Source organism: Meles meles, chromosome 15 (genome assembly GCF_922984935.1).
Source record: "Meles meles chromosome 15, mMelMel3.1 paternal haplotype, whole genome shotgun sequence".
In the NCBI taxonomy this organism is placed as follows: domain Eukaryota; kingdom Metazoa; phylum Chordata; class Mammalia; order Carnivora; family Mustelidae; genus Meles; species Meles meles.
In genome coordinates this window covers 62,994,268-63,066,356 of record NC_060080.1, presented here as the reverse complement: position 1 = coordinate 63,066,356, position 72,089 = coordinate 62,994,268, and positions in this window count along the sequence as shown.

Genomic DNA, 72,089 nt, shown 5'->3' with positions numbered 1-72,089 from the left:
TAATACAGTATGTGAATACACAGCCACATATATTGAAAGTTTTAATGTATAAATCAAAATGTTAAAACTTTTAGAACACATAAGATAAAGTCTTCATGTTCTCAGGGTAAGGAATAATTTGTTAAAAAAGATAAAATATATATAAATTATAAAGCACTGAAATTTAAATACTAAATTAAAATGAAATAGTTCTGTGTGACACAATATGTCATAAAGAATGAAAACTATAAATCATAGAATGGATAGTGGTATTTATAACTCAAGTAACCAATAATTTTTGGAAGTCAGAGTTCAGAGAGCTTTTATGAATGTTCTTAATGTACTATTAATTAGAGATAAACATGGTAAAGTAATAAACAAAATTTTATCATCAAAAGGCCAAAGATAAAAATAAAATCCAGTAATACCAAGCATCAGTAAGAATGTGAACTCTTGACAACTTTCACATACTACAGGTGGAAATAAATTAGAAAGTGTGTATAGTAGCCTATGATAAGTCTTAGCTGTATATTTCAAAATGAATAAATACTAAATAGTCACATTGAGTTAAAAAAAAAAAACCCTAAGTTGTGGGGCACCTGGGTGGCTCAGTCGGTTAAGCGTCTGCCTTCAGCTCAGGTCATGATCTCAGTGTCCTGGGATCAAACCCCAAGTTGGGCTCTCTGCTCAGTGGGGAGTCTTCTTCCCCCTCTCCTTCTGCCCTTCCCCCAACTCATGTGCACACACACTCTTTCTCTCAAAAAAAATCTTTAAAAAAAAATACACAAGTTGCAGAATGATACATGTAGTATGATAATTATGTAATATACACATAACCCTATCCAGTTTATGGAATCATATATATGTATAAAATTATAAAAACAAGCATGGAGAGGTTTAAAATCAAATCAAGATAATTAAGACCTCTGGGAAGGGGAAAATGGAATAGGAAAAGGGACAATTACATAGGGGGTTTGAAATGTATTTGGAATATTTATTTATTTAAAATAAAGACATGAAGCAAAATTTGACAAAGCTGGTTGGTGAGCACATGGATGCTTATTATATTATTCTGCATACTTTTCCATTTGCTTGAATTAATTCATAATATAGAAAAAACTGTTTCAAATGATATACATAAAATTAGGTTATTTGAAGGGAAACATCATAGGCAAGGTAAATGTATTTTATGCATTTATTAAATAAAAAAAGATGCAAACACATTATTTTTTAGGAGAAAGGAATTTTGCCTTAATTGCAGCTTTTTCTACAATGTGCTCACAAAATGAAAGTATATCTATCTATCTGGAAATCAACTAGATAATTTGAAAATTTCACTAATAAGTACTGCTCTATTTTGGATTGTTCCAAATTGGTGAATTACTGTGATTAAAATAAGTTGCTTATTCTTTTTTATAAAAGTAGACTAGAATCTTAAATTAGATTGAGACAACTTTTTTTTTATTTGTTTATTTTCAGCGTAACAGTGTTCATTGTTTTTGCACCACACCCAGTGCTACATGCAGTACGTGCCCTCCCCATTACCCACCACCTGGTTCCTCAACCTCCCACCCCCCCACCCCCGGCCCCTTCATAACCCTCTGGTTGTTTTTCAGAGTCCATAGTCTCTCATGGTTCATCTCCCCTTCCAGTTTCCCTCAACTCCCTCTCCTCTCCATCTCCCCATGTCCACCGTGTTCTTTGTTATGCTCCACAAATAAGTGAGACCATAGGATACTTGACTCTCTCTGCTTGACTTATTTCGCTCAGCATAATCTCTTTCAGTCCCGTCCATGTTGCTACAAAAGTTGGGTATTCATCCTTTCTGATGGAGGCATAATACTCAATTGTGTATATGTACCACATCTTCCTTATCCATTCATCCATTGAAGGGCATCTTAGTTCTTTCCACAGTCTGGCGACCGTGACCATTGCTGCAATAAACATTGGGGTACAGATGGCTCTTCTTTTCATTACATCTGTATCTTTGGGGTAAATACCCAGCAGTGCAATTGCAGGGTCATAGGGAAGCTCTATTCTTAATTTCTTGAGGAATCTCCACACTGTTCTCCAAAGTGGCTGCACCAACTTGCATTCCCACCAACAGTGTAAGAGGGTTCCCCTTTCTCCACATTCTCTCCAACACACGTTGTTTCCTGTCTTGCTAATTTTGGTCATTCTAACTGGTGTCAGGTGGTATCTCAATGTAGTTTTAATTTGAATCTCCCTGATGGCTAGTGATGATGAGCATTTTTTCATGTGTCTGATAGCCATTTGTATGTCTTCATTGGAGAAGTGTCTGTTCATATCTTCTGCCCATTTTTTCATATGATTATCTGTTTTGTGTGTGTTGAGTTTGAGGAGTTCTTTATAGATCCTGGATATCAACCTTTTGTCTGTACTGTCATTGGCAAATATCTTCTCCCATTCCGTGGGTTGCCTCTTTGTTTTGTTGACTGTTTCCTTTGCTGTGCAGAAGCTTTTGATCTTGATGAAGTCCCAAAAGTTCATTTTCGCTTTTGTTTCCTTTGCCTTTGGAGACATATCTTGAAAGAAGTTGCTGTGGCTGATATCGAAGAGGTTACTGCCTATGTTCTCCTCTAGGATTCTGATGGATTCCTGTCTCACGTTGAGGTCTTTTATCCATTTCGAGTTTATCTTTGTGTACGGCGTAAGAGAATGGTCGAGTTTCATTCTTCTACATATCGCTGTCCAGTTTTCCCAGCACCATTTATTGAAGAGACTGTCTTTTTTCCATTGAATATTTTTTCCTGTTTTGTCAAAGATTATTTGACCATAGAGTTGAGGGTCCATATCTGGGCTCTCCACTCTGTTCCACTGGTCAATGTGTCTGTTTTTATGCCAGTACCACACTGTCTTGGTGATCACAGCTTTGTAGTAAAGCTTGAAATCGGGTAACGTGATGTCGCCAGTTTTGTTTTTGTTTTTCAACATTTCCTTAGCAATTCGGGGTCTCTTCTGATTCTATACAAATTTTAGGATTATTTGCTCCAGCTCTTTGAAAAATACCAGTGGAATTTTGATTGGAATGGTGTTAAAAGTATAGATTGCTCTAGGCAGTATAGACATTTTAAATGTTTATTCTTCCAATCCAAGAGCATGAAACGGTCTTCCATCTTTTTGTGTCTTCTTCAGTTTCTTTCATGAGTGTTCTGTAGTTCTTCGAGTACAGGTCCTTTACCTCTTTGGTTAGGTTTATTCCCAGGTATCTTATGGTTCTTGGTGCTATAGTAAATGGAATCGATTCTGTATTTCTCTTTCTGTATTTTCATTGTTAGTGTATAAGAAAGCCACTGATTTCTGTACATTGACTTTGTATCCTGCCACGTTACTGAATTGCTGTATGAGTTCTAGGAGTTTGGGGGTGGAGTCTTTGGGGTTTTCCATATAAAGAATCATGTCATCTGCGAAGAGAGAGAGTTTGACTTCTTCCTTGCCAATTTGGATACCTTTTATTTCTCTTTGTTGTCTGATTGCTGTTTCTAGGACTTCTAATACTATGTTGAACAAGAGTGGTGAGAGTGGGCATCCTTGTCGTGTTCCTGATCTCAACGGGAAGGCTGCAAGCTTTTTCCCATTGAGGATGATATTTGCTGTGGGTCTTTCATAGATAGATTTTATGAAGTTCAGGAATGTTCCCTCTATCCCTATACTTTGAAGCGTTTTCATTAGGAACGGATGCTGGATTTTGTCAAATGCTTTTTCTGCATCAATTGAGAGGACCATGTGGTTCTTCTCTCTTCTCTTATTGATTTGTTCTATCACATTGATTGATTTGCAAATGTTGAACCAACCTTGTAACCCAGGGATGAATCCCACCTGGTCATGGTGGATAATCTTTTTAATGTGCTGCTGGATCCTGTTTGCTAGGATCTTGTTGAGAATCTTAGCATCCATAATCATCAGTGATATTGGTCCGAAATTCTCCTTTTTGGTAGGGTCTTTGCCTGGTTTGGGGATCAGGGTAATGCTGGCTTCATAAAAAGAGTCTGGAAGTTTTCCTTCTGCTTCAATTTTTTGGAACAGCTTCAGGAGAATTGGTGTTATTTCTTCTTTGAAAGTTTGGTAGAATTCCCCAGGGAATCCGTCAGGTCCTGGGCTCTTGTTTTTTTGGGAGGTTTTTGATCACTGCTTCAATCTCATTACTAGATATCGGCCTATTCAGGTTGTCAATTTCTTCCTGGTTCAATTTTGGGAGTTTATAGTTTTCCAGGAATTCATCCATTTCATCTAGGTTGCTTAGCTTATTGGCATATAACTGTTGGTAATAATTTCTGATGATTGTTTCTATTTCCTTGGTGTTAGTTGTGATCTCTCCCTTTTCATTCATAATTTTATTAATTTGGGCTTTCTCTCTTTTCTTTTGGATTAGTGTGGCCAATGGTTTATCGATCTTATTGATTCTTTCAAAAAACCAGCTTCTAGTTTCATTGATACGTTCTACTGTATCTCTGGTTTCTACCTCATTGATCTCTGCTCTAATCTTGATTATTTCCCTTCTTGCGTGTGGAGTTGGTTTGATTTGTTGTTGATTCTCCAGTTAGTTAAGGTGTAGAGACAGCTGGTGTATTCTGGATTTTTCAATTTTTTCGAGGGAGGCTTGGATGGCTATGTATTTCCCCCTTAGAACTTAGAAGTATGGGATACTGCCTTTGCTGTATCCCATAGGTTTTGGACCGAAGTGTCTTCAATCTCATTGGTTTCCATGAATTGTTTAAGTTCATCTTTTATCTCCTTGTTGATCCAAGCATTCTTAAGCAAGGTGGTCTTTAGCTTCCAGGTGTTTGAGTTCCTTCTGAACTTTTCCTTGTGATTGAGTTCCAGTTTCAAAGCACTGAGACAAATTTTTAAGGGTAAAGTGGTTGGAAAGACTTTTCTCTCTGCCTTGAGTATGGCTGGACATAGCTAACTAGGCCTTGGCAGTCTTCCTTCATTCAACAAATATGTTTTGAGAACTTACTATATCCCAGGGCCAGAACAAACAAGCTCCCCACTTTCTTGGGACTTTCTTTGTAGTAGGGAAGATGGCAATTATCAGGTAGATAAATAAATATCAATTAGTGTTAAGTGCTATGAAAAAAAGTTAAGTGAAACAAGGTAATGTGGGGGTGGGGTGGGGATTTAGATGGGTGGTCAGGGTAGACCTCCCTTAGGAACTGATATCAGAAAGATAAGGAACAAAACATGCAAAAATCTGGCCAAAAAAGCCTCCAGACACTTCCCCCAGAGGCTGAGATATGTACTCAGACTTTCATAAATTCCCTAACATCTTCATGTCATTGAATTGTACCTTCTCTATGTTTTATTTTTTTATAAAGAAATAAGACTATGTTTTGTAAAGAAATAAGGATTTTATCACTTGATTAGAATTTCTGCCCACTCGAAGAGCATTCCAGAGCAACACAGCAGCCTTGAGATTCTAGATGTGGGGACTCAGAGGCTAGGACTTAATCAAGGGTCTCAAAGCTCACGAGATCCAAATTTTTGAGACTCTGGATAATTTACAAAAAGTAATCTAAACCACTGTCCCTTCCTCAGTCCCTAAGCACATACACTCTAACACTCCTTTTCTGTTTTATTGGTGCTCTCCTTAATATTTATGACTCACATACTATTGTTTATTGTCTGACTTCTAGAATAAGCTCCCTCAGGGCAAAGGTTTTTGTCTCTCTTGTTCACTACCAGTATAGTACCGATGTGGAGTAGGCAACCAATAAATACTTATTGACTGAATGAATCAATTTTAAAACACTGGACACCAGGGGTCTAACTCTACTGACCTGGACTGTGCCCCAATTGTAAGTCACCTAATTATATTTCTCTTTAATCATATTATAAGCAATTTGAGGACAGAAACTACACTTTAAAGCACTTCCATATTCCCCCATTATACCAAAACCAATATTGGGTATACTCAGGCTGTGCCTCAATAGTAATTGTTCAAATGACTGTTTTCTAGGGCTGTGCTGACTAAAGGCAGGGTGGCAGAGAAAATAACACATTAACCTGATGGCTCGTAGTCCTTACAAATCTAGAAAAGCTGTTAAAGACATATTCGTGAGTTAGAGAAGAAACAATTTTACTGAATACTTACAGTCCATGCAGAGATAGAACTCTCAAACAAGAAACTTATTAGTATTTTGATTAAAAGTTACCCCACAAGTAACCTAACAAATGCTGTTATAACTACAAGTCAATGTTCACACTGACAGGAAGTCTGTATTGTGTCCAAAGAGGTTTTGGAAGCTGTCAATGTTAATAAATAAAAGCTAATAGATGAAATGAAGAAAATAGGAACCACAGAAACCAAGATGAGTATGAATGACTCCTGACTAATGAAGAGTTGCCTTATGTGTCCACCCACTGCTTGGTTTTGTTTCCTTAGTAACTAGGATACCTCCTCAATTTATATAGTGCCTATTAAACAGTCAGTGTTCAACGGAGCTGGTCCAAGTACAGAAGACCTAAAGACTAATTTATCAAAACTTCTCCTACACTGACACGCTACTGATTCGTGATTTGCAGGAGAACCACTACTACAGGTTAAGTTTTTGTTTCCTGGAAGGCCTCATGGAATGAAAGCACACTCCTCAGAGACTACCTGTGGACCTTCTAACTCCCAATGGACTTTTCAATTCCTAGCCAAGATCAAAGCCCTAAGTAGAGTTGGGAGAGCTGGCAATAGGTTTGGTAGAGCAGGTAGGAAAAAGAGAAGGCCTAGAGAAATCTTTACAAAACGAGGTTGCATAAGCAACCTACATTAGAATCACCAAGGGATGCTTGGTTAAAATACAGATCCCAGGCCCCTTCCCAGACCTACTGACTCAGAATCTGTTGGGGTGCATATTAAGGCACACCGCAGTATAATAACTGGTGTTCTAGATAAAAGAGAAGGCAGGTTCTGGTATCTTCCCTAGATTACCACTGTTGGAAACATAGGGAGCTGCAAACCTCAGGAAAGTGGAGTAAAAATGGGTAAGAAGTGAGGCATCACTCTAAAGTAGGTATGTAATATAGATGAGCTGGTCAAACCAGACCACAACTAAGACACAGCATATAAGTGCAGACCACCAGATAATTAATAATGCAATTACTGAGATGACATTGTTAACCACGTTAGCAACAAGGCACCTGGTTGTCAGAGCAAGATATGTGGCAAAAGTAATTCAGGGTCAACAGGACTGTTTCTGTAAAAGGCCAACAGTACACATTTTTAGACTTGGTGGGCTGTATGGCATCTACTGCAACTATTCAACTCTACTCACTGTTGTACCATGAACATCGCCATAGACAATACATAAGCAAAGGGGTATGGCTGTGTTCCAATAAAACTTTATTTATAATAATAGGAAGAATGTGGCCTGCAAGCTGTAGTTTGCTAACCCCTGCTGTAGTTTATCTTAGGGAAATAAAAATGTAACCAGTCTTTCGCTTATATTCCAATCTGAAACTATGTGGTTCTGTGTCACGGGTTTGTGCTTTACGCATTCTCTTTATTTACATATAAACTGGAAGAAAGTAGACCAAAAACACATGAAGAACAATTGATTACGAATTTTTTTGGTTTTCCCTGCATTTTCTAAATTTTCCACTACTTTCTGGATATAATTATTTTAATTTTCCTTTTGGAATTCTTTTATAATCAGAAAAAATTACTATTTTAAGAAGAAAGAAGGAAACCAGCTAGTTTATATGTTCCTTGAGCTTCAGCACAAAAGCTCTGCTTGGAGTTTACAAATTTTTTGTGTGGAAAACAATCTGGCCTCCGCCCTGCTTGCAGATAATGTAAAAACTCACTCCAGCCCTGCTCATTGGTGCAAGCCAAAGAGGAACAGAAAGGACAGGGGCAATTCAGCAGTTAACTGCACAAGCTTTGCCCAATGATCCTAATTTCCATGATTTTAATAATAACGAGTGAAACCCAAAGTGTTAAGTTGCACTTTCTACCTCAGCAAAACGGAGTGATAATTGTGCAGAGAATAATTTTATGGGTGAAGTGTGCCCTGTATTGTAAAAGATTAGAATAAAGTGCTCTAATACACAATGTCTTAGCAGGTGCAGGCACTTACCTGAGCAATTAAAATCTTCTTAATATACAAATCACAGCCAATGAGACTGCTGGCATGACAGAATAGATCTTTTAGGACACAATGTGTTTGTCTCAAACGGGTTCTCCCCCCACCCCCAGCTTTATTTATTTATTTTTGCTAGCAATCATTTGTAGATCTTTTATTTGAAAAAGAAAATTGACCAAACATAGATAATTTGCTCCAAATATACCCAAGCACATTCACTCTCTTACAAATCCATTCAGACCACAAAAAAGCTATTAAGTACTTACTATGTATGAGGCACTGTGCTGGGTGCCGAACAGGCTATTTTGGGACCAATTATAATCATCTTCCCCACAAAATCATCTTCCCCACAAACAGAGGAAAGCACTTCTTGATGATGGCTATGAGTTACCAGGCTGGGGAAAACTGGCCCTTTGAGTCCCCTGCAAGTCGTTGGCATTCTAGCCAACTGGTTAAATTCGTGCTCTAGGACCATGTGTCAACCATGCCAGACTACCATTTAACAGAAGGGCAATCCTCTGGAGGTAACAGTGCAGGCGAGATGTTCAAGAGGAACCAAATTAATACAGGTACCAGCTCCTCTCCTTCCTCATCTCTTCAGCATATCTCAAACTGGCCTTTGTCTCTCTCTTCCACAGAAAAGACGACCCTTAGAAAGATCACCAATAACTTCCACGTTACTAAATCCGGTGTTCAATTATCAGCAGCCCTGACAGGAGTTGGACACGGCCATTCTTTCTTGCCTCAATATCCATCATTTCCTCGACATTGAAGATAATCACACATCTCACTATCCCTTCATAGTCCAGGTGGCTAATTCTTCTTCCTCTTCTTCTTGCCCCATATTAAGCGCCCCAGCATTTAGTCTTGTTCCTCTTCTCAAATATACCATTCACTCTCTGAGTGAGTTGTAGTCCCATAGCTTTAAATTTGAATTATATGCTGCTGACTCCCAAACTTGTATCTTCAGTCCAGACTTATTTCCCAAAGTCCAGACTCATGTATCTAAAAGTTCATCAGACACCTCTACTTGGATGCTGAGAACGGCTGTTTCAAATACACATGTCCCAGACTGGTCTAACTCACAAAACTTGCACATTCCACAACCTCCTCCATCTCAGTTTATTGAAGCTTCATCATTCTAGGGGCTCAGGGAGAAAACCTGGGAGTCAAGGATGACCCCTTCTTTCTTTTATACCTAACACTTGATCCATCAGGAAATCCTGTTGGCTCTACTTCCAAAATATATACAGAATTGAATTCCTTTTGACCACCCCTGCTGCCACATTAATGTCTAAACTCCTATCATCTTTCAATTGGACCACTGCCATGGCCTCTGGCAATAATCCTGGAAATGAAGGGAGGACTATGAGTATTTCATCTCTGGTTCATTTTGATGGTGCAGCAATCAGCTTAGGCTGCCCCAAAAGGCTTTAGAGAACATGTTAACCACGGTACAGTTTTGATAGGCAGAGAAAATAAAATGGAATAGTTTGGCCTCTTAAAACACTAGAAGATTTACAGGAAGTGTTTAAAACTCGCTTAAGTGACACTTCGTCGATGTCACAATAAGTCATTCTTTATATTGTAGACGTGCTGTTGGGATTCATTTGTTAATTTTTTAAAGAGAGAGAGGGAAAAAGAAGTAGTAGAAGATTATCCAGATTGCATGAATCAGCCTGTCTGTATGTCTGGGGGTAAATCTGTTTTGTTTAAAGAGATCATTGGCAAGGAAAGGATGACCACAAATATGTTCTTTCTCCTGGAACAATTCTGGCTTCTTCACATCAACACAATGATGACCACTATGGGTGGGCACAAAAACATTCTTCTGTGAAAAGCAGGGCTGTCTAGTTGTGTGAAGACACTGCCTGAGCGTGGTGGCTTGCATACCCCTCAATCACCTCCAGGGGTGGTAAGAATTTCATGATCATCATGACATATGAATGTCAACACATTTCCATCAAAATGCCTTGCACCTTTGCATATGGGTACACAGGCCATTTTATCAGATGCCTGTCGCTGAGGTAAGGCCCAGGCAATTTAAAAAGGAAACCCTTGGGGGCGCCTGGGTGTCTCAGTCACTTAAGTATCCAACTCTTGATTTTTGGCTCAGGTCATGATCTCAGGGTTGTGAGACTGAGCCCTGCAGTGGACTCTGCACTGGGCGTGGAACCTGCTTCAGATTCTCTCTCTCCCTCTCCCTTTATCCCTCCCCCTGACTTGTTCTCTCTCTCTCTCTCTCTCTCTCTCCTCTCTCTCAAAAAATAAAATAAAAAATAAATAAAAAGTAAAACCAGCAATTTTGATGCAGACTGTCTGTAGATCACATATTTAAAAACTCTGACATAGCTGACCAAGCACAGAATTGGGTTTTAGGAGTCCAGAGCCCAAGTTTAACCAATTCACTGGGTAAACCTCTGCTCCCCCCGCCCCCCCGCCCATTCTGAGCCTTTGTTTTTGCATCTATGAAAGGGAATAATGAGGTTCTAGCAAACATTATTTTCTTGTTAGGCAGCTCTGGTGAAATAACATGAAAATGTTTTGAAAACCCAAAGTACTAGACAAATCTAAGTGACTATTTTTAATTCTTTCAAATACATTGCCTTGTTTTTTATTATTTCCGGTCTGATTTCTGGTAACATTTTTATCTATGGGCCAGTTTTATATCCATGAGCCCACTGAAGCTTTTCTTAGAGTGAAAAACGTATCTTTATAGATACAGAAACCAGTTCAAAATTAGAGATGAGGGGGCGCCTGGGTGGCTCAGTGGGTTAAAGCCTCTGCCTTCAGCTCAGGTCATGATCCTGGGGTCCTGGGATGGAGCCCCACATCAGGCTCTCTGCTCAGCAAGGAGCCTGCTTCCTCCTCTCTCTCTCTCTCTCTCTCTGCCTGCCTCTCTGCTTACTTGTGATCTGTCAAATAAATAAATAAAATCCTTTAAAGAAAATAAAGATGAGTTTTATTTTATATATTTTAAGAAAGTAGTGAAAAAATTGACGTTTTCTCCCACTTTATCAAAAGTATGTGATGCACCTTGTTTTCACACACAAAGTAATTTAAAAAAAAAATAAGAAAGAATAAATGTGACCCAAAAAACCCTTCACATAACAAATCGGACAGTTTTGGGAAGTGCAATGCTATGTACCAACGTCTATAGGAAAACTCTTATCTGTTATCAATCAACCCCACAGTGGAGAGATTAAAATGCAGTTGCTTTCCCAGCTCATGAGAGGGAGAAGCCAGTGTGGAGACTTCTGCTTTGGCAGAGAAGGCAGGACAGCTGGAGCTGGGTGGGCACTGATGCCAATCCCCATATGTTTGCCCACATCCATGCTCCCCGCGGCTGGTGGGTATTCTCAAGGACCAACATATCTGTTCTTCTCTGGCCTGGGGGAGCTTGGTCAGTGCTCATGCAGAGCAGCCCAAAAGCCAACCAATGAGGATTGCGAGTCAGAGGATGAACACCCCTAGGTTCCCCATAACTAGGTGAGATAATTCTATGGCACCAACCCTCAGAGGAATCTCAGAAAGATGGAGCCCCAATTCCCCACAGTGGATATCTGCTCATCAATTTACCTAGCATTGACTCCTATAACCTTGTCCAACTCTCCCCATAACCTCATGCGTGCTTCCTGAGATCAACTCCCAAATAAACTACCTGCACCCAAGTCTCTTATCTTATGGTCTGCTTTTAAGGAAACCCAAACTAATGCAACAGGCTTTGGGATCATTCTAATACATTCTAATCCTTGTTTAATCACTTGCTAGTTGTCTAGCCTTAAGCCAGTTATTTAATCTTTCTAAACTTTAATTTTCTTATCTGTAAAATACAGGTGATAGTAACTATGCCACCTTTGTATGACTATTATAAAGATTAAATAAGATGTAAAACAAATAGTACAGAACCATGAACTTGATAAGGGCTCAATAAACACTAGCCATTGCAACTGTGGTTGTTAAAAGACACTCCCAACAACCATACAACACTATTCACCTCCATCAGACTGGGAGAACATTACAAATTTGAACCATATTAAGTATTGGTAAGATTACAGAAAAATAGGAAAATTCATATTCTACTGCTCGGGGGAGAAGTGGATATAACTATTTAGGCAAACAATTTGATAATAGTTAAGTCAGAAAAAATCATATCTATATCTATATGCTATGATCCAGTTAATTCCTATCCTGGGAATATGGCCTAGAGAACTCTCACGCTGTGCTCCAGAAAACACATGTAAAAATGTTCATGGAGGCACTGTTCATTATCATAAAAAAAAAAGCAGAGATAATTTATATTCCTTTAATAGGGTAAAGGATAAATGAATGGTAGTACATTTATATATAGGATTACTATACAGCAGTTCAAATAAATTATTTCTACATTGATCAAAACATGTTAAAACTATGATCCAAAGCAAGATAAAGAAGGTTACAGAACATCACAACAAGATGAGACATTTTCGAGTGTGAACTTTTCAAAATGTACAATTAAATTCTACAAAAACAGGGATGCAGAGAATGACTAAATTTCATTAAAATGCTGATCACTGGGGACATACATTGGAGGGTAAGTGGCTTAAACAACATAACTTTATTTTCTCACAATTCTGGAGACTGAAAGTCTAGATTAAGTTGTCAGGAAGGTTGGTTTCTTCTCAGGTCCCTCTCCTTGACTTGTAGAAGGCCATCTTCTCCTTATGTCTTCATATGACCTTCGGTCTGCACCTGTCTGGATCCTAATTTCCTTTCCTTACAAGAAGACCTCTCATATTGGACAAGAGCCCACCCAAAGGGCCTCATTTTTTCTTAATCACCTCTTTAAGGACCCTGTCTTCACATGCAATTACATTCGGAGGAACAAAGGGTCAGGACTTTAACGTGAATTTGGGTAGAGGCACAATTCAGCCCATAACATTTACTAACAAGAAAGAATAACACCTACATATAAATAACTAGTAAAGACCAGTTAAAAAAAAAAACAAAACCAAAACAATGAAAAGAGAACAGTGCAATTAACAAAGTAATGGAGGCTGCCCAGAAAAAAATACCATGGTTCAGACCAGCTCCATCTTTAACTATACAAGAACTTCTGCTTTGGCCATCTGCAGGAAACAAAAATGGGAGAGCATCCCCACGTTCTGTGATGGAACCACAGAAGAATAAAGCTTGGTCCTCTCTGCTAAGCTGCTTCTAGCCAAACTGTCACCTGTGCCTTCAGACTACAATTATGCATTTAATTGTGGGTTGGTTGGTTTTGTTTGTTTATATTTGAGTACAGACTCCTTCACGAAGGATTTGAGTCAGAGCTTAAAACACATGGTGGCAACTTGAGACTACGGCCCACCACCCAAGTTGTACAGAGAGAAACCATAGAGAATGGAGGCTGTTGCATTTTTCCTTCTTGCCTGCCCTGTCTCTGACCATGGCGATGTTGTTCTGATGTTCTGCCAGCTGAGGCCAAGCGCCCCAACAGGCTGCTCAGTTCCCTGGTGAAGGTTGATGAAATTCAAATATAGGTACTTTTCAACTGATTTATCACATTTCCTCCTCCAAAATGGCTCCCGTTCTCACGCCACCAGAGGTGCAAGAGCTGCTGTGAACTGGCTCACCTGCTCCCCTAAACCACACCGCAACAGGCCCCAAGAAGCTCTCAACTCTGGCTTCGCTGCACATCTAGCCTTTGCATGACTACGACCTGCCTCAGAGGAGGCACCCAGCAGCATCAAGGAAACGTCTGCACCACCCCCTCTCACTGATGCCAGAGACCTGTCAACTCGTATCTCTTCTTATCTGTTCAAACGGACTGCACGAGTCCCTGGAGGATCAGAAGGCAGCCTGTGCCCACCAAGGCACTTAAGAAACTGAAAGAAAATCTTCAGCCTCCAGAAGTCATCCAATCATGTCGGCCAGCCAGGCCAGACCTGCACAGGCTTCTGGACACAGCTAACTGAAGAGTCCTGTTAACGCAACTTGCCTTCAAGAGGCACCTGCACAGAGCTTTTCTTTGCCGGTGCCTCCCTCCCCAAACTTCACAGAGACGACTTGACTTTCCTTGGGGAGTTCTGCCTGGCTTCCAAATCAAGGCAGGAGAGAGGCAGGGCCGGGGGGCCTCGCAGCATTTTAGCTGCAGGGTCCGGCTCCTACCACCCTGTCTGCTCCATGACCCAGCCAGCACTCATGATGCATTGTCCCATCACCTTCACCGTTTATAGCACAAAAGCTATTTAGTTGGTGCCTGCAACCCTTCAGCCTGCAGTGCCTTGACAGCAGAGGTTATAGGAAAAAAAGAGAGAGAGAAAGAGAGAGAGAGAGGGAGAAGGGAGGAGAGAGAGAGAGAAAGAGAGAACAATGTGCAATTGGCACTGCATTAGAGATGGAAAAAGTACTTAAAGCCTGCAACATTCATCAAGACTGAATACATAAATGCCACATTTTGAATAAGCGAAGCAAAAGACAATGACAAAGGAAAGGCGCATTGCTTCAGGAATCTCTATCATTTTCATTTGCTGCTGTCAGGAACCTGTTTTTTGCCTCTCACTCTATCAGCCATTATAGCATTAATGAAGTAACCTCACATAGTTATTGACTGGCTTGTCAGAGGCCCTGCCTGATCCCTTAATAGAAACCATTGGTCTTCAGTTAAAAATGGGGTGAGCTGGGAGGTGCTGTGGGCATGTGCTGAATTTCAAGTGCACTCCTGAGGTTATCAAAAGCCATGAAATGCAAATTATTATATTTTTTAAACACACAGATTTCATGCAACTGAGCATATAAAATTGACTAATATTGTACTTTATGCATGCCTTATAATGTTTTCAAATATGCTCTGCATATGTTCTTTTCCCAGAAAGTTGTGGGTGGTGTTTGAATAAGCAGAGGTAGGCCTACTTTTATTTTGTTCTTGAGTCCTCTCCTGCTTGCTGTAAGCGGGTACTTCTCCCTAGCGTAGAGCCACGCAGACGCACTGTCTACTCAAACACAACCACCAGTCCTTTGTCTGAATTTCAGTTTCAGATCAAAATCATTTTCTTTCATGGTCCCCACCACCACCACCTAAAAGTATCCAGATCTTCAAACCAGGCTATCATTTACTAGCAACCACAGATTGGCAGGAGGTCTGAAGAATAAATCCTTGTCCCAGAAGGCAGTAAATTGGAAAAATAATCCTAGATGTAGAGTGTTTAATTCCAGTACCACAACACCACACAGGAGATATGTTAAAATATAAGCACCGCCAGACAGAAAAGGAAAGTCAAGGACAAGACACTTGGAAAGTTGGTTATATTTCTGAGTCAGGAGGAGCAAATACAATAATTATAGGGTCAAGCTTGAGGGGGCCTACAAAGAGACACTGATGAGAATGCGCACCTCGCTTTGTTTTTTGGACACATAACATGTTGGCTTCATATTAGTATTTCATTGGATCGTTCTCCTGGTATAAAGCTCTGACCTTTTCCCAGCTAGTCTGGGGAGGAAATGTGGTGTCTATGTCTGTTGATTTGCATCATGGCTCCCACAATCTGGCTCTCTTTGACAGTAGATTATGTGCATTTCTTACCTTTGAGGTCATCCAAAAACTAAGAACAAGCTCAAAAATTTCTTCTCTGCATATTTTACACTCAAATACCTTGTTGCTTCTCGTTGCCATCAGCACTATCCCAACTCAGCTGCTTCCCCATGTGGATCATCTGTCGACTCACTGACAAAACACTGTATTTTCTCTTTTAGGAACGAAATTAAAGACCTAAGACTTGGCCACCATCTAAATATTGATGGTTCAACTTCCAGAAGTTCAACTTAGTTGAGAGAAATATGGTAGCTCCCATCTTTAGTCCAGTACATTTAAGCAACTGTTTCATTAACCTAGAGAAAGAACGAAAATGCATTTCCTTCTAAGCCGTTTGCTCTCTTGTAGACTTGACCTAAAATTCTTCAAGAAAAACATTATTTCTCAAAGTTTCTTTCACATGTCCAGAAAGTCCTCCCCAAAACACAAAATTGTTAGGGTACACACTCTCCTCGATCTCTGGCCTTGATGGTGGACAAAACTGCCTGCATTAGGGAGATATTTATCACAAGGTAGATAGTACAGATCTAAGTGTGAATAAGGATTATAGACTTTTTAAATGTATAAGCTCAAATCAAAAACAGAAATGTATCACTGATCGCTATTTTGAAATTTCTAGTACATTTTTTGTATGTCAATAAACATATCATTATAAATTCACTTTAAAACCCAAAGCCACCTTCATGCAATTTTAGTTCAATGATCTCATGGTGGTCCCAAAGAAAACAGTGGCCCAAATAAGGTAAATGACTTGTCCAAGATCACAAATAAGTGACTGACATTTATGCATTCCTTTATTCAACACACATTTATTTGACTACTTCATATATATGGGGCACTGGAATAAAACCTAGAGATATCAAAAATATAGATATACTTGGTCCCTAATCTCATGGAGTTTATGGTGGTGGGACTACTTATTGCTTTGCAATAAGTGCTCTAGCAGAAGGACAGAGATATTAACAACCCGGGAGGGGAACAGTCAGAGGAGGCTTCCAGAAAAATGGATGCCTCTGCAGAGACTTGAAAGTTAAAATGGATTTAAACCATATGAAGATAACAGAGTTGGAAGACAGAGCTAACTGTTAGGTATTTGGCCAAGCACACAGCACGTTTGAAAGCTCCAAGGTGAGAGGTAAGATGGTGCACTGAAGAAACAAAGTAAGATCACAAAGACTGGGATATGGGCTGTGTGGTAAGAGGAGACTGGAAAGCTGGCAGAGGCCAGGTCACGAAAGGCCTGTGGATGGGGATAACATTACAACTGTGAACTTCCTCTGCAGAGCATTCTGACATCATTAAACGGGGGTGTGAACCAACCAAATGTGTGATTTACAGCATCAATCTAGCTAGTACTTGAAGGAGCTAGGGGGCAAGGCTGGAGAAAGGGAGGCCAGTTAGAACCACAGCAAGGTAAGAAACAAAGATGTGGGCAATCAGTGACAATAGTTGAAGACATATTTAGGAGTAAATCTGATAGACCCTGGTGATGATGGGGATGTAAGCCCCCCACATTTCTGATTGGGGCAATGAGATCCTTGGTGCCACTCACTGCAATACATCGGACTCACTTTTGGAAGAAAGAACATTATGAGTCTCACTTAGCTTAAATAATTAGCAGTCATTTAGGTCACCAAGTGAATAAACAGGCAAAACCTCAAGCAAGAATGGAATCTGAGCCTGCAGACCCTCTTGGTCCAGTCCTCTTTCTCTGTACCTATATGAATGATCCCTTCCTCTCGAAGGAGTGAATATTCAAAGCAGCTATCTCGAAACTCAGTACTGAAGAATTTTGAGACACAGCAGAGGGCTTCTTTGGAATATGAACTTAAAGATGTTTCAGTTTTCACTAAGTTTTATAGTTTCAGAAGTTATGTGACAACTTTCACCTAGTATATCAGTAATTATAACAGAAAAAAAAAGAGAATCATCTTACATTTCATGCACGTTACCCTGCAGTAGTTCATAAAGCACTTTCACAAATGTTAAGTTTCCACATTTAATTTCCTAAAGGAAATGCTCTCTACACTGTTTCTAGTCACTGCCATGACACAGAGTGCCACAACTTTTAGTGAAATGTCCATGTCAGTCCAATGATATTTTGGGGGTACTCAGATCCTCAGCTAGCTGCCCCCTGGAATCTGCTCTAAGCACGCTCATCTGTAAATAAAGGAACTGAATTAGAATGCCCTCAAGATCCCGTTCAGCTTTAAGTTTCTATGATGCCAAGCCTGCTGTCTGGCGTTCTGCAATATTGAATTTTTAGTACTTTTTTTTTTTTTTAAAGTAGAGATATACATAAGGAAGAAAAGGCAATACAGACCATATCAGAACACTCCAAGAGGAAAATGGTAGCAGGAGGAAAGAACTTCAATGGAGAGAGAATCACTGGGATGGTGAGACCCTGAAGCTGGCAGGAGAATGAGGAAGTCATGGGAAATAGGGGGAGTTGGGCACATTATTTAAACATCCACTCAGATCCATTCAACAAATGCTCACCCTCTTTCTCCAACTTAATGTACATCTATGTGCCTAGGCCAAAGTGTGCTCTTCCTTCTGAGGCCACCATCAAAACTAGGATGGGGATCATTGTATTTTCATCCCACCGCCACTAAGAAGCAGTAGTTCTTCTTTTTCTTTCTTTCATCATGAAGATTACCATAACTAAGAGTGTATTAATAGAATTAAAGTAGGGGTAGTGAGGGGCGCCTGGGTGGCTCAGTGGTTTAAGCCTCTGCCTTCGGCTCAGGTCATGATCCCAGGGTCCTGTGTTCGAGCCCCACATCGGGCTCTCTGCTTGGCGGGGAGCCTGCTTCCTCCTCTCTCTCTCTCTCTCTCTGCCTGCCTCTCTGCCTACTTGTGATCTCTCTCTGTCAAATAAATAAATAAAATCTTTAAAAAAAAAAAGTAGGGGTAGTGATATACATCATTTTTTCAGTGGACATGTACACATCACTACCTGCATGCCCAACACACACCTTTACCCATCTGTGTGCATCACATATATGTATGTATGCGCATACACCCCACAACCGTGTGTGTGCATACAATTGTCCACACACATACCAGCACATTTCCTCTTTGCTTGGGCTGCACACCTGCTTCCTTCTGGTCGACAGGCCACTAGAAAGACCCTGAGGCTTGATCTGGGAAACAGAGTGGCTGGAGCTATACTTCTCTTGCTTATTTTTCTTAACGTGCTGTCAGCATCGTACTGCCACGTGCTCTCTCCCTGTAATGGCAATACTGCCCACAGCTCTTTTCTTCAAAGGAGCAGAGAAATTAGTGGGCCATATAGTGTTCTGCTCAAGCCCATAGTTTCTGCTTTTCTTAAAATGTGTTTAGGGAGGGGCGCCTGGGTGGCTCAGTGGGTTAAAGCCTCTGCCTTGGGCTCTGGTCATGGTCCCAGGGTCCTGGGATTGAGTCCTGCATCGGGCTCTCTGCTCAGTAGGGAGCCTGCTTCCTCCTCTCTCTCTCTCTCTCTGCCTGCCTCTCTGCCTACTTGGAATCTCTGTCTGTCAAAGAAATAAATAAAATCTTAAAAAAAAAAACTGTGTTTAGGGAGAAGATTTGTCATTTGCATAAAGGAACAAAGAAGTCAAGGGCACATTTAGATTTTCCATAGTAATTAGATGCTTGTTCCCAGGGAAGCGTATGGGCTTTTAATCAAATCTCCAAAGTTTTGGTCTCCAGAATTAAACAACTCCCCTTCTCCCTGACCTGGCCCTGCTTTCATTTTATTATGTAGATCTGACCTTTACCTCACAAAGGTGTTGGCATTGAGAAGAAGAAAGGGAAAACTTTCTCTCTAAGTGTTGAGTTCAAGATGGCTCCCGTGAAGAGGCACCACCATTATCAGTCCCAGCTCTAGGACTTGCATGTTCTCTTCTGGCCGTCCTGGGATACAGACGCTCACGAATCCTGTCTCAGGTGGACCTCAGAGAATTTTCTAACCAAAATTGCCGGGGCCAGACAAGAATAAGTCCCAGCACAACACAGCACAATAGAAAAGTAAGTCAAATCTCCAATGGCCTCCTGAAATCTGAGTGTGAAATAATGTTGCCAGCTTCCATTTCATATTTTAAGCATGCAAATGTGCCATCTTTTCTTCTCGGTCTTTATTTTATTTTATTTTTTTAAAGATTCAGGAGTAGCAAAATAATTAGCATTCAGTCAGCTCAGGAGGGCATCCATTTAAGACTCTTACATGGGGGTCAAAGGGCATGACGCTGCCCTGCCAGAAAGTTTCTTTACACAGAGGGGATACAGTCTGGAATAACCAAATGCAGCAAGACTTCGAATCCCTATGCTGGGTTATTTGAAACTCCAACAGACACGCCACTATGGGGAAATTACTTAATCTGCTTCAAGATTTATCGCTATTGTGCTCTATGCAGCAGGTTAAAATAGAATACCTCCGAGAGGCCTTAGTGGGTCAGGAGTCTAAGTCGTACTGCAAGTATTTCACAGCGCATTACAAGGTTTCGGACAGAGCCTTTAATCCTCAAAATCATTAAATCCTACCTTTGCACTGATATGCATATAAAAACATTCTGTCAAATGAATCTGCTTTACTCTGCTCTCAAAATATTGCCGCAACACAGAAAAGGGTAGGAATCTGAAACATTCTACGGCTCACAGGGGTACAGTTTATCAAAAGGTGAAAGAGAGTTTGTGTAAAGCAAAAAAAAGGAACTATTGTGTTGGATTGATTTAAGACTAAATGTACGCTGTCAAAAAAAAATAGATTTTTCACCTGTCAGGCAGTCATTTTTACAAATGTATGATATGGGTACTGATTAGTGAAAATGCTCTTTTCTAGATGAATTATAATATAACCCTTTGCGTCCTTGCCGTTCATCTCCGAGTTCCCCCTTTTGTGGGGCTCACTTGTATATTGTTTCAGTTTCTAGGGAAAAGGTTAAGAGATACATTCGCTGCAAAGTAGCATTGATCTTTCGAAACCATCAAGTGGGCTTGCGGTGAAAGAAGAAGCCAATGCCCGGCAAAAACAAAGAAACTTCTGCGCTCTGTGCAGGCTGTCAGCATAAGGCACCAAATTCCATTTTCATATACGAAACACATGAGAACTGGCTCTCCTGACACCAGCGCTGACATTTCTCTGAAATTCTTATGACTTTGTCATCAACCCACATATTTTCAAAACAAATTGTCTCGTGTTTGTTTGCTTTAAAAACAAGATGCCATTGTCCTAGATGAAAATGTGACTTTATAGTAAAAATGTCAGCATGAAAACACAAGGAAGGGGGAAAAAAAACACTGAGAGGAAAATAAAAAATAGAGCCTAAGTAGCCTTTTCTAAGGGCCTGAATATATGTGATTAAAAGTGATTTCAAAAACTATGGCAAATATATTCTTATAGCTCATAAGAATCCTGGGTGAATAATGATGGGATGTTTAAAAGCAATTTGTTTTATGACACTTTTTTGTGAACTTGCAGAAATTAGTGACAACAACAACAAAATCAAGGGCTATTGACATCTCATAGTTGAAAAGCATAAGCTGGCATCATTTTGCAACCGTGTTTTCCTTGGTTACATGCAGAGTAAAAATAAAATATATCTGGCAGTTGAGAAATGGCAGGGTAATCTCTGGAAATTGTATTATAGATTCTTTACCAAATGAATTGTTTCTCTTTATTAAGATGTGAAACAGCAGAGCATAGGAAAGGCAGTGCAGATGTGATCGAACACGGTAAGACAACCCCAGCTCCTAACCCACCACTTTTCCACGTAGGCCGTGCGCTAGACTACAGTTTGGGTCATATCCCTACATCCGTTTGGACAGAATCAATGACTCATGTCAGAAGTTGACCTTCTACTCTTTTCAGAAAGGCAGACTTGAGGAGAAGTGACTGAGTTAAGGCCACACAATCTGTTTTATCACTCTTAAGAAAAAAAAAATATATATATTTATAAAATTTATTTAATACACACACACACACACACATATATATATGAATGAATGGAAGTTTTGAAAATGAAAAAATCAGGTCATTGCATCTTACCCATTTATTTAACAATGAATGGAAAATTGTAAGGAGCAAGTATGTGATAACTTTTATTGGATATTTTTCAGCCCCAAACAACACATCCTAGAATTCAGCTACAAAAGAGAAGCTTCCTAAAAATAGACCTTGTGAGGGAAAGGAAAGAGAGCTTAGGAGGGCCAAGGGACTCAAGTGCTAGACCCTGAGCTCCTTCAAGGCATCGATGAGCCTGTTTACTGCTTCCAAGTTTCCTCAGACTTTCCTTTTGGAAAGTCCAGCTGCACAGTCTCTTCTGTAGAAGTCCCAATGACTGTAACAGACTTAATTAAGCTTACCTGTCAGATTTTACTTCCGTTGTCTTCAAAACTAATTTCTGAACAGTCAATGGTCAAATTATCTGTAGTGCTGGTCAGAGATTTTCGGGTGGGCCAAGAACAATCATGATCTAGATGTCACCATCCCTACTCATTTCTCGATGAGGGTGGCTAGCTACTAAAACCTCCGTGCTTTCTGAGGGATGAAGATGTGGTCACCTACACTCCATCTTCCTGTACTGCTAAATACCCTGACACTATTGGTTTTGCCAGTAATAATTGGGAAGTTAAAAAGGCTAGCGGTTAGGAAAAGAGGCCACCAAGATAGGCCTTGCTAAAAAATAAAATAAGCCCAGAAGTTTAAGGAAATAAGAAGAGAAAACAAAATACAATGAAAGAACTCTGAAGAATCAGGAAGTGGCCTATATAGGTAAAAGGAAGGGATTTAAAACAAAAGCACAAAGTGTTGAGAATAAAATGTGTGGGGATAACAATAGGAAGACCATAATTTTCAAAAACAATAAGCACGTTCGGCTAAAGACAACACATTCAAAGTGATGACTGCCAGCTAGGAGAACATGAATTCACACAATGTCTGTCCTCTCAGGTACCTATTTCCTATGGATGGCCCATCCCTGACGCCTACAGGAAAGAGGGAAAAAGAGCCTCCATTCACATCCAGCATTATTAAGCAGTCGTTTGAATGCCAGGGCCGAGAAAGCCGTTCTAAGTCATATTTTTCCTTTTTTTAATTAAAAAAGCTTTAACTCTCCCCTCATCACTTGTGGGCTGAATTGGTTTGATCCAGAGAGGCAGTTATGCATAAGAGCAACCACTCTCCATTGAATTAGGGAATCTCTCATGCAACACATCTCACCAATTACAAGGTAGGGATGCAATTCTATGATTTATCATACATTATACTGTTAAGTAATATAACATTATAGATACAATTTGTCCCTATCTCTCTGCAGATTAGAGAGGTGGCACGCAAAGAGAGGATCATTAAACACAGAGCAAGGGCAAGGGCCAAGCTCTTCTCTTTAACAAGCTGCTCCAAGTACCACCTCTCTAATCCGTGGAGAGGAAACAATAAAATTGTTCCAGTAGCTTATTCCAAATTGTGCTCTTTGGGGTACAGGGTTTTATTAAAACGAAGAGATGCAGGAAAACATCATCTCTATGTAGGAAGACAACTTTGGGTGTATGGGGATGATTTCTCTCATCCCAAAGGTGATGGAATTCCTTCCACAGGCATGAATATGGACACGTGTGCATAGACCCACATCATACTCGTGGATATCACATCCATATCCCATACCAGCAGAAGACATATCAACCTTCCAAATTATTGAAATGTGACTCTCAGATGACAGCATTTAGGCATTGCATTAGAACACTGCTATCCACTAAAAATATAGTGCAAGCCATATATGTTATTTTCCATAGTAGTGACATTTTAAGAAGTATAAAGAAACAGATGAAATTACTTTAATATTTTATTTAACCCAATATAACCAAAATACTATCATTTCAAAATGTAAACAATCTAAAAGCTCTTCATGAGACTTTTGCATTATTTTCCTCATACTAAGTCTTTCAAAGTCAGTATGCATTTTACAATTAAAGCACATATTGCAAACTGCATCAATTTGAGAGCTCAGTGGCCACATGTGGCTGGTGGCCACCGAATCAGATAGCATAACACTACAACTATGTGTATCTTTTGCAACTCCACGGTCTCCATTATGGCTTTGCTGCTCTGTTTGGAGAAGAGTGTATTTTTCAGCCACTTTTTCCAAATAAGCAGAAGTCCTCATAAATACAAAATTGATGAAATGCTATTTCACCACATTGAGTATAACTCTTTTCGATTCCACTGAGATCTAGGCTCCTGCTGCTGAAAAGGTGAGTTCTTTGACCTATGTCTGCTCTGTCTATATCCACTTTCTTTTTTTTTTTTTTTTTTTTAAAGATTTTATTTATTTATTTGACAGAGAGAGATCACAAGCAGGCAGAGAGGCAGGCAGAGAGAGAGAGGAGGAAGCAGGCTCCCTGCGGAGCAGAGAGCCCGATGCGGGGCTCGATCCCAGGACCCTGAGATCATGACCTGAGCCGAAGGCAGTGGCTTAATCCACTGAGCCACCCAGGCGCCCCCTATATCCACTTTCTAAGGTCAGTAAGTGTGGACATAAATATCAACCTTAACAGACAACCCAGAGCACTCTTATCGGAATACTCTATTTATAATATTCTTTACTCTATAAGTCTTCTGTACTACTGCTTCCAGCTTTATTAAACTCAATTAGACTCCCTTTTGCCCTGACTACACCCCCTTTATAACAGGAAAATTGTATAATCCGCTTGAATGGCAGTAAAATGAGGTTGGCAAAGATATAAGGACACCGTTAGGCTGCCTCATAAAACCTAGCTTGTCATGGGACAAGTCATTGATTTCTATTGGCAATCTCATTGTAATGTCAGACTGTAACTTGAATTCATTCTTTGCTCCTCTCTGAGGTAAACAATGAGCCAAAGAGTAGAAATGGACTAGAGTGAAAACACAGTAATTACTCTCAGAAATAATTGGGTAACCTGACTTGTCTGATATCTGAGAAAGCATAGGTTAGTTGGGCCCCACACAATGCCTCAACTAATTGCCCCCAAATTAGTATCTGTCTTTGGACCTTGGAAAAGGCAATTCAACTGTGACTTGAGTTAGAGTCAGTCAAGGAAAGATGAAAGGCAACTCATTTAGGGGAGGAGAAAAAAGGCAGAAGTTCATCATGTCCATGTTATCCCTACCTGTTCCACTCATTATTACATACAACTCTCATATATATATGACTGTAAGTTTGTTGAAAAGACTAAGAGTTGGCCAGTCAGATAGGTTTATTCGAAAACTTTTGCCTTGCTAGTTAGTTGCCATGCGTTACTGGGCAAGTTTCTTAGCTTCTATGAACCTTAGTTTTCTCATCTGCAATAATGGTTCAGCACGGGCTTTCCCAGCTATAGGGACCTGAAACACGTGTCTGCACCCTCACATGATCACCATACCCTCAGCTATATGTGGGCTAAGGAAAAACATGGCTCAGTGTCTATTAGGAATCAGGCATATGGTACAAAGACTGAGAGCTAGACTGATTGATTGTTCTATCATTCTACACAGCTCCACATTACTTAGTTTCTAGCATCACTGCATCGACAGCAAGATCCCATCTGGGGAGCTATTCCACATATTTTAAACAATCAGTTGATCACAAGTTTTTTGTAAGCATATGTCCAGCATTAGGGATAAGTGCTTGGGGGTGGAGTCAATGCAGATGACGGGACAGTGGCCATGTTCATGTGAACTCTGTCAGGGAAAGGGCCATGATAACTGTCCTCTGTACTCCCAAAGTCCTTTGTGCCCACTAGATTATGACTAGAAGCTATGTTTCTTGTCACTCCCATTGTTTTTATCTTGGGGTCTGACTTTCCTATAGAGCTCTTATACATTGGTATTATATGTATATAATAATATATAACTTACATTACGTGTGTGTGTGAATACATAAATAAAATTAGGGGGCACCTGGGTGGCTCAGTGGTTTAAGCCGCTGCCTTCAGCTCAGGTCATGATCTCAGGGTCCTGGGATCGAGTCCCATGTCCGGCTCTCTGCCCTGAAGGGAGCCTGCTTCCCTCTCACTCTCTCTGCCTGCCTCTCTGCCTACTTGTGATCTCTCTCTGTCAAATAAATAAATAAAATATTTAAAAAAATAAATAAATAAATAAAATTAGGTGTTCTGTAATTGCTTTCTGACATGAAAACCCATTATTATTTGCATAGGACCACAAAATGTTTAAACCATTGTCCGTATCATTTTACTTGAAACTCAGAGCTGCTCAGTGAAATCAGTTTAACATTTCCATTCCCATTTTAGGCTCCTGATGAGCTAAGGTTATTCAGCTTACACAGTTACATGGCAACCCAACTCTCACCCTTAGACTAAGGCTCCCATTTACTTGTTTATGGGCCTATACTGACCTGTGACAAAATTCTAAGTTCACCATATAGACAATGTTCATGCTCTTCTGATACTTCTTGCTTGAAGAGAGTTCTAATATTACATTATTTCTATATTTCAAAGATCTTTTTATTCATGAGGTGATATTAATAGATAAAAAGAGCCTTTTTAAAGGTCTTAGAAAATTAAAATGTTGACAAACTTCTATCTATCCCTTATTAGAATAAAGAAAAAATTTTAAAATGGGGGGGTGGAATTTTTACTTATCAGTGAAAGCAAAAACTGGGCACCAGAAAGTTAAATAAAATGTGTTGCATAGCCTCTTTTATTATGTATTCTACCCTCTGTGAAAAAAACAAGTCTGAGACAGGAAAGAATCAATGGACAATACAGTAATAAAGTATTCCGGCTGAAGAGAATCAGAGGGCTAGCTAATAAAGACAGTAACATCAAAGAAGCAAGGGCTATAAAAGATTCAAGGCCTGAAAGAATTTATTAGAAATACCCAATGAGAAAAAAAAATTAAAACACTTCAGAAAAAACCTTAGATCGCACTCATCTTCAACAATATGAAAACCTTGACCTAAGAAATGGTAAGAAGGAGGGGTTCCATGCTATAGACTGAATGTCTATGCCCCCTAAAGTCCTAGGTTGAAGTCTCACGCCCAGTGTGAGACAGTACTTGAAGGTGGAGCCTTCAGAAGGTGACTAGGTCATGGCAGTGAGACTTTCATGACAGGATTCATGCCCTTATAGAGAGACTCCAGAAAGTTCCCTGGCCCTATCTGCCACATGAGGACAGAGTGAGAAGCAGGTTGCGTATGAACCAGGAAGAGGGTTCTTCTCATCAGATACCAAATCTGTAGGTAGTTTAACCCTGGACTTGCAGCCTCTAGAACTGTGGGAAAGCAATACTCATTGTGTTCCAGACACTCAGTCTATGGTACTTTTGTTACAGCAGCCTGAGCTGACTGAGACAACCCATTAGTCCAGACACTGAGAGCATGTGGACCACCGCAAGCTCTGAGGCCATTTTGCTCATTGCTCAGCAAGGTGTTGACTTTCTCTGAAACTTTGTTCCTTTTTCTGAAGATGGGGGAAGGTTGAACTAACAGATCTTATAGGCCTCATTCAGCTCTAAGACTTCTTTTTATAATGATAATGCTAATAAATTTTTATTGAGTAAATATTATGTGAGTAGTACCCTCCATCCTCAAAACAATGCTGCATGGTCGAGATCACTACCCTGTTTTACTTACGAGATAACTGAGCTCAGGAGAGTCTGATCTGCTCAAGGCCCAAAGTCTGCCCAGTGGCAGACCTAGGATTTGGATGGAAGTCTGTCCCTCTCTTTATTACATCAAGTTGCTTCTCACCAGTCTAGTATGTCACGCAACCTTCATCCAAAACCTAACTGTATAAAGAAAGAAATGGCTAAACTATTAAAAAAAAAAAATCCTATTTCATGGACTACCATAAGAATAAAAGAAATACTCAGAAACTACCAGAAAAGTCCCCTGGGCCCCAGAAAACACCTCACTGTCATATGGGCAACATTCATTGAGGTCATCTTACCAGTGCTGCACCCAATGGGAATTTTCTTTTGAGACGGATTTGCATTTAAAGCCTGGTCATCAGAATGTGACAGACTTGAGTCAGACTTGAAATTTCTAAACTAATACAATCATTAATATTTGCTATAATATGCCCATTTATAATTAAGTGAAGCGGAAATCCTGCCTAGGCCTGTCTCCTCATTCTCTTAAGAAAGAAAAAAAAAAAAATCAATACGGCTGTTGTTGGATTGGATGCTGGATTTGGTCATGGTCTCTGCTTTTCTTCATTATTTAAAATGCTCACCCCTATCAGCCACCACGATGGCAGGGGAACCCCAGGCCATCACAAATGGTATGACAACTGTAAGGATTATCCTCTGCCAAGGCAGGGGTGACAGACAAATGCAGGGCCTCCGAGTCCACCACAGGTATATTTCAGCAAAGTCCTCAGAAGCAGGAATGACAGGGTGAAGCAGCCTGGGAGGGCTCGAGAATTTCCCAAGCCTGGTCCCTTACTTTCCCCTACTCCCAGCTCTAAACTGTGGAGTTTGAATGGCCTGACCTCACCACTTCTGGTGGCCTCTTTTGCCAACAATCAACATAGCCAGCATGACCTCGCTCCTTTGCATCCCCCTCATCTTATCTCAGTTCCATTGATCAGGCTATAGACTGGAGGTGGGTGGGTAGTATGGGCTTGGAGCACAAAGCAGTCCCCCAGGCCTCCCTGGGACTTTCCTCTCACAGAGCCAGAGCAAAAGCAACATGGCTAATGGCCGTGCCAAGAAGCCTCGGGGAGAAGAGGAAACAAAGGAGGGCAGTTTCTGAGGCCAAGAAGATTCTGATTAAAGAACTTCTCTGGTTTCTCTCAGCCTGTGGCCTGAGGTCAGCACACAGATCTCAACCTCCCAGTCCTGGCAGAAAGTAGGTAGCCTGAGCAGACCCTGAGCCATCTCCTGACTTCAGAGCGGCCCTTGCAACACTCTCCCCACTCCCTTCCAATTGTCAGAGATCATATTAGTGCAGTTGTGAGGGTCTGACATAAGGATGAACAGAAGGGTTGTTACTGGCTAGTGAGAGGAGAGAAGTTTCCTGTCCAAAGGACGAAAACAATCGTCTCCTAATGAATAATGCTGGGAGTGGGGGAGGAGAGAGATGATCTCTTTCTCCCTCTCTCCCTCTCCCTCTCTCTCCAAAGTTAAAACCACAGAGCACAGGCAGGAGAAAACAGCAACATGTCCCCATGATGAAGTTTTTTTCTCACCTGCAGAGTCTGCAGAGAGCTCACAGTCATGTATGGGAACAGACTGTCCTTACTTCCCAAACCACAGACATGAAGGTCAGCCTTCAGACACATTTGAATATCCTGTGGCACAAAGCGATTCCACAGCTAAGCCTTTTCCCAGCATCCCTTGTCCTCACGCCACTTCAAGCCACCATGATAAGCTCGGTATCACATGGTTACTGCCTAACAGAAGTGAGACCCACGGGTGATGGAGGAGGGAAGTGAAGAGTAAAGCCATGAGAGTCAAGCCTGGTGACATCAGAAAGAGTGAGTGCGAAGGAGCTCCCAGGTCCCGAGAGAGGGGGAGCTCAAGTGGCGCCAGTGGGGGCAAGTCACCGAGAGGCCAGATAAAAGGTTCTCACTTGGAAATAAAATGCTAAGCTTTCCCAGAAAATAAATTAAACAAATACAGTGACCCCTTAGGTTTGATATCATTGCATTAATAGTAATAACAATAATAAGGCTGACATAGACTCACAACCTGTAATTTGCAATATTTAGCTCCACGCTTCATATTTGTATAAAAGTTAAAGCATATTTTTCATTAGTACCAATACATACTGGATTTCTTTTTCCACCTCTACATTGACCCCACCCTCCATTCCCAATTAACTCTTCCCCTACCTTATTTCTCCAGGTGCTTCCTTATTCGGTGTTGAATCAAAAATCTTGGCTGTCCTTCCTGGAGGGCTCTTGAATCCCACTTAACCTGGCTGGTGTGATGTGCTCTGCAGGAGGGAAGCAATGAAGCAGAACAGGATGATCACAAATTGAGAACTGTTCTTCCATATAATAGAAAGGGAGAAATTAGACAAAATGCCTTTTCCATCATCTCTCCCATCTCTGTCCAATTTTGCATAAGGAATCCCGGAAAACTGGGAAAGGTATATGCTCTCTGCACTTGCACGATGACCTCTGAAGAGGTCATTGTCACTCCCAAGGGCTGTGTGACTCTGGCCATTCCAGCCTAGCTCCAGGGCAGGAGGCAGACTGTGCTGTGGAGGGTAAGGAAGGTCACCGGGTTGGCCAGGAGAGTGTCTCATCCAGTAGCTGTGTGTTTTGGAACCAACCTGGAAACATTAACACAAAGGCCTGCCAACGAACTACATGGTGTTTGCATATCTTATATACACCGAAGGGACAGACAAATGCCTGGTGGGAGAAAAAGAAAGAAAGAAAAATGAACTCAGCTATTAAGCAGCTATAAAATGTTTTGCTCTCTTCCCTATTTCAAAAGCTTCTATAGCATAAATAGTGGTCAAAAGTTCAGTGAACTGTCTTGTAGTATGGGCCTCCATTCAAACGGGGCTATTTTCTGAGAGTCTCCTGACACCATATCTAATTTCCAAAATGAATATGCTTTAATTTTCCTTCTTCATGCATTGTGCTTTTTCCTCATTTAAAACAGCAACAGCCTCTGGCAGTAAAGGACATCACATTTCTGTGTGAGATGAAGCTTTTTTCCCTGTATGCAGGGGAATGGCATGGGTCAGGGGAGAAAAAATATATGCAAAAAACAGCACACCCCACTGACCCCGGTATATTTTACATTACAATTTTGCCATTTCCAATATAGGTTCATTTTGCAATGGACCATATCAACCATATTTCAGGGTTTAAAAAAAGGGGGGGGGAGTGGTAGGCGAGGCATTGTCTGCATACAGTATGTCCTAGTACAATGCACCAATTGTCTGATTAGGGGGTAGTGTCACCTACAGAGAACATACACAGACACATACACAGCTCCAGCCGCTCTGTGCAGAGTACATTTGCAAAACAGACACCATGTGTGGATCCTGCCAATTAAAGGAAGCATTAGGGGACTTCTTTGTGAATGTAGCCAAGAACAGCTAACTATTTTTAATGACATGAATGTCATATTCAACATCTCTAAGCTCAGTTGAAAGCACCAATGTCCTACTGCCTTATTGAGAAAAGACTACAAATGGAAACTAAGCATCTTGGTGATCTTAATACATTTATCTACACATGTATATTGCACACATTGATGTATCTCAAAAGGATCTAAAATCAGAAACTTAGATAAGTCATCCTCTTACTAACTCGGCTATCTCCTAGAACTCAGCAGTTAAATAAGATAGAGATTTTATACGATGGTAATCTTAGATTTTGACATGTATATTAATTATTTACCACAGATATATGGAAAGATGATATTTTCTTTTCTTACTGGGTCACTTCTTATCATGAACACTTACTCTTGCATTAGAGAATTTTCTATTAGCCAAGTCCTCATTCATCAATTGATCAGTAAGTATTTTTTGATCGAGCTATGTGGAAGTTGAGAAACAGGTATCAAGCACAGCCACTGCCTTCAAAATACTTACAGTTCAGCACATGAAATCAAAATTAGGCCTGAAATCTCTCGACAGTTAGCATAGGAATGTGTAAAATGTGTGAAGCTAGTAAGTTAGTTCTTACTTAAGGAATCAAAGAGGCTTAATGAAGCAGGTGATACTTCATCTGGACACTGAAGGCTGGACAAGATAATGGGGAAAGGAAGTGATGGGGGAAAGAGGGTCATCTGGGCAGGGAGAAGGGCAAATGCAAAGACGCAGGCCAGGAGCTTATGTGTGACCCTCTGCACAAGGGCCATGAGCACCTCTGTGCTTCTAACAGGTACACAGTGCTCATAATAATGGCCTTCCCTTGGGAAAAGTAATCGGTGGTCAGCAATATAGATTCAGTGTCCTAGAAACTTGGGCCCTAAGGCGCTTATAAAACAAAAGGGCGTGACAGGGGACTCACTCCGTCGAGTCCATATGCCCAGGACAGCAATCGCGTCACAGAATGTGCCCTGTTGCCCTGCAAGCTCCAAGTTATCATTCCATTTCACAGAGGAGGAAATTTGAGCTCAGAGAGGCGGATTGGCCAAAGGTCACTACAAATGCTAGTGCTGAGCCCAGCCAGTCTACCTTAGGAGTCAGGGCACATTCACCCAAGCCACACTTCCCTTCTAAGAAGGGGCAACCGTGAAAGATAAATAAACAAAAGAATGCATCTCAGGAAAGGCCAGAGACTCTTCACACAGAAGTAAATAATGGTCACGTTGGAAAGCGAATGATAAAATTGGTGAACTTTGCTTTAGGAAAACCCTATTAAAATCCCAAACTATTAAACAAGTATATTAGGGAGCGATTACTCATAAGATGGCAGTTCTCACCATGGGGTTACTTTAACCAGCAAGATCTCCTGGCACACTTAAAATAGGACTCCATTTACAATGAATTTCAGCCATGCTATAAAGAACAAAGTGAGCTGCCTAATACCAAAGTCTTTTAACCCAATTAGTTACAATATTACCTCACATCAATCTTGCTCAGTACTGTCCAGTAGAAATATAACGTGAGCCACATACATAATTTTAAATTTTCTAATAGCCACATTTTAAAGAAAAAGAAACATATGAAAATGATTTTACTACTGTATTTTATTTAATCCAATATATCCAAAATATTATCATTTTGGTAATTAATCAATATAAAAATTGAGATACTTCATTTTTTTTTGTATTAAGTTTTCAACATCTGAGATGTATTTTATATTCATAGTTCTTGCCAACTAAGATTAACTACATTTTAAGTGCTGAGTAGCCACATGTGGCCAGTGGCTATTGTAATGGATGGTGCAGATCTAACTCTTTACATCTCTATTTTAAGGTTGCACTGGCTCTTATTGGAACAGACTACTGGGAACACATACTGGTACCTTAGTTCCAGGAAGAATCTATAAACATGTATTTAATTACATATATTTAATTTCTTCTTAAGAGCTGCCCTAATTATACTGACCTACATGGAGTGAAGCATTGACAGATAAAACTTTACAGTAGGAATGTAGCCAGGACTTCCCTTCCCTTCTGGTATGACTGGCTAATGTGAAGTATGAAATCTTGAATATGAAGACATTTATTTCTTCCTTTATTACTTTTAATGAAACAACTTCCAAAAAAGTATTGGAAACAATTATGGTAAGCAAAGTACAAAAAGGTAAGTAAGTTAATTGCACCAGGAACCTAAGCATTAAATACTCAGTATGAGGGGTGCCTGGGTGGCTCAGTTGCTTAAGCATCTGCCTTCAGCTCAGGTCATGATTTCAGGGTCCTGGGATTGAGTCCCGCTATCTGGCTCCCTGCTCAGAGGGGAATCTGCTTCTTCCTCTGCCTCTGCCCCTCCCCCTCCCCAAGCTCGCTCTCTCTCACATGCTCACATTCTCTGTTTTTCTCTGTCAAATAAACAAATAGAATCTTAAAAAAAAAAAAAGCCATATGATACATTGCAAAAAAAAAAAAAAAGAAGAAGAGAGAAAGAGGGGAAAAAAACAAAGAAACATGGCTACACAGACTTCCTCTGTGAAGGAAATCTAATGGTACAGATACTCAATGAGAAGAGAAGTTTCTACCATACAGATCAGACAAAGAAGAAAGCTTTCTAAGTAAAACAACTCTATCCCTTGCTAAGAGATGCTTCAATTCTGTAGCTACATATAAAATTTTGGCCAACTTTAGTTTTGATCTCTTTTAGTTAGCAGCACCCAGAAATACTGTCATTAACCCTTTGTGATTGCCTTCCTCCCCTTATTCACAGACCTTCAGCCCTAAGAATCATTGCTGGGCAAGTCAGAACAGGGCATCTACGCCCAGTGATGCTGGGAGAAAATGACCTACTTCTCCAACGTGGACTGGATGCCATGAGAGTCCCACAGCACAACTTCATCCCTTAGGGTTCTTCCAAGGGCTTCTGATATGGGGGGACTCCCGAATTCTAGCAGGTCAGCTAACCTAGAAGCATTCAGCTCTATATACGTTCAACCTGATAGCCCTAAAGCTCTTCAAAATAAACAGAACGAGTTTAATAGTCTTAGGTAAGGATCATTCCTGGAGACAAGCTGTCAACACATTCACCACACATTGTCCAACAAACCCTGGGCAGTGGGGGAACGAGGGCAAGGCGATCCAGTGAAGCAGCAGCACACCAGCAGGACCAAGGATATCATTCCCCATTTCACTGCCTACTTTGTTCATGGAGAAACAATAACGTTCTTCTAAAATCTCCCACCTAGCTAAAATAACTTGAAGACCCTGGGGAACTGTATATTGGCAAGAGTTCAACAATAAATAAAAGGAACACTAAATGAGGGTTTTAATTAGATCATTTAAACTGGGAGTATAAAGAAACTATATGAAAGAGCAGATATTATAATTTATCAAATGTGGAGTCCAGATACAGACATTGCAAAACGAAATCAGGCAGAAGACCTAAAAATATTGTATAGCTGGATCTTTTCCCTCAGTACTTCAAGTCTGCATTCCTTCTTCCCATGATGCCCCATTGATTTGCAATTTAAATCGTGGGATCTGTACCACATTTATCGCACCTATTGCTTATCCGCATATAAATCTATTTTAGAGCTGAGCACTAAGTTAGAAAGATTTGTTATAAATGTCTTATTTTAATATTTTATGCATGTACTATAATTTGATTCAAAGTGCTGTTTGTCTAAAATACATAACGATGTGTGCTGTGATCGGGCTTCTGTTCTTCAGGAAATATATTTAAGGCAAAACAATTAACTCATCTGTGCATAACACTCACAGAGTCTGCTCATGTTTTGAATCACTTTAATGTACATTCATCTTCCATCCCCCCTTTCTATGGAATCTTGTTATAAACTGGGGTAGGGCATCTCATCTTTCCTAGGTGAAGATGAGAATTCCTTTAAAATATTCCCCTGGTTCCTGCTTTTTATGGTAAAAGAAACCTTCTTTGAAAACAGCAGGGTGCCTCCATGAAGCCAAATGATAAAGTGGCCCAAGAATCTGAATGTAGGGAAGGAAACAAATATTTACCAAGTTTCTCCTACTGTTGGAGCATTACTGTCTTAGAACCTTCACATATTTCTTCACCAAAAACCTCTGAGGCGGCAATAATAATCTCCATCTTGCAGACAGAGTCACTGAGGCTCAGGCAAGTATGTAAATTACCCAAGGGCCCCATGGACAAGTGGTGGAAGCTCTCAGAACCCAGATCTCTGTTTTTTCCACACATCACACTGCCACCAGTGCATTCTACCTTAATGTAAAATGATTCAAAATAGGACCATTCAACATAAAATCTATGTTTTATGATACATCACTCAGCTCTGTTTTCCAGCTCATTGGAAACATCCTCCCATGTCTGGTGAGTGACTGAAGAATTTGCATTTTTGATGCAATTCCTATAGTCTCCTGAAGATGATGAGTAAACACAGCTACATTAAAAATAGTTACAAATATGTACAAATAAATAAACAAATAAAATAAAAAGTAAAGAGAGAAAAGGACAGAACCAGTCTATTTAAGTTGTGTGCATGCATTCACATACTGATACAAAGATAACCTTGGGAAACACAGAGTAGAAGGCAACCCCACATCCCCCAACCTGAGACTCCCAAAAACCATTTTATTAGGAAAAGCAGGTATGTTAAAAAAAAAAAAAAAGTCTTCCCTGAGGGGTTAAATCCCATAATTTAACCTCTCACAGCACCTAGTAGCTTAACCCTTATCACAGTTGACAATTTTATATTTGTGGAACTGTTTGGTTAAATCTGTTTTCCCTATAGATTACAACGTTCTTTTTTTGCCTTCTGTGGCATCCCTAGTCACTAGCACATGGTAGATACTCAACAATCATTTCTTAAATGAAGACCAACTGAATGAATGAATCAACTGTATATTCCTGCCATTCACTTATATCACGGAGGATTTAGGTCCATACAACCCAGGCCAACTAGTAACACCACATCCCTCTTCCATATCCATCACCTTTCCTGGTCCTAGCCCTGTAACTTGCTTCTTGTCATAGCCCGGAAGCATCCTCAAGTTACAGTTTCAAAATGTGGGGCCTGAAGCAATTGCTCTGATTTATCCTGTGTGGGAAAGGACTAGTGTATATGCATATGTGTCTGTGTGTGTCCCTCTGTGTGTGTGCATGTATGCATATGTAGACACACAAAGGTGAATTCTTGGGGCAGGGAGAGCATCATGGCTGGCTTTCCCATTCTGGTTACAAGGTAAGTCCTACCTCTCCAGGGGAACAGTGGTCACCCAAGGGTAAGAATCTTGATTGTCACAAAAAGATGGAAGAGCATTCATGCTCATGGATTGGAAGAATAAACATTGTTAAAATGTCTATACTGCCTAGAGTAATCTACACTTTCAATGCCATCCTGATCAAAATTCCACAGGCATTTTTCAAAGAGCTGGAACAAACAAACCTAAAATTTATATGGAACCAGAAAAGACCCTGAATTGCTAAGGAAATGTTGAAAAAGAAAAAAAAAAAACCTGGGGGCATCACGTTGCCTGATTTCAAGCTTTACTACCAAGACAGCATGGTACTGGCACAAAAACAGACACATAGACCAGTGAAACAGAGTAGAGAGCCCAGATATGGACCTCAAGTATGGTCAAATAATCTTCAACAAAGCAGGAAAAAATATACAGTGGAAAAAATACAGTTTCTTCAAAAATGGTGCTAGGAAAATTGGACAGCTATGTGTAGAAGAATGAAACTTGACCATTCTCTTACACAATATACAAAGATAAACTTGAAATGGATAAAAGACCTCAACGTGAGGCAGGAATCTATCAAGATCCTAGAGGAAAACATAGGCAGTAACCTCTTTGACATTGGCCACAGCAACTTTTTTCAAGACATGTCCCCAAAGGCAAGGGAAACAAAAGCGAAAATGAATTTTTTGGACTTCATCAAGATCAAAAGTTTCTGCACAGCAAAGGAAACAGTCAACAAAACAAAGAGGCAACTCACGGAATGGGAGAAGATATTCGCAAATGACACTACAGACAAAGGGCTAATATCCAAAATCTATAAAGAACTCCTCAAACTCAATACACATAAAACAGATAATCACGTCAAAAAATGGGCAAAAGACATGAATAGACACTTCTCCAAAGAAGGCATACAAATGGCTAACAGACACATGAAAAAATGTTCATCATCATTAGATATCAGGGAGATTCAAATCAAAACCACATTAAGATACCACCTCACACCAGGTAGAATGGCCAAAATCAACCAGACAGCAAACAAGAAGTATTGGAGAGGATATGGAGAAAGGGGAACCCTCTTACACTCTTGGTGGGAATGCAAAGTTTTGGGAAACAGTGTGGAGATTTCTTAAGAAATTAAAAATAAAGCTACCCTATGACCCTGCAACTGCACTCCTGGGTATTCACCCCAAAGATACAGATGTAGTGAAAAGAAGGGCCATCTGTACCCCAATGTTCATAGCAGCAATGGCCACAGTCGCCAAACTATGGAAAGAGCCAAGATGCCCTTCAACAGACGAATGAATAAAGAAGATATGGTCCATATATACAATGGAGTATTATGCCTCCATCAGAAAGGATGAATACCCAACTTTTGTATCAACATGGATGGGACTGGAGGAGATTATGCTAAGTGAAATAAGTGAAGCAGGGAGAGTCAATTATGATATGGTTTCACTTACTTGTGGAGCATAAGGAATAACATGGAGAAGGGAAGGAAAAGTGAATTGGGGTAAATCAGAAGGGGAGACGAACCATGAGAGGTTGTGGACTCTGAGAAACAAACTGAGGGTTTTGGAGGGGATGGGGGTAGGGAGTTGAGTGAGCCTTGTGGTGAGTATTATGGAGGTCACGTATTGCATGGAGCACTGGGTGTGATGCATAAACAATGACTTTTGGAACACTGAAAAAAAATTAAAGTTTTTAAAAAAGAATCTTGATTGTCTGTCTCAGGAACTCTGTCTCTACGTATAAGGCTGGCATGTTGTAAGATCTCAGCCAAGGAATCATTTGAACTAGGTCCCTGGAGGGAGTGTTCGGAAAAGCAGCCTGACATTATTCAACTGGGCTAGCTAGGGCATCCTTCTCACAAACATCAAGCCAAAACAAAAACAGTTTCAGCACCTCCATAGGTAGGTCTTATCCTAGGACCTGTCAGTTTCTCTCTCTCATACCTCCTGCCACACAGACCAAGAGCTTAGGACTCTGGCAGGAGCGACGCAAGTGCCAAACATTTGCCAAAGTCTGCATTCAGCCCACACTTCTTTTCTTCCATCCCTGCCATGCCTTGCTGGCAAGGGACGGTAGGATGCCAGATTCATTGGTCTAAAAAGCCTTATGTTCACCAGTAAGGAAATGCATCTGCTCAGCCAAAATCCATGTGAATACTGACGTTTTTATCTTAATTGTTAGTTAATTTTCTTCAAACATGCATTCACTAATGTTTTTGGCAAGAGCCTGTGGTCTTTGCTACCCAATTGAATTCAGTGAGCAATATACTGAGTTCCTACTATGTGCATATAACACAGGAGACAAAAGAAAGAGATTAGTGTCTACTTTCAAGGAGGTCTAACAGGGAAGACAGATGTGTATGCAAATAACTACCACACAGCTACTTGTCTTCTGGGGGCTCCAGACTTTGATAACACATAATTTGTGTCTGGCGTGTTTTCTTCCAAGAAAATTTCTTAATACTGGGCTCACTGGCAGTTCTAAAATGTCTAGATAGAAGAGATTTAGGGACAAGAATCTGGAAAGGAGAGAAGGGCATGATGTTGCATTAGATAGCTGTATATAAAACTAAAAAGTCAGCTGTGCACTTGAAAGACGAAGAAGGAATGTTTGAGGTTTGGTTTGAGGAGGGGATGGCTCTGAGCACCAACTGGATAAACGTTCTTTCCTGGTAATCATCACAAGCTATAATTACTTTGTTTATATTTGCTTGATGATCTATCTTCCTTAGTAGAATATAATCTCATGTGAGCAAAGACCTTGTCTGTCCTGTTTACTGCTGCATCTCCAGCAGCTTCTGGCACAAAGTAGGCTCTGGACCAGTATTTTTGAGTAAATGTATGACGAACATCAGAGAATTCGGAGCTCATGAGAAGAAAAATGCATGCAGTTTCACACTTGGTCTAAGCTTAACTCTATGAATAGAAACAGAGATAGATCCTGCCCTTGGGATAAAAAAGGCACTGTGAAGGAGGAGTATCACCACTTTGCCTGGAATAATTATTTCAAGACATGGCATTTCTGATGGACAATGGGGTAGTGATGGCTGTATCTTTATCATCATACTCAAGTGCCTCTGAATGAAAGTGCACAGTAAAGAAGAAGTAGAAATACCATCATCAAAGGACCTATTTATTTATTTAATTTTTTTTTAGATGTCAAGGTTAGTACCACTGGAAAACCACCCTAATCAGTCAACACTCACCTTCTAGAGAAGTAGGCCATGGTGCTCCTGACCTTCCTGCTACATCCCAAGGCTTATTGTTCAGTGTGCTTGTATCTGCTTCACTTCTTTTTTTTTTTTTTCTTAATACGTAAAAACTTGAAGAAGAAAAAGTTCCTGCTGAGACCACTTGTTTGGCATCCTGGGAAGGACTCAAGAGAATTGTTCGTGTATTTAGCAACAGAATTTTCCATGCTCACTAAATTCTATTGTTTCATATACAACCTGATGTCTGTTATTTTCCCTCCTCTCCAAAGTTCTAGATTTCTCTCAATCTTGAAAGCACAGAACAGCAATTTCTCTATTTCCTATCATGAGTACTCAAGGGGATGCCTACCTCTGGAAATTAACTATGTAATTTTAACTGGAAGTGATAATGAGAACAAAAAAACACTTCTTTCCTCCAAGTTGGATCCCCATCAAGATAGTTGGAAAGCTTAAAACTGAATAGCAAATCATTTCTAAAAAGAAAAAAAAAGCTATTGAGTAATGATAGTTAATTCCTCTCTTATACTAATTATTTACATATGGGTTGCTCATTAAAAGTCTGTATTCAGGCTAGAACTTGATGCTAGAGGAAATAGGCAGCAGATTAAAACACCCTTTAGTCCAGAGAGAAATGCTCCTTTCCACATCTAGACAGAAGCCTGAATGCCACGTAGTCACTGTATATATAAATGCCAATGATTACGAGGTGAGAGTGGGTGGTTTTGTTCATTAAATCAGAGAATTGTGGAAAGGATATTGCACATTGCCTAGTAAAAGGTAGGCTCATTAAATTGTTGTTCCATTATCCACAATCCAAATCCATTCCAAATAGAGAAAAAAAAATAAAAATATATAATTCTTGTTTTTGGAATCATCTTTGAAAATAAAAGGCAGAAAACTTTATGTCTTGCCAGGAGTGGTCCATATCTATCTGGAATACATGTTGATCCAGTATATACCTATTCCTAGGCCTGTCTTGGGCCATACTTTTCCATCAGAGATCCATTCCCAGTCCACCATCACTGGCCAAGACTGAGTAAGGGAATGAATGGGTCAAGGTGATATGGGACTTTTTCACTGTAAGAACAAAGGCAGCACCCCAGCAAAATCATTTGGTGCTAAAGAAAACACTTCAGCAAAGTTCCAATGGATCTCCTAATTTTATTCCTTACTTAATGCCTTCATCGAAGTCATCTCATTCTATAATTACTGTTACCATGTTTATTTATATTTACTCATTGATCATCTATATGACTACTCCATTAAAAAGTAATCACCATGTGTGCAGAGACCTTATCAGTCCACTAGAACCTAGAGATAATTGTCCATTCCTTTACTCCTGCCAATCCTTTATTCCTAAGACTTATGAGTATGGATAATGGAAACTTCCCTGACCATCCTTTCAAGTGTTATTTTAATTCCATTACATACAGTGTTTTTTACTCACCAGCAGAAACCTTTATTTTCTTACTCACACACAGAAACTTAGACTCACTGTGCCCTAACTGGTTGCTAGGAACAGAAACCCTCTCAAATGAGCGGGGAGTCAAGAAGATGGGAAGTTTGTTGTAGGGACATAAAGGGGTCTCATGAGATCTGGAAAAACTGCTCAGGAAACAGAAAAACAGGCCACCTCAGAGATTCTCTCTCATGGTATCGCTGCCTTTCTCTTTGCTCCATTGTTTTACCAGAGCTTTAGTTTCTACATAACTGGCAAGCCACATTTAACCATACCCTTCTCTCCATCTCACTGTCTTTAAATGTGGGTACCTACTGAAAACTGACAACCATACCTCAGTAGTCTATCATAGAACTGCAGAGAAAGGAATCAGACTGGCTCAACCTAGCTGTTCTTAGGCGTGTGCCAAGACATGTCACCAACTGCCTATCTGGGGCCACACCCCTTCACCAGAGGTCCATCCTTCATCTATCACCTTTGGCCAAAGTAGGCAGGGAAGGAAAGAGATCAAGGTCATGTGGGAGGCAGGGACTGTAAAAGAGCAGAGCCACAGGGAAATGGGTACCAGGCAGGCAGTACACAAACAGGCCAGGACACTCTCAGAAGCCCTATAAGCCATGCTGCTATTTATAAGTATCTTAGAACATATTCTCTGTAGCTGACATAATGCAATTCACCCCTATCTTCCATCTCCATAGGAAAACACAAAGATTAAGAAAAACTGAATACACCTTTCACAACAGGTTGTGGAGCATATGTGCTAGTACTCTTACTATCCTTTTGCTGTGACTGCTTGGTAATAGTAAGTATGTCGCTTTTGCCAGTGATGACGATGATGATGGTGGCAATAACAGCTAATTCTATGGCACTTACTATATGTCAAGCAGAGTTCTAAGCTCTTCCTATCTATCAAGAAATTTCTCACAAAATCCCTATTAGATAGGCATGATTACTAATCCAATTTTGAGATGAAGAAACTTAAGCACAGAGAGCTGAGCTACCATGGAGCTAATAAATGGCAGGGCCAGATTCAAAGATGGCTCACGTAAAACAAAAACAAAAAACACACAAAAAAAGCCACTGGTAACGTAAAGTGCCATTTGATTCTAAACACCCTTTTGATATGAGAAGCTTCACTAATGCTATGCTTTGATGACAGCTAATAATAAGTGCCAACTTTGTGCCCTGCCAAAGGATAGGTTATACGCAGCTTTATTTTTTTGCCTTTGCATTTGCCAGTTGTTATACAGAATTCAAAGGAGGTCCCACTACTAAAATACAGGGACTCCGGAAGAATTCACCTCTCCCAGCTCTTTGATAGTTGTGCCTTGGGGGGGAAAGATGCCAGGTCTGAACCACCACCTCTCCGCATTGTGGGAAGAGGAATACTGACCAGTCTCACCTCCGAGAATCCCCTAGTCTGCCCTCCTCATTTCCAGTTTCAGAGATTTTTTATTTCACCCTCTTGATAAACAAAAACAGATTTCTGGGGGAAAAAATAGCATAACAACTTTATTTTTTTTCCCCAGAAAGCCACTTTCACAGCAGATGGAACTCAGCATGCTATCTCCCAAATCTTTAGCAAACCTGAAATACGAAGAGTCCCTTAGACCAAGGGCCATGCGTCGTCCCATCCTGTGTCTCTTTAACTGACACTTTGAACCAGTGTACACTTCCTTAATCTGGTCCCATTATCAGCCTAATAATACCTCCCGATATTCATAAATGCCTACCAAGACTTCCAGCTATTTTGTACGGAGAAGAAATATCCAGCTAAATTGAGAAGATTACCACATCACCACATACATCAGTGACAGGCTCTGTGCCATTACCGTTGATTTTTGTTGACAGTTGGCTGTAGGCAGTTGTGTTTCAAATGCCTTTTTTCACTGGGAAATTAAACAAAATCCCATGCAAAATGCAGCCCTCCAGTTCAAAAACTGTAAATCCCAAATTAGCATTTCATACTTTAAGAGGTAGCACAGCACAATTTTCCATTGAAAGGTCTGTACAGTTGACACAAATGGGTCCTTCAGACGTGACACTAATATACCGCTGGTGCCTTTTCAGAGGGTATTTTTCCTCTCTCAATAATCTGCATATACCACAGCTCTTGCCTAGAAAAGAATAAAGAGGAGCAGAGAGGCAAAAATCTGACTTACTGCTTTACGCAAACTATGCCCCCAGACATTTCTAAACAATAGGTTAACTGAAATGAAATGGGTTAATTGAACCTTCTTAAAAAGGAGAAGGGAAACCTAGGCATGGAAAGGTTAAAAGTCACTTCTTCCACTAAACAACACGAAAAAAAGAGGTACTTGTATAAGCTGGAAAAGCCCCTGTGTCTAGAATGGTCCTGATAGAGGAGCTTCCCAACTTTTCTCTGAAACAGGTTAGAGCCCAATTTAACAAAATTTTAACATGTGGGGGCAAAGTCGTAAGACTGACAGTGAATAAGGCCATTTGATTCCTAAGATTGGAAATCTATTTTTCTTCTCACCCAGGAGACTCTTCAGAGTGAAGGAGTTTTAAACAGTGCCATTCCTTCATCCAAAACAATTGCTGTTTAACTAGGAAAAAAAAAAAAAAAAGACAATAGTCCTCGGTTGGCCATCCAGGACACAAATGTATTTAAAGAAAGAAATGTAATGTTTATTTCTAGACTGTGGCACAAGCATAAAATACAAGTCAGGCAATTTCATGCCAATCCCTTTGCAAACATTTCACCCACAGCACTTGACTCTTCACCGTATAAGGTCAAATGTCCAGTGGTCAGAACTACTATGTTATAAAGCCAAATGAAGATGAGTAGTCTTGACCCTGTCCCTTGATCACTTTCAAAATTTGAATGGAACAAAGTTCTGCACTCCTAAAAAGAAGAGTTTTTATCTCCTAAGTTTACATGTTCAAAGAAAAACAACTCACTCGCTTCTGAGTGGTGAACATGTAAAAAGAAAAATAAATATCAGACCCCACCCCTGCCAATAAGTAGTTTAGTGATGGCTAGCTCTGCCTTCTCCTTCACTCCAAGCAAGTTTGACTCCCCACAATGGAACTCAACTCCAAGAAGGTGGGCTCAATAAAAGGAATCATGCAAACTACTTCATGCTGACAAAAAGCAAATCTGCAATTGCCTAGGGAGGGGATGGAATGGGAAGTGAATGCAAAGAGACAGGAAGGATGTTTCAGAGGTGGCTGGAAATGCCCCGCACCTTGACTGTGCTGGTGCCTACATGGATTTTATATGGATACAATTTATCATACATATGGTGTACTTCAATCAAGTTGATTCAAAAAGAAAAAAGGCAATCAAGACAGAGATGTCCTACTCCCATGAGACAGAAGTTCATATAGAAGCATAGAGGGGGACACTTAAGAGCTCTCAGCTCCATAGTAATTTCTTGACAAGGAAAATCTGAACACTTGTAGTTTGTACTCTTAACTGGAGAGTAACAAGCAAAGCCTAAATTACATTCTTGCCCAGGTTGTTCTTGAGAACAAGAAGTGTCCTGATGAAGTGGGGATAAATAACACCATAATTATATGAGAAATTAACTCAGGATCTGTAACTCTATCTGAAGTCAATTTCTAAACAAACAAAGAAACATACACATTTTGTTTTAAAAAGAAAAAACAATCCCCATTCCTTTAAGGAATTAAGATTTGTATATTTTATCTTAGTTTAGAAGCAAGACTTCTCAGTGTTCCACAAAGAATTACCTTCTTTACTGTGTCTCAAAGACACAGACATCTGTGTACAAATCTGAAAATTATCCTTTTTAGGATAGAGGTTGCGTTCCTGAACAAAAAAATTGAACCTCCCACAGACAATAGATGCAATTTAGTGGGGGACAGTTCTTCTCTACTGTCACTCAACAGTGACTGGCCAGGCAGAAGAGGAGACAGTGTCAGATGGATCCAGGAGGTGCTACTTCAAGAGACTGATATTACAAGAAAATTCTAAATTATAAAACAAATTATAAATAATTGTTCCCTTCTAAAAGAATTCTATACATTACAAAATCAGCAAAGAACAGAACTATGTTTTAAAATTAAATCTCCCTCAGTCCGTTTAAAATGTTATTTAATTTTAAATTGTTTGGAGAAAACTTTGCAGGAACTTCTCAGTACATAGTAAGATACGTGTTTGACTATGAACTGGTATTTATGTATCCCCCAAAATGAATAATACAACTTTATTTTTAAAAATCACAGATACCACATAATTGCTCCAATTTTGGCCTCTGCGACATCCTTAATGAAGCAGGCAATGGGAAATGCAGATTGCCCCATTTTTGCATGGGAAGTTAAATGCAGAGAGCTCAAGTGATTTTCCTGGAGTTACTCATCAAATTAGTAGAAATGGCCCAATAACTGATTTCTTGTTTCCAAATATAGTACTATCTCACTAGACAAATGCTTCTTTCTTCTGGAGTTATATTTGAAAAATATCACATTACACATGGTCTTTTCTTTTCAAAGAGCTTCTCATATATTATCCATTCATTCATTTATTCACTCAGTAAAGAAATATTTACTAAGAATCTACTAAATGCCAGTCCCTAGATGAATAGTACATGACCTCTTTTTCTTCAGGAATCTTAGATTGTAGTTGGGGTAAAAGATGCATACACACTTTTTAATCAAAAAGCAGAGTCCAATGATAACATAGAGAAGATAACACAGAGAAGACTTAGTTAAGCCAGGCTGAGGTGGGGGGGAGAAATTAGAGAATTCGTAGAAGATACGACATCTGAGCTGAGTCATGAAGACGTTGTTAAAGTTAGCCAGGAGAAGGAAAAAGTAGTAGAGAAGAATGTGTTTGTGTGTGTGTGCATGTGTACCACAGGATAATTGAAGATAAAAATTACCAAATCCTAACAATTTAAAGGAATGAAGAAAGAGTATTTGCATTTGAATAATAAAAATGTAAAGCCTCAGAGGTGTGAAGCAACACACACAAAGCTGTTAGTTGGTAGAAGTTAGTTAATTCTTGCTTTTCCTTAGCTCCTTTTCCATTATTCTTTCCATTGTCAGTTCAGGTAAAAATGGTAATTAAATGTTTCTTATTTCATGGAAAGATGGCTATTTATTACATCTTATCTTAAAAAATATAAAATGCCAGGGGCACCTGGGTGGCTCAGTAGGTTAAAGCCTCTGCCTTCAGCTCAGGTCATGATCCCGGGGTCCTGGGATCGAACCCACATCTGGCTCTCTGCTCAGTGCGGAGCATGCTTCCCTCTCTCTGCCTGCCTCTCTGCCTACTTGTGATCTCTGTCTGTCAAATAAATAAATAATCTTTATATATATATATATATATATATATATAGAGAGAGAGAGAGAGAGAGAGAGAGAAATGCCATATAAGAATTGTAATTTTTGAAAACATTAATTTCTAGTTGGGAGCATCACCATCCACATCATTTTCATATCACTATTTTTTTTTTCCAAATGGTTTCCTAGATATTATTTCAAAATAACTCAGGGATTAGAAAGCAAAATTCCTGTCTTCATAGTGCAAATCTGAGGGGGGAGAAAGGCTATGAGAAGAAAAGTGACTCGACAAAACACATGGTTAAGTGGCAGAGTGCAGACTTGAATCCAAGCTCTCAAAATTTCCACCAGGATCTTTCCACTAGAATGATGTACCTTTAAGAATTATGCATAGGACGATTTTTATTATTTTTTGTCTTAATACATAGCTATTCATTGTTTGTTACCAACTTCATATGTACATATTATTCCTTACCTTAAAAATCAAAAATATTATTACTCTGATTGGAGGAGGGAGTTACATGGTGGTAGAGAGACTCAGATACTTAGAACTTTCAAACAGGAAGCACTACTGATCATGTGAATGCAAAGACACATAACCACAATATCATAGTTAAAATATGCAAAAGGTAAAATACACTTCTGATTTTAGAAAATAATATCTTTTATCGAAACTCATTCCAGACCTGTATATTCAATGGCTTCCTTTTATGACAAGGGTAGGGAGAAGGAGTTCTTGGCTTATCTCAGCTCCATAATTTTGGAGGAAGAAACAATTTGCCATGTTATTTTTCAATCACCCAGTGAAATTTAAGTTCCTTTTGACTCTGATGCTATTCCCAAATCAACATTGCTAAATTTTAACTATCCTCCCTTTCAATTAGCTAGGTTTCTGTTTGCTTACTTTGTCCGTGGTTATAGCCTTCCCTCAAGGACCTAAGATCACTGTTTTCCTTTCTCTTTATGCTCTGTGAGCATCAACTATCATGGGGCATGCATGTAATTGTCATTCAGTGTGAAAAAGCCAGCTGGAGGTATCACAATCATGTCAATATACCAGTCAGCAAGAAAACCTCCAAGCTAACTGTTTCCTATTTAGATATAATATTATAAGGATTGAAAATCTACAAACTTCTGAGTGACATTATCATGCTTTTTATACTTTTATACAATCAACCAATAAAAAATGTGTGTATATACAAATATTGCATGTTTATACATGTGTATATATGTGTGTATATGTTATTTATACATATATTAAATACATATAAATTATACCAAAGAAAATAAAATGTAGATCCATAAAACATATACAAAATGAAGTATTATTTAATTACTACAGAAGATGGAGTCTTTGGATTCTAAGAGACTCTGAGAGGTTAATTGCATCAGACCAGATCACTGTCTTTAATAATTGCAGTGAACTCCACCCAATGAAGACTGCTATTTCCTCTCAGCAGAAATTCTCCAACCTCTCTTTAGGTCTAGCTTGATAATATGTCTGGTATCCCATGTCCTTTCTGGGTATCAATGTCTTGTTCAATAAGCACTTAAACTCCCTTTTGTTGCTCAAAAACAGTGAAAAATGAAAAAAAAAGGTTCATTATTACTATATAATAGTCTCATGTACTCAGAGCTAGTGGCCAGATACATAAGTGGTACTGAAAATGTAACAAAATGGAGAAAATGTTATTTTGTAGATCTTCTTTAGGGAAGAGAATTATATGTGGTAAACAAACAAACAAACAAACAAAAACAACTTTGTTAACTCTTCAGATGATGGTAGAAGGAAAAGTGAATGTTCCAGGAGACATTCTCCAATAACAATAAATAGCTGGCAAGTTGCCCTCCAAGAAGATTCAATCTGGTCAGATTCAGAGGCTAGTTGTGCTGAGAGGGTACAAACGTGGAGCCAGAACTGGATTGTTCAGGATGATAGAAAAGGATTGAGAAGTGCCACAACAGTCTCCTCCTAGCTTCCCTGACATAGAACAGTGCCTTTGCTCTAGCTCAGTGTTGAACAAAGGCACCATGTTATTATCCTGCCAAGCCTGCCTGCATGTCCCAGTCCAGCTACCTCTCTGAGTAGCTGGGAAACTGGAAGACTTTGACTAAGGAGCCTGAAACTTCCTTGCCTAGTTCTGAACTAAGCACTTGAAATGAATCATTTGTTCCTGAAAATTTTTAAGCCAAAAACTCTACATTCAAATGAAAACATATCATTTAAAAAAAAAAAAGTAAGGGTAACAAAGTCTGAGAGATTCTAGGTAAAGATGGGGGAGAGAGATCATAAAGAGGCTCAAACATTCTGAGGTAGCCCTAAAGGAATTCCATGAAACCCCAACTACTTTGGAGAGAAGGGTTATAAACTATAAGGCTATATGATCTCAAAAGTTTTCTCCAAATCTGAAACTGCGGGATTCTCATAAACCTTTCCAAAATAATTAAGTGGCTAATTTTAGGATGGGAGTATTATCAGCAAAATGGCAACAGACAGCTCTAGGCTCTCACTGCTCCATAGAAATATTGAAAAAAAAACCCAAAACTGTCAGAATCAATCTATCAGAAGTCTGAAAAACAAAGTTTACAACAGACAAGTGAATGTGGCATCAAGAAAAAGGGAACTTCAAGAGAGCTTTGCAGCATTTTTACTCACCCATGCCTGTCCCCTCCCCAGAACATGGCAATATTACTGTAGCAGCAGTCCAGATTCCCACTGTAAATACCCTGGGCTCCGGTTCAGGAGGGAGCAAAGTAAAGCTTATCCACAAATAATTGTATATGTCTGTTTTAAGCAAGAGTGATCTGAAGACCTGATAAAAGGTACTCATCTCTTTCACCTAACCAGGAACTCGGAGCAGAAAAGTAGTTGGCATTTTCAAAAATCCTGCAAGCTAAATTAACAACACTCAGATGCCTGTGACAAAAGATGACAATCAAAACCTACAACAGACTACTGAGGACTGGGAACAAAAGCTGGGAAGAGTTTCTTCAGTAAACTAGAACATATAAAAGCAGTCCTATACACAGGGAAATTCAGAAAACCATGTGAATACCCAGAGGATAATGAATACTCAAAAAAGGCTTAAGAATACAGTAAGTGTTCACCTCAGGCTGATTCCCAGGCCCAGTGTAAGCCTAAGTATTAAAGGAGTGTGCATCTACTAAGACGGGGAGAGGTGTTTGTTCAGCTCCAGAATTCAAGGAAATTTCTGTCAAAATACTAGCTGAACACAAGTGAAGGGACATAGACTTCAGTGGCCATACACAACAAGGAATACAGTTTTTGCAAAAACAGTTTGGGAGAGTTGTTAAACAACTCTCCCAAGTTGTCAAACAACTACGATAGCATTCAGCAAACAAACAAACAGATAAAAAACACAGCAAACCCTAGGAAAAGGGAGTATGTATGTTTTCCAGGGTTACTATATTATAAATTCCAAATGTCCAGTTTAAAACAAAGAATCCCAAGGCATACAAAGAAACAGGAAAGAATGGTTCATTTAAAGGAACAAAATTAATTAACAGAAACCATCTCTGATGAAGTCCAAAAATTAGAACTGATAGACTTTAAAACAACTGTCTTAAATATACACTAATAGTTTAAGAAAAACATGGCTAAAGAACTAAAGGAAATCAGGAAAACAATGTATAAGCAAATTGAAAAGATCAATAAAGAGACAGAAATCATAAAAAGATACCAAAAAAATTCTGCTGAAAATTATAATAACTGAAATGAAAAATTCACTAAAGGGGTTCAAAATTATTTTAAGCCAGAAAAAGAAAGAATTAGTGAACTTGAATATAGGACAATTGAAATTACTTAGTCTGAATAGAAAGAAAAGAGTTAAAAAAAAAAAAAAAGTAAACAGAGCCTAAGAAACTTGTGGAATATCATCAAAAAAACAATACACACATTCTCCAGAAGGAGGTGGGAGAAAAAAGGGAGAGCAGAAAGAATATTTGAAAAAATATCAACTCAAAAGTTCTGAAATTTGATGAAAGACATAAATCTATGAATCCATGAAGCTCAACAAATCCCAAGTGATGTAACCCAAAAGAGGCACACTGAGACATTCTAAACTATCTAAAGACAAAAAGAGAATCTTAAAAGCAATGAGAGAAGCAATTCATTACATACATGGGATCATCAGTAAGATTAACAGTTAATTTCTCATCAGAAACTATGAAGGCCAGGAGAGAGCAGGATGGTGTTCATGTGCTGAAAGAAAAAAGAAAGCTGTCAACCAAGAATTTTATATTTGGCAAAACTGTCCTTCAAAAGTGAGAAATGAATTAAGACACTTCCAGCTAAACAAAGGCTCAGGGAGCTCATTACCACTAGCCCTGCCCTATAAGAAACATTAAATGGAGTCCTTTAAGTTAAAATGCAGGACACTAGACAGTAACTTGAAGACATGAGAAATAGAGATCTCTGGTAAAAGTAAATATATGGGAAAATATAAAATCCAGTATTGTTGTGTTTTGGTTTCTATTTGTTATATCCTACAGGATTTAAAAGTCAAAAGAAATAATTGTAAATAATTATAAATCTTTACTGTTAGGTCCACAATGTATAAAGATATAATCTGTGACAAAAATATTAAGGGGGGGTAGAAAGACAAAACTATATAGAAGCAGAGTTTTTATATGCTACTGAAGAGAAGTTAGTATAAATTTTAATTAGATTGTTATAAATTTGGGATTTTAAGTATACTCTCCATGGTGACCATTAAGAAAATATATTAAAAATATATCAAAGGAAATTAGAAGGGAATCAAAATGGTTCACTACAAAAATATCAATCAAACACAAAAGAAGATTGTAATGGGGGATATGCAGGACTAAGAAGATTAAGACATAGATAGCATATAATAAATAAATCCTTCTTTATCAGTAATTTTAGTTATTTATACCTTCTTTCTTTTTTTTTCCCCTTTGTCAGTCTAGCTATAAGTTTGTTTACTTTGTTAATCTTTCCAAAGAACCAACTCTCCATTTCTTTGAGTCTCTGTGGTTTTTCTGTTCTCTATTTTATTTATACCACTCTCATTTGTATTATTTTTCCTTACTTCTGGCAAGCTTTGGATTTACTCTGCTCTTCTTTTTCTAGTTCTTTAAGATGTAAAGTTAAGTCATTGATTTGAGATCACTTTTTAAAAACTATTTTAACTCAGTTAATTAACATATAATGTATTAATTGGTTTCAGAGGTACAGGCCTGTGATTCATCAGTTTTATATAATACCCAGTGCTCATTATATCACATGCCATCCTTAATGTCCATCACCTAGTCATCCCACCCATCTACCCACTTCCCCTCGAGCAACCCTCAGGTTGTTTCCTATGATTAAGAGTCTCTTATGTTTTGTCTCCCCCTCTGGTTTCACCTTGTTTTTAATTTTCCTCTCTTCCCCAATGACCCTCTGTTTTGTTTTTTAAATTCCACACATCAGGGAGATCATATGATAATTGTCTTTCTCTGACTTATTTTGCTTAACATAATACCCTCTAGTTCCATCCACATCATTTCAAATGACAAGATTTCATTTTTTGATCACTAATATTCTTGTGTGTGTGTGTGCATATGTGTGTATACCACATCTTCTTTATCCATTCATCTGTAGATGGACAACTGGGCTCTTTCCATAGTTTGGCTATTGTGGATATTGCTGTTATAAACATTGGGGTGCAGGTGCCCCTTCGGCTCACTACATTTGTATCTTTGGATAAATACCTAGTAGTGCAATTGCTGGATTACACGGTAGCTCTATTTTCAACTTTTTTATTATTATTATGTTACATCCAACTTTTTAAGGAACCTCCATACTATTTTCCAGAGTGACTGCACCAGCTTGCATTCCCACCAACAGTGTACAAGGGTTCCCCTTTCTGTACATCCTCACCAACAACTGTTGTGTCCTGACTAATTTTAGCCATTCTGACTGGTGTGAGGTAGTATCTCCTTGTGGTTTTGATTTGTATTTCTCTGACACCACATGACATTAAGCATTTTTTCAAGTGTGTTGGCCATTTGGATGTGTTCTCTGGGGAAACGTCTGTTTATGGCTTCTGCCCATTTCTTGACTGGATTATTTGTATTTTGGGTGTTAGGTTCTTTATAGATTTTGGACACTAGCCCTTTATCTGATGTGTCATCTACAAATATCTTCTCCCATTCTGTCCATTGTCTTTTGGTTTTGTCGACTGTTTCCTTTCCTGTGTAAAAGATTTTAATCTTGATGAAGTCCCAATAGTTCATTTTTACCTTTGTTTCCCTTGTCTTTGGAGACATGTCTAGCAAGGAGTTGCTGTAGCTGAGATCAGAAGTTGCTGCCTGTGTTCTCCTCTAGGATTTTGATGGATTCTATCTCACATTTAGGTCTTTCATCCATTTTGAGTCTATTTTTTTACCTGATATTAAACAATACCACCACCCTAAGGAAACCAAAATAGAGGGAAACCTCCTCACCATGATAAAACGCATATATGAAAACCCACAATTAACAACACATGCAGTGGAGAAGGACTAAAATCTCTCCCCCTAGGATCATGGATCAGACAAGGATACTCACTTTAACCATGGCTATTCAACAGTGTATTGGAAGTTCTAGCCAGAGCAATTCAGGCAAGAAAAAAATAAATAAAAGTCACTCTAATTGGGAAGGATAAAGTAAAACTATCTCCATTTACAAATGACATGATCTTAATGTATAAAAAAATCCCAAAGAAGCCACAGGAAAGCTAGTAGATCTAATAAGAGATTTAGCTAAGTTACAAAGTACAAGTTCAACACAAAAAAATTATTTGTGAGTCTACACACCTGCAATGAATAATCCTAAAAAAAATGTAAGACAAATTCCATCTACAATAGTATCTGAAGGATGAAATACTTAGAAACACATTTAACCAAAAAGACGAAAGACATGTACACTGAAAACTATAAAACACTTTCTAAAGAAATTAAAGGAAACTTAAAAAAATGGAAAGATACCCCATGTTCAGGGGCACCTGGGTGGCTCAGTGGGTTAAAGACTCTGCCTTCAACTCAGGTCATGATCCCAGGGTCCTGGGATCGAGCCCCGCATCGGGCTCTCTGCTCAGCGGGGAGCCTGCTTCTCCCTCTCTCTCTGCCTGCCTCTCTGCCTACTTGTGATCTCTGTCTGTCAAATAAATAAATAAAATCTTGGGGCGCCTGGGTGGCTCAGTGGATTGAGCCGCTGCCTTCAGCTCGGGTCATGATCTCAGGGTCCTGGGATCGAGCCCCGCATCGGGCTCTCTGCTCCGCGGGGAGCCTGCTTCCTCCTCTCTCTCTGCCTGCCTCTCTGCCTACTTGTGATCTCTCTCTGTCGAATAAATAAATAAAATCTTAAAAATAAATAAATAAATAAATAAATAAATAAACAAAATCTTAAAAAAAAAGATACCCCATGTTCACGGGTAAGAAAGCAAAATATTGCAAAGATGACAATTTATCAAAATTCCAACAGCCTTTTTGCAGAAATGGAGTTGGATCCTTCAAATTCATGTGTTAGTAGAAAAGGTCCCAAATAGCCAAATAATCCTGAAAAAGAACAAAGTCAGAGGATCCTAATTTCCTAAATTCAAAACTCACTAAAAAGCTAAAGTAACCAAAGCAGTTTGGTACTGACATAAGTGTAGACACACAGCATTAAAATAGAACTGAGAGTCCAGAAATAAACCCATGTTTCTATGACCAATTAACTTTTGACAAGGGTGCCATGACCATTCACCAGGGAAAGACAAGAACAGTCTTTAACAACAGTGTTGGTAAAACTGAACTGCTACCTGTGAAAGAATGAAGTTGAAACCCCATTTCACATCATATACAAAAATTAACTCAAAATGGATCAATATCAAAATATGAGAGCTAAAACCATAAAACTCACAGTAAAAAATAAAGATAAATCTTTATAGAATTTGGTTTGGCAGTGACTTCTTAGGTATGATACCAAAAGCATGAAAAACAAGAAGAGAAAAAAATAAATCAGACTTCATCAAAATTAAAAACTTTTGTGCATCAAAGGATATCATCTAGAAAGTGAAAAGCCAACTTACAGAATGGGAGACAAAATTTGCAAATCTTACATGTGATAGGGCATAATTAATATCTAAAATATAGAACTAATTCCAACAATTCAGAGAAAAGGACAAACAGTCCAATTCCAAAACTTGAACAGACACTTCTCCAAAGATGATATACAGATGGCCAATCACATGAAAAGATGTTCAACATCATTAGTCACTAGGGAAATGCAAATGAAAACCATGATGAGGTACCACTTCACACCTACTAGAATGGCTACAATTTTAAAATGGAATATAAGTGTTGACAAGGATATGGAGAAATTGGAACCCTGAGATATTGCTGATGGGAATGTAAAATGGTGCAGCTACTGTGAGAAACAACTTGGCAGTTCCTCAAAAACTAAATAAAAAATTACCGTATGCCCCAGCAATTCAACTCCTAATGTGGAATATGTATATATATGATATACATATATACACATACATATATATGCATATATATATTTTTTAATATATGGGGTATAGGTGTATATACCCCAAAGAATTCAAAACAGAGACCAAAGCAAATACCTGTGTACCAATATTTAGTGAAGCATTATTTACAATAACTCCAAAGTAGAAATAACCTAAGTGTCCACTGACAGGTGAATGGATTAACAAAATGTGACATATACATATGATGAAATACTACTCAATTAAAAAAAAAAAAGACTACAGTTCTGATACATGCAACAACATGGATGAACCTTGAAAACACACTAAGTGAAATAAGCCAGGCACAAAAAGTCAAATATCATATAATTTCACTTATATCAAATACCTAGAACAAACAAATTCCAAGAGATAGAACATAGATCAGATGTTCCCAGAGACTAGACGGTAAGGGAAATGGGGAGTTGTGGCTTAACTGGTACAGACTCCTGTTTGTATTGAGGGGGAGAAAAATGGAAACAGATGCCTGCACAACATTGTGAATGTAACTAATGTTAGCGAATGGGACACTTCCAAGTAGTTCAAATGGCAAATTCTGGTATATATACTTTACCACAATATTTTTTTTTAAATAAAATGAGATCCAACGAGGCTATTTAACATTTCTTAGTACTCATCTTTATTTCTGTTTTGTACCACTGGAAGGTTAGCGGTATCTCTTTAGCATATCCAAATATTTAGCAGGGCTCTATTTAAGTGGCACAAGAAAAGCAATGAAAAAGTAAGTTGAAGGGTGTGTGTGTGTGTGTGTGTGTGTGTGTGTGTGTGTGTTTGCATGCCCATATAATGGCCTACTCTTTTGCACTGAAAAATACAATTATCTATCCATAAAGCAACACAGAAATGAATAAAATTAACTTATAAGTATAAATACTACACATAAACATACAGAGCAAAGGGCAAAAAATGTTTTTGCTGCAATAAAGTCTCTGCTATTACAGTTCTGTATGGGTTTTCCTGCTCTTCACCACATGTTGTCTCTAATCTTTTTGTGTTTCCCCCCTCCTCTCCTTGTTTATTCTTTGCTATAGTGTCAGAATGTTAAATATGACATCAACACTACTTTGCTGCTTAGAAGCAATGAACTCCATTTAAAACTCTATTTCTTGTCTTATTTTGAAGCCTACAGCTGCTAAAATGTCTCCTACTCCCCCCCCCCCCATCTTCTGTGGGCATTCTCTTGTTTGGGTTTCTCCTTGTGATCAGTCTCTGATCTTCGCTTACCCCAAGCTACTCCTGATTTATCTGTTCTTTCTGAGTAAATAGGTTAGTCAGCACAGAGCAACCTTACTTACAAACAGCATCATTTTTCTATAAAAAATGCCATGAGATAAATAAAGTTATATCATTCAACACAAGAAAACCATCATTAGGAGTACTTTCTGATTTTCATCATAGTCTATATATCCACAGTGAGGTGAGAAGAATGAAGAAGAGAATCATCTCTACACCTTTGATTCAGGCTACAACTGAATTCCATCCTCCAAATATCTATGACATTTAGCAGACAGCTTTGGGAGGAGGCAGAGATCTCTGAAGCAGGGGACTGACAGGAGGAATAGAAAGAAAGAGAGGAGATGTGAGAGACATTGGTGAGGGAACACATGACAATACCTAATAACTGGTCAAAGGTGTGAGATATGGAAGGAATACTCAGAGGTAATACTCAGATTTCAGAGACCAGAAGAAAGGTGTGCTGGTGAAAGAAGCCAGTTGGTTTCACTATGAGAACAGGATGGAGGGAAGGGGAGTTTGAAGTTCCAATGGGATAGAACCTTAAGTGGGAGGAGATGTCAAGCAGAACACTGGGATTTAAGAACTGAATCTCAGGAGAGAAGACAAAGCAAAGGGGCAAAGAGGCAATAAATGGTATGGAAAAGGAACAATTTTAGAGGTGTATCAGGTGAGAGGAATTACTTGGCTTGGCAGATAAGGGGCTACCGATAATATTTAAGAAAGTAGTTTCCTTATGGTAGTGGTACCAGGAATCACACAAGTAATGGTGAAGGGGTTAAAGTAGGCAGGGATATCAACATACCAAGAGTTCCTTCCAAAATTGATGCTGAAAAGAAAAACAGCAAGAGGAAAATGGCCCGTGGAGGTAACAATGTAGAGTGAGGGTTATTAATATTTTTTAAATATAAAGATGGGAGTAGAATTTAGGGAGGCAAAATAAATGAAGTCAAGGGAAAAGCAGGGCCAAACCAATGAGGCAAGGAGCTGCCGTTGAGGGGAGAGAATGAAATTCAGGACAAAGCTGAAAACTAAGCTTTGGGAAGAAGGATGGCATCAAAACAGACACGAGAAATGGAAGCCAAAGTGAAAGAAGATGGAGGGGAATCACCCAGAATGACTTCCACAGCCTGTTGGGGGTGGGGTGCGGCCCAGTGTTCTCTGCTCAAAATGAAAAGAGAAGAGGTGGCCTTCAGCGTTCAAAAGCAGTAAAATGACTCAAAAGAGAGAGTGAGCAAGATAAGGAGCAAGCAAGAGAGGACTAAAGTGACTACCAAAACAATAAGCGGATGCCCTCTCTGGAAGCGATGGGAGCTCAGGAGAACCCTAGATTGCATGGAAGCAAGTGCCAAGACACCAATGTATAAAATAAAGGAAGGATGGCAGAGCATTTGCTGATGAGAAAAACAAGGTTCCCAACGGACAGGCAGAGGGCAGAATAGGAGAGCCAGCCAGGGGCTGTGTAGAACCCTGTGGAGGGAATGAGGCAGAGGTGTCTTGTATCTGGTAAGGAAAGCTGTGGCTACCTGATTTACCAGCATGACTCTCCCAAACCGGGTGGAATTTCATTAAATACGTGGAATTCAGTAAAGGAAAGGCTATCTGGTTGCTGATTGGCAAATGATACTTGCCACCTCTTCCCCTAGGCTCAGGAGAGGAATGTGTGGTGCTGAAAGGGACAGATTTTGTTTTCACTCCTGTTGGCTGCCGGCATGGGGCCCAGCAAAAGCAGAGTCACGCAAGTGCAAACTTGCTGCTTTTTAAGCAACGAGCTGGCAGGGAAGAGCTCCTCTCTTTATCATGTATTTATTTATTTATAATTTGTATAGCATCCATATCCAAATGGATTTGAGGCAGTTTGCAATAAAAACACATGTACACATGTCACAAGATACTTAAAATAAAGGTCAGAGAGAGCCTAGAGAAAGGAGGATAGATCTGGCTGGAGCACGTTCTTCTGCAGGAAAAGTAGCCAGGGAGAGGAGACAGCCTATGACACAATAGGACGGCAGTCATTCTTCTAGGGGGCACTCTCCCACTGTTAATTTTGTGCATCGCAACCACAAAGGAAAACCTTTTGTCTGGACATGTGCCCAAAACAGAGCTCTCAGGGAAAGCAGGGTAGGGTCTGGTGCACAGTGGGAAGATGCTGCCAAGTCTCCATGCATTGCTCCCCCTGCCCCCAGCCCAGGAGGGAACACTGCTGGGGGTGTGCACGGTGATCCTGAATTCAGCAGAGGGGGCTGATCCACCTCTGTCTCCAGGAGACATCAAATGAGACTCCTGAATGCCAAAGTCAGTGTAAGCTAAAGGCAAAAGGTCTGGACCCCAGGGTCTTGGAATCAGCTCCATCTCACTGCTTCCTTTACACACAGGCTCTTCTTCACATGCACGAAAACCTCAACAGGGCTTGTTTCCAGATCTGCACAAAAGACCATTGAGTGACATCCAAGCCATCCTCGCTCTCCAATCCTCATGGAGCAGCACCACAGTGACCATACACTGGGCAGGCAGCACGACCAAGCAGAAAGCACAGAGACCTGCCATCCAGACGGAATGGTGTCCGTAACCCCATTTTGTCATCCTCCACAATGCAGCATTCTTCTGATACAGGACTGGATGCTGCTTTCAGGAATTTCAGAGAGAGCCCTTCTCTTTTCCCACTCTGCACCCCTGCCCAAGTGCACCTGTCACTGGTGAACCTGACTGCAGCTACAGCATTAGCTCAAGGGCTGGGCAGAGTTGGGAGTGGAGCACAAGTGCTAACAATTTGACAGCTCTTGTGGTACAGACGCGCTCTCCATCCTGGGCTGTGACAACAGTTTGCACTTTTTTTTTTTTTAAGTAAGGGGTGAAGTTTTAGTTGGAGGGGTCTCACTTAAAGGATTCTGCATCCCCTGCTAGTATTATGCAGAGGGAGGTATGTTCATTAGTGAGAAAAAAAAAAGGGGAAAAATAACTAACGAGGCAAATGCAAGGAGTACTGACACCAGAGGAGATGGAAGTGTAAAGACATGCATTAGAAGCTGCAGCCCAGGTTAAGAGCTGGCTAATTTCGTTCTATTCCTGCTTTATTGAAGGAAACAGTTCTTCTAATTTAGCTTGGCACAGCTGAGGCCACCCAAGGGGTCAGAAATGTCCCCGGAGAATATGCCTCTGGGAAATGCAAAGATCTAAGTGCTACCAGCCTAGAGAAGAGTCAAGTTTGGGCCCACTCATGCTTTTTCCTAACTGGGGCCTCTTCTGTGACTGAGGAAAGGAGGCACAGGGGGATTGGCAAAGAGCAGTCAGTTTGGAACAGCCTCACCAGCAATGCCTGCCTCCACCTGCCAAATTTCAAGGTCAAAGTGTTGGTAAGATGCACCATCATAGTGTCTTCATTAAGGGGGCTCGTTTTGGGGCTTCACATGTCCATGACATGCCATATAGCTCTGGGAGGCTGAGCATCACACTAATTCCTCATTCTCACAAGGGGATAAAAAGGGAGGGGAGAAGTTACAATCTCAGATGTCCATGGAAATCATCCACTGAAGCTATTTTTTTTTCTACAAGGGATGTGACTTCCTAACTCCCATTATTCTAGGCAATCAGGTATTGTCTCTTACCATATTTGGTACACTAACAGTCTCTCCCAATATCTCCACCCACCCTAAGGACTAATGGAGTTCAAATGACATCAGTCTCCACAACTTTAGGTTTTCTTCTGACCCAGCCTGAGAGAGAAACTTGCCTTCCCTCCATTCTCTGTCATGATCTACAGTAATAGGTTCAAGAGGGCGGAAACTTGGTTCCAGCCTCCCTGATGCTTTGACTCACCCTCATAAAAAGTTATTGGTGTCAGCGCTGGTCTAGCAATTGCCTCCCCTCCCCATACCCCTTGGCTTCTCTAATTTCACTTCCCCCTGCTGCACCGTACAATAAACTCTAATGAGCGGTCACATTCTTTCACCAATCACCTGCCATCACCAAGTCAGACAAGGAGAGGAAAATAACTTCCTGCAGAAAATCCGCATGACCGTGAAGTTCTAAGCAACTTAAACAATATACAGAAGTGTGTCAGCCCCAGTCCACCAAAAAGGGGGAAGGAAGGAGAACCCAGGGTTGGGGGGTGGGGGAAGAAACCAAGAACAACTTAGGAACTAGTTAGAGCTAGAGCTAGAGCTGAGCTAGAAATAACTTTCAATGTTTTGTCCTAGGATTTATGTTATATATTCCAGCATGTAACAAGAATCAAAATATATGTGATCTGTTCACAATTTTATAGTTATTTTCACCAGGAAATGAACCAACATTCCTTAGCTCCCTACTATGCAGTGGGCCCAGTTGATTATCTTGTATTATCCAAGAGTAGAAATACAAGTTTAAAATTATTTCCAACCCCGATACATATTTTCTGAGTGGTTCCATCAAATATGTGTATACCATAAAGATACACAGACACAAATGCACATTTTTCCTTTCTTATCTCTTTGTACCTTCCCCTAGGTCATACCCAATTGGTTTCAGTACCGAATACTCAAAGGGCCACAGGAAGGACAGGTGACCAGCCTGGGGTACAGAACTACCACATAACCACTGTAGTAACTGTCCTGCATGGGACCCCATGCAGGGACCGGGGAGACATTACTGGGAAGGTGCAAGCATGGAGCTCTCAGCGGAGACCACACTTTCCTCCTTGGGTCTCATGGAACACAATGACCCCTTGAGCACTCATTATCACTCTTTTTTAGCAACCACTGCAAGGACAGAGGGAATCTATACAACGGGGGACACTTTCACATCAGTACCAGTATTGCACAGAGCAGAGCTGGGCACAGCCAACTTCCAGGAGAAAAACTAACCAGTGAGTCACCAGGGAACCTGAAAGGGCACAAGGAAAGGTAAATTTGAAGATGAGAAAGAATTACTGAAAAGTTTTTTGCAAAATATTGCTTTGTAAACTCTCACATACTTATTTCCTTCTTCGTGTGTAGTAGTAATAGCTGAAAAAAAGTCTTAGAACATTCTTCAAGGGTTTACATACTTTCAAAGGAAGAGCTGAGGAGAGAGCCAACGCGGGTAAAAGTATTCCATATGCCCTGGACAAGGAAGTCGAGCATTCTGCGTAGAAGAACTAGAGATGGGAGATGCAGAAGGGGAGGAAGGGTAAACCAGAACACTTATGTCATGGACCACTTAATATGTGAGAAAGTGGGCTCGGAAAGCAAGAAACTTACCCATGAGCACACAGTTACCAATAGGGAGAGCAAGAGCATGAACACGTTTTCTGATTTCAACTGCAGTGCTGACGATATTAAACTCCACCCTTCTAAGTTGGCCTCCTGGTCTGAAATATCTTTTTTTCACCTGGCTACCAGGGTCATCATAGAAAATCACTTTCCTCTAGACATCACCCATTTGAAATTTCAGTAGCTCCAGGGCCAGCTACTTACAACAGAGACTCTCAGGTGTTTCTCCCTGCCACTGTGCTGGATCTCCTGCGTTTACAAAATTAGCCTTGTAGCTCTAAGGCTACCCCCTATCTTTCCAGTCAGTGGTCGCATGGGAACACATGAGAATGACAGTGACACTTCCTACCCACTAACTGCTTACTTGCTTTGGTAGAAAGTCAAAGCCTGATATGTGTCCTTTTCCATCTGATGGAGCCCCTGCCCCAAGTACTTCTGGAGACCTCCAGAGTATCTCATAGCATCTGAGCTATTCCTTGTGCTTCAGTCTTTCCAGCTACTCTATGAAGCACAGCACTTGTCTTCTGGCTGCCCTATACCAGTGAGGAGCTATGTGGCAAAGTATTCTCTCCACAGTGTAGGGCATTCTGTCAAAGGAGCCCAAAGGCAATGCTCTTTGACTGCCAATGTGTGATGTGTGTTTATGGCTTTATATCATGTCAGGGCCCATATATGGATTGGGGGTGGGGGGGATCGGGAGAAGATTCCAGGAGCAGCCATCAGGAGAACATAGGTTCCTGTCTGATGATTTGGGCTTTGGCACTCGTTCATGCTATTATGTTCGATGTATTCTCCCTTAGATTGATGCTCTTCATCCTCATGTAGATGGATGCTGGGCATACGTCACTCCATGTTACTCATTCTGTCCACCAAGTGACCAAGGTGGCCAAGCCATGCCTAACTTCAAACAATGGACAACAGAAGACATTATGGTATACTAAGATCCCTATCACACATGATTATAAAGATAGCAACTTGAATTTACATAAAAATAAGTCAAAATCTCCAGAAGTTATTTTTCCTAGAATCAGGCTACTCTGATATCTTGCACAGTAGATTACAACAGGCCAGTATGCTGTAATACCAGAGGTAAAAGTAGCCCATCCTTAGCAGGAAAGTAAAACTGTCACCGGGCAATGCTGGCAATCCAAAGAGGACATGCCCAGCATCATGTTCCATTACTTTTCCCTCAGTGGCTACACTTCAGTCCCATTTTGGAACACTGCCCTGACCAGACCGGTGATTTCATCATTTCTGCACCCGTCATTAATTAGTATCCCCAAGGCCTAAAAACACCCCCAGATCGATTCCCACCCAGTAACTGTCCAGATGTGAAGGCTCCAATGCTGCTCCACCAGGAGACATTCCCTGATGACACCAGCCCACATTCTCCATCTCAACAACACAAAGTCTATATAAAATCCATAATGCTCTTTGGGACAGAGTCTGTACCGAATGGCATGCAATATGCATCATCTGGTTGATTAAAATCCTAAGAATGAAGACATTAAGTGGTTATCCTGGGCCTTTTTTGTCACTTAAAGTCCAGAGTTGAATTTCATAATTTTGCTTCTTCTTTGTAAAATTTCCCTTCTGTAGTGAGCAATACAAAATACAATCTCTCACGATCATATTTGTAAAAAAAAAAATTCGTAAAAGCATTTGGACATTTTATGAATTCCTGTGTCTATCTGTAGGTGATTTCACAGGCTCAATCTGTATTATTATTTTTTAAATAAATGTAGGTTATACAGGAAACATAATTAGCACTTACAAAGTAAAAGTTGATATGATAATCCCAAAGTATATAAAGTTATATCTCTCTATTGATTTATCTGTCCATCATTTATCTAAAGAGAAATCTAGTAGATTCATGGCTGGAAATATAACCCACGCATGCTCTGCAGTAAAGAAAAGAAACAGAATGTTCTATAAGGTAACCAGGTTGCCTGAAAGCAAAGCAGATTCTCCATAATGCCCATTTTCATAGAAATTTATAATGCCATATGAATCCTAGTGGTGTAATAGCTACCACCTCCTCCTTATACTTCACACTGGAGTTGCTTTTGTGTCTTTCTTCTGGGAGAGGTAAATTTGAGGGTAGTAGCCACTATTTACAGTTAAAGGCTATTAGAGCATTTTTCAAGGAACCAAAATAAGAAAACGTTATAAGCGGGGGATGTGGTGAAAGCAAGAAACAGTGTACCTTGGGGAGCTTCTCAAGGGCTTTCAGTATTGAATAGCCTCCTTGGGGGATAAAAAACTTGACGTGGGATGAAAGTAATGAGATTTTCTTGTACCTTTTTTGACTAAAAGAAAAAAGGTAGTCAAAGGGACTGTGATTTGTTCCACAGGAATACATCATCCTCCACACATATTTCTTGAGATCTGATGTCATTCTGGATCCCAGTCATGCTGCTCTGAATCCCACACTTCCTGGATTGAGCTCCAGGTAGGTGTGAAAACCATTTTGTAGAGCCGCTGCCTATCTCCAGGATTCCTCTGCCTCGGAGTTAGCAGTCTTCTGAATCACGCTTGTGCTCCTGGATAGGATCTATCACCCAGGTCTGTTGCTTTGAATTCTTCAATTACCCATCAATATTTATTGAAGCTTTACCATAAGCAGAAGCTTTACCATATTGAAGATGTCTGTAACTAGTGAGCGTTTATAAGCCGGCTGGGGGAATCCCATACTAGAATAGTGCTCTTCAGCTTAAAGAAAAAAGCAAAGGCGGGAGGAGAAGCAGGGAATGGGAGGGTAGGGAGGAAATAAATTTGACTATGAATCATGAGAAATCACTAAACCCGAGGTGCACTGTGACAGGGTGATCAGAGGACTCATGGAGGAGGCAGCCAGGTTAGACTCGCAAGAAGAGCTGCACTGAAGTGGCCGTGACCTCGCCTGACAGTCTGACAGTTCAGCTTCAACAGCATTTCCCAAACTGTGGCCTGCAGTATGTTTTGTGGGAATTATGAAGTTGTTCCCAAGAAGAGGGAAGGGGAAGGATGGCTGCAAATCATGTAAGATTGGAAATAAGACTGGAAAACCCTGGGATCATCTGACTTTCTTTAAGGCAGGATCATGTGGTCTTTTAATGTTCATTGCAAACAGGCAAGACAGGAGTATAGGAAAGAGTATTTTCTAAATTCACATAAAGCTAAAAAAGTTTTCTCAAGGCAGTACTGCATAAGATGAGTGTTCAGTAAGCCACATTGTGGGGGATTGTTGCTAATGCAGTCAGTGACTTACACGAGGACAGACAAGGTAGAAAAGTCATTCCCTTTGAGGCTCTCTCCTCTGATGCAAAGGAAGAAACTCTTGGGTCAACTCTGAGTCCAAGACTTCTCGAAACAGAATCCTCAATCTGCCTCCTGATGTGAATTTTACCTTCTAATGTAAAACAGCTGAAGCACTGTTTCTGCTGACCAGTGAGGCTCCAGTTGGAGCAGAATGAGAGCCTGATACATACAACCTTTGGGGACCTTCACAGAGCACTGCTCACTAGTTAACCTCTTGGGGGCAGGTAGGTGTTGCTGCCCTAGGCATTAATATAGCTGGGAAGTTGTCTGTTCTTAACACCATCAGGGTAATAAGAAAATCCGCTGAAGATTAGTTCTTTTAATTCAAGGTACCATCAGACTGAAATGCTGCACAATTCCTGTGCTGCCTCCAAATTAAGTGACTGGAGGCAATTTTCATTCTATTTTAAATTTCAGCTTTTCTACCAATAACACAGGACATCCCTCGCTGCTCAATTACCATGGACGGTGCCCGTTTTTGACTTTGATTTCCTACTCAGCTTTTTAAGGCATCATGTTCACGCAAGTGGACTCAAGGCCCTCAGAACTAGGTCAGGCATTTGCTGGAGGTCATTACAAGGCTACAAAATAGAGCATGCTTAATTCTGTTATTTCTGAAGATTTTTTTCTTCTCTCTCATGTGCATAGAAGACAATCAGTACTTAATTAAATTTTGGAGCTGTTCCTGAAAATTTCAGACTGTCAAAGATGCATGTGGCCTCCTTTCACCCGAGCCACCCGTGAGGTTTAGACAAAAGCATGTAAAAGGAACGAGGTGGGCTTGTCGACCAAAGACATAAGAAACTATAATAATTGTTGTGTTTCTGTTTTAAACACTGATGCTCAAAATGTTGCAGCAAGAATATCCTCCGTACACAGAGTTCAGAGATGGAAAGACCCAGTCATGAATTCCATCTCTCCATTTTTTATAGAAGCTGAAGTCACTTCAGTGAGGTGACTGATAATGCAATGATACCCCAATAAATATATGAGGTGGAATCCAATTAGCAGGAGCACTCGCTAACACTGGACAGTGAGTAGGCTCTGTGGTGACCAGGCCCTGTCCTCGGTTCCCCAGCGGCTGGGTATGTGGTGAATGACAGCTGGGAAGCCCTTCTGAGAGCCCTTCGCTGAAGATAAACTCATCAAGGGTAGGCCCTGTTCCTGAAGCAGCCCAGATCCAATGCAGGCTCTAAAGAACATGCCTGCTGAACCATGAGGGGGGCGACTCACAGGACCATTCCCACTCCAGGGCTTTCTCATGGATCAGACGAGGCCTCTGTGGACATTGTACCATAGTCCATCTGCTCCTTGGAAGCAACCCTGCTATCCTCACTTCTGATAGGTCTTAGTCCTGGAACACTCACCACTCAGCTTCTTTCATGGTAATTTCTATGTCAGAGCCTGCTACCCAGAGAACATCATTTGTAACAGTTAGAATTCAAAGCCCCCCGAGTATCTTTGCTGCCCCTAAGTGCACAGTTGCAGGCATCCTATAGTACACAATTGGAATTGTGGGGGTCTTTTGTTTTTTTTGTACTTCTGTTAAAGTTTCCTGATGGTAGAATTTGTGAAGGAAGACAGAATATAGCGTGAACAATTTAGAAAATGTCAAGAAGCAATTCCCTGGCCAGAGCTGTCAGTTCAATGGAATATTCTCTCTCCTTCCCTCCTAGATGGCAACACAGAAATATGAAACTGACATAAGAAATGGAAGACAGTGTCTCATTATGGAAAGTTTCTTTTCAGTAAGTAAGAAGGAGTTTATCAAAGTGAGCCACATCAACAATCAACCCTGAACTGAAGCCACCTTATTAATGAAAAGGGGACAATTTTTAATCTGCTGGGATCTCTTATCAACTGATTTCATGTAATTTACTGTGGGTTTTATTCAACAAGAACTATGAGCTGATTCTGTGTCTGCCGAAAATATTTTTATTGTGTGGCATTTGTCCCCGACTTTGCCCTATTCCATGCTGACATTAAAACGTGTTCAGGGGGCGCCTGGGTGGCTCAGTGGTTAAAGCCGCTGCCTTCGGCTCAGGTCATGATCTCAGGGTCCTGGGATCGAGTCCCGCATCGGGCTCTCTGCTCAGCAGCAAGCCTGCTTCCCTCTCTCTCTGCCTGCTTCTCTGCCTGCCTCTCTGCCTACTTGTGATCTCTCTCTGTCAAAATAAGTAAATAAAAAAAAATCTTTAAAACGTGTTCAGACACTAGCCAATATTGCTTCATTCTGTCTGGAAATTGTTACCCTATCTCCATAAACTCACACTGGCTGTGTCATTAGGTCATGAAAAGATGTGAATTCATCACATTTAAGTAACGGAGGAATTAGGAATTTTTTTTATGTGTAAAAAAATTATGAAAAGCTTTCACATGGGTTTTGCAAATCTAGCAATTTGAAGAGGTGGAAAGTAAAAAAATTCAAATGCTGAGAATTCCAGAAACTCCAACATTGGTTTACACGGAGTCATTATTTAAACCAACCAGTGGCTAATGTAACCATTTTAGAGTAGAGATAAACTCGATATAAGAACCAAGGAACGAGGGGGGGCGGAGTCAAGATGGTGGAGAAGTAGCAGGCTGAGACTACATCAGGTAGCAGGAGATCAGCTCAATAGCTTATCTAAACATTGCAAACACCTACAAATCCAACGGGAGATCGAAGAGAAGAAGAACAGCAATTCTAGAAACAGAAAATCAACAACTTTCTGAAAGGTAGGACTGGCAGAGAAGTGAATCTAAAACGACGGGAAGATAGACCACGGGGGGAGGGACCAGCTCCCGGCAAGCGGCGGAGCAACGGAGCACAAAATCAGGACTTTTAAAAGTCTGTTCCACTGAGGGACATTGCTCCAGAGGCTAAACCAGGGTGAAGCCCACGCGGGGTCAGCGTGGCCCCAGGTCCCGCAGGGTCACAGAAGGATCAGGGGTGTCGGAGTGTCGCAGAGCTCACAGATATTAGAACGGAGAAGCCGGCTACAGAGACAGAGCCGAGGACTGAGCTCTCAGCTTGGGGTTACCTTGAACAGGTCGCGGGCTGGGTGAGCTCGGAGCGCGGCTAGAGGCTGGGGATACCGGAGTGATTGGGCGCTGTCCTCTGGGGGCGCACTCAGGAGTGGGACCCCAGGCTCTCGGCTCCTCTGGCCGGAGACTGGGAGGCCGCCATTTTCATTCCCGTCCTCCGGAACTCTATGGAAACCGTTCAGGGAACAGAAGCTCCCAAAAGCGAACCCGAGCGGATTACTTAGTCGGGCCCCTGGTAAGGGCGGTACAATCCCGCCTTGGCAAAGACACTTCAGAGTCACTACAACAGGCCCCTCCCCCAGAAGATCAACAAAATATCCAGCCAGGACGAAATTCATCTATCAAGGAAAGCAGGTTCAATTCCTAAGACAGCAGCGGAATTCCAGAGGAGGAGAAAGCAAAGCACGGAACTCATGGCTTTCTCCCCATGATTATTTAGTCTTGTGGTTAATTCAATTTTTTTTTCTTTTTTCAATTTTTTTTTCGTTCTTTTTTCTTCTTCTGCTAAATTATTCAAAACTTTTACCCTTTTCTTTTTTAACGTTTTTTGACTAGTCTATCTAAATATATATATTTTTTCTTTCTTTTTTATATTTTTTCTTTATTTGTTTTATTTTTTAAATTTTTTTTCTTTTTCTTTCTGAACCTCTTTTTATCCCCTTTCTCCCCCCCACAATTTGGGGTCTCTTCTGATTTGGTTACAGTGTATTTTTCTGGGGTCTTTGCCACCCTTTTAGTATTTTATTTGATCCTTCATATCCTCTTATCTAGACAAAATGACAAGGCGGAAAAAATCAACACAAACAAAAGAACAAGAGGCAGTATCGAAGGCTAGGGACCTAATCAACACAGACATTGGTAATATGTCAGATCAAGAGTTCAGAATGACGATTCTGAACGTTCTAGCCGGGCTCGAAAAAGGCATGGAAGATATTAGAGAAACCCTCTCTGGAGATATTAAAGCCCTTTCTGGAGAAATTAAAGAACTAAAATCTAACCAAGTTGAAATCAAAAAAGCTATTAATGAGGTGCAATCAAAAATGGAAGCTCTCACTGCTAGGATAAATGAGGCAGAAGAAAGAATTAGTGATCCAGAAGACCAAATGACAGAGAATAAAGAAGCCGAGCAAAAGAGGGACAAACAGCTACTGGACCACGAGGGGAAAATTCGAGAGATAAGTGACACCATAAGATGAAACAACATTAGAATAATTGGGATTCCAGAAGAAGAAGAAACAGAGAGGGGAGCAGAAGGTCTATTGGAGAGAATCATTGGAGAGAATTTCCCTAATATGGCAAAGGGAACAAGCATCAAAATCCAGGAGATGCAGAGAACCCCCCTCAAAGAAAACAAGAATAGGTCCACACCCCGTCACCTAATAGTAAAATTTACAAGTCTTAGTGACAAAGAGAAAATCCTGAAAGCAGCCCGGGAAAAGGAGTCTGTAACATACAATGGTAAAAATATTAGATTGGCAGCAGACTTATCCACAGAGACCTGGCAGGCCAGAAAGAGCTGGCATGATATATTCAGAGCACTCAACGAGAAAAACATGCAGCCAAGAATACTCTATCCAGCTAGGCTATCATTGAAAATAGAAGGAGAGATCAAAAGCTTCCAGGACAAACAAAAACTGAAAGAATTTGCAAACACCAAACCAGCTCTACAGGAAATATTGAAAGGGGTCCTCTAAGCAAAGAGAGAGCCTAAAAGTAGTAGATCAGAAAGGTACAGAGACAATATACAGTAACAGTCACCTTACAGGCTAATAATGGCACTAAATTCATATCTCTCAATAGTTATCCTGAATGTTAATGGGCTAAATGCCCCAATCAAAAGACACAGGGTATCAGAATGGATAAAAAAACAAAACCCATCTATATGTTGCCTACAAGAAACTCATTTTAGACGCAAAGACACCTCCAGATTTAAAGTGAGGGAGTGGAAAACAATTTACCATGCTAATGGGCATCAGAAGAAAGCTGGGGTGGCAATCCTTATATCAGATCAATTAGATTTTAAGCCAAAGACTATAAAAGAGATGAGGAAGGACACTATATCCTGCCCAAAGGGTCTGTTCAATGAGAACATCTAACAATTTTAAATATCTATGCCCCTAACGTGGGAGCAGCCAACTATATCAACCAATTAATAACAAAATCAAAGAAACACATCAATAATAATACAATAATAGTAGGGGACTTGAACACTCCCCTCACTGAAATGGACAGATCATCCAAGCCAAAGATCAACAAGGAAATAAAGGCCTTGAATGACACACTGGACCAGATGGACATCACAGATATATTCAGAACATTTCATCCCAAAGCAACAGAATACACATTCTTCTCTAGTGCACATGGAACCTTCTCCAGAATAGATCACATCCTGGGTCACAAATCAGGTCTCAACTGGTATCAAAAGATTAGGATCATTCCCTGCTTATTTTCAGAAAACAATGCTCTAAAGCTAGAACTCAATCACAAGAGGAAAGCTGGAAAGAACCCAAATACATGGAGACTAAACAGCATCCTTCTAAAGAATGAATGGGTCAACCAGGAAATTAAAGAAGAATTGAAAAAATTCATGGAAACAAATGATAATGAAAACACAACAGTTCAAAATCAGTGGAACACAGCAAAGGCAGTCCTGAGAGGAAAATATATAGCGGTACAAGCCTTTCTCAAGAAACAAGAAAGGTCTCAAGTACACAAACTAACCCTACACGTAAAGGAGCTGGAGAAAGAACAAGAAAGAAACCCTAAACCCAGCAGGAGAAGAGAAATCATAAAGATCAGAGAAGAAATCAATGAAATAGAAACCAAAAAAACAATAGAACAAATCAATGAAACTAGGAGCTGGTTCTTTGAAAGAATCAATAAGATTGATAAACCCCTGGCCAGACTCATCAAAAAGAAAAGAGAAAGGACCCAAATCAATAAAATCATGAATGAAAGAGGAGAGATCACAACTAACACCAAAGAAATACAGACAATTATAAGAACATACTATGAGCAACTCTACGCCAACAAATTGGACAATCTGGAAGAAATGGATGCATTCCTAGAGACATATGAACTACCAGAACTGAACCAGGAAGAAAGAGAAAACCTGAACAGGCCCATAACCAGTAAGGAGATTGAAACAGTCATCAAAATTCTCCAAACTAAAGCCCAGGGCCAGACAGCTTCGCAGGGGAATTCTAACAAACATTTAAAGAAGAACTAATTCCTATTCTCCTGAAACTGTTCCAAAAAATAGAAATGGAAGGAAAACTTCCAAACTCATTTTATGAGGCCAGCATCACCTTGATCCCAAAACCAGACAAGGATCCAACCAAAAAAGAGAACTACAGACCAATATCTTTGATGAACACAGATGCAAAAATTCTCACCAAAATACTAGCCAATAGGATTCAACAGTACATTAAAAGGATTATTCACCACGACCAAGTGGGATTTATTCCAGGGCTGCAAGGTTGGTTCAACATCCGCAAATCAATCAATGTGATACAACACATTAATAAAAGAAAGAACAAGAGCCATATGATACTCTCAATAGATGCTGAAAAAGCATTTGACAAAGTACAGCATCCCTTCCTGATCAAAACTCTTCAAAGTGTAGGGATAGAGGGCACATACCTCAATATTACAAAGCCATCTATGAAAAACCCACCGCAAATATCATTCTCAATGGAGAAAAACGGAAAGCTTTTCCGCTAAGGTCAGGAACATGGCAGGGATGTCCATTATCACCACTGCTATTCAACATAGTACTAGAAGTCCTAGCCTCAGCAATCAGACAACAAAAGGAAATTAAAGGCATCCAAATTGGCAAAGAAGTCAAACTATCACTCTTCGCAGATGATATGATACTATATGTGGAAAACCCAAAAGACTCCCCTCCAAAACTGCTAGAACTTGTACAGGAATTCAGTAAAGTGTCAGGATATAAAATCAATGCACAGAAATCAGTTGCATTTCTGTACACCAACAAGAAGACATAAGAAAAAGAAATTAAGGAGTCAATCCCATTTACAATTGCACCCAAAACTATAAGATACCTAGGAATAAACCTAACCAAAGAGGCTAAGAATCTATATGCAGAAAACTATAAAGTACTCATGAAAGAAATTGAGGAAGACACAAAGAAATGGAAAAATGTTCCATGCTCCTGGATTGGAAGAATAAATATTGTGAAAATGTCTATGCTACCTAAAGCAATCTACACATTTAATGCAATCCCTATCAAAATACCATCCATTTTTTTCAAAGAAATGGAATAAAAATAATCCTAAAATTTATATGGAACCAGAAAAGACCTCGAATAGCCAAAGGAATATTGAAAAAGAAAGCCAAAGTTGGTGGCATCACAATTCCGGACTTCAAGCTCTATTACAAAGCTGTCATCATCAAGACAGCATGGTACTGGCACAAAAACAGACACATAGATCAGTGGAACAGAATAGAGAGCCCAGAAATAGACCCTCAACTCTATGGTCAACTAATCTTCGACAAAGCAGGAAAGAATGTCCAATGGAAAAAAGACAGCCTCTTCAATAAATCGTGCTGGGAAAATTGGACAGCCACATGCAGAAAAATGAAATTGGACCACTTCCTTACACCGCACATGAAAATAGACTCAAAATTCATGAAAGACCTCAATGTGAGAAAGGAGTCCATCAAAATCCTTGAGGAGAACACAGGCAGCAACCTCTTCAACCTCAGCCACAGCAACATCTTCCTAGGAACATCGGCAAAGGCAAGGGAAGCAAGGGCAAAAATGAACTCTTGGGATTTCATCAAGATCAAAAGCTTTTGCACAGCAAAGGAAACAGTTCACAAAACCAAAAGACAACTGACAGAATGGGAGAAGATATTTGCAAATGACATATCAGATAAAGGGCTAGTATCCAAA